Below are 66,553 nucleotides of genomic sequence, written 5' to 3'. Positions count from 1 at the left end.
TATAGTTATTACTAGAATTAATATTTTTATTATTAACACTATTGTTTCTATTAGAATTATTCTCAGTATATTTATATCTTTTATCATTATTGAATTCAAACTCAAGATTTGCATCTGATAATGCATTGACCTTAATAAGAGTGGACTTTAGACCCGACTTCTTTCTTTTTTTTTTATCTTTTTTATTACCAACAACAGACCACTCATTTCTTTATTATTATTTATTTCAACAAAATTCTCGAGTATTTCGTCTTTACTCATACTATTAATGTCAGTGGTGTTATTTACATAATGATTATTTTTCTTATTAACTAAATTATTTTTTCTGTTTTTATTTGCAGGTTTATTCCAAGGATCAACCGGAGCCACTTCACATTCCATCACACCATCTTTAAAATCTTTTTTAAACAATGTTTTAGGCATTTCAGAACCACCAGACGGCATCTTGGAACCCAAGGATCTTACGTAAGTATTTTCTTCACTGAAATTGCAATTTGTCTTACTATTATTACTTAATTTCTTATTCTTACCTTTTTTCTTTGCAGAGACGGCTGAGGATGTTCCAGGGGGACATACAACGTCAGATTTCACAACACTTGAGTTAAGGTCTTCTCGGAGGAGCCTCGTTTCCTGGATCAATTGCATCATCCCCTCGCACAGCCTATCCAAGAAACGAATGATCGCCAGGTCCAGTTTTACTCTATCTTGAGGTTCACATTGTGTAACACTTTCACTGTGTTTTGACCTTTTCTTAGTAGAAACTATTTTGCCCTCAATATTTATGTTTTCCAGAGATTCCCTCAGATTTGATTTTACAGGGGGAGTCGGAGCCATCCTGGTAGCATATCTGTGTGTTTTATCATCTGCCTTCAAAGGTAAGTCACTAACTGTCATTTCTAAGTCATATGAGTTTTTAATTTTTTTTTTTTTTTTTTTGTTCCGAGATAAGAAAATCTTCTAAAGACACCCTGGCCCGGTCCAGGGTAGTGCTGGATTCGACCGAGACTTGCATCAGGATACTCCGGACATGACCGATAAAGGGCCCCTCCCCCTCAGCCTGACCCAGATCCAACACCCCCCAGGGCGATGAGTGAGTGTCCGATACTCGGGAAAGGACATAAGGAATCGAGGCCACCAACCATGACAGGACCCGACAGCGCATCTCGACCGCCTACCAGCTAAAAACTCACCTCATGCCTTTCAGGCTCCTACATGAGGGAGAGACAGGCTGACTAACTAGAGCATATCACTGTCTCTCCCCCAGGATTACCTTCTATGGAAGGTTCTAACCAATTAGCGGGAAACTACTGATAAGTAAGTAATGCGACGCAACAACTAACCTAAACCTAAACAATATATACACTTAATAGTAATAATAATAATAATAATAATAACTATACTTTCTATTGACGCAGCACCAGTGTCCCGCACGCTCTTGTATATGTATATGTATAATAAATAAATAAATACATACACCCGCACTGGCACCCGAGCTGCCCTTTACAATGTAATGTGGTAAGTATAACCTATGTTCTGATATTGACCTATGGACTAATTCCGTTTGGTAAGTATGTATATAGACGCAGTTGCTAAGTTTAAATTTAAGAAATTAAAATTAAGAAAGACCATCCTATTCTGAGGTTTCAGAGTCCAGATGCTCGAACACCTGAGCCCTGTTCGCCGCCTGTCTCTCCCTTTCTGCCGCCTCTTTACAGGTCAATACCCGTGTGCAGAAGGTCGAGAAGGCCCTCCATTTGTCTACACTATCCAGAATAGAGTCTATTATAGTCTGGATAATCCGCGTCAGTTCGTCTCTCTCAGCGTCCCAGGAACTGCAGGATTCGAGGGTATGCTGCGCTGTATCGATCTCATCGAGACAATGATGACAATACTCGGAGTCCGCTCTACCAATTCTGTGCAAAAATTCGCTGAAACATCCGTGTCCCGTTAAGAATTGGGTCATGTGGTACGTAATCCACCCGTGTCTTCTGTTTACCCAATCATACAACCTATTTACAAGCGCGTTGCGTAGTCTATAACTTGGGTGATTGTCGTTTCTGTCTAACAAACTAAACCTCTAATCCCGCAGTGCCTGATCTCTCACTTCGAGCTGCCATCTTACCCTAACATCAGGGGAAATCACTGTTCCCTCATCGATGGAAACTCTCAATCGGGAATACACAGCCGCCAGTCGTTAGGCCTGATATTCTAACGGTGGGGTCCTTGATAACATGGACGCCGCCACAAAGGAGACCGTGCGGTAAGCGCAGCAGACTCGTTGAGTAATTCTCCTTATTAAGCCTGTCATTAAAGTTCTCGCCTTTTTGTTTTCCCGAAAAGAATCCGCCCACACAGGAGCGCCGTACAAAATCATTGAGAGGACTACGTTTAAATACAGCTTTCTCTTCTTTTCGTTTGGGCCCTTGCAGTTGGGCATGATTCCCCTGAGATAATTAACAGTCCTATTCACCTTATTGTATAGTTTTTCAAAATGTTGCGTGAATCTCCAGTCTCCGTCCAAAAGAACACCTAGATATTTTACTGTTCGCGCTATAACAACCTCTTTATTTTTAACTATCAATTTATGGGAACCATGTCCAACTGCACAGGCGGGGAAGGCCATCGCCTCCGTCTTGTGCGGCGAAATCTCGAGACCCAGCCTCTTGATCTCCCCTACAACTATACCAGCCGCGACCATCGCCTTGTGAGACGCCGCGCTTAAATTCTCCCCCGAGGCGAGTAGGATAGTGTCGTCCGCGTAGCCAATCAGACTGCAGCCAGCCAGAAGAGCAAGGCCCAGCACGCTATTGTAACCGATGTTCCACAGGGTCGGTCCGAGGACCGAACCCTGCGGGACACCGCAAAAGACCCCTCGGCTCCGCTTACCGCCCTCCGAGTCGGTGTACACCAAATTTCTTTCGGACAAATACTCGCCGACGATCCTGCAAAGGTAACCCGGGAACTCCATGGAGATCATGGCCGAGCGAATAACCCTCCACGGAAGCGTGTTGAAGGCGTTTTTTATGTCAAACGCGACCGCGACGACGATTCCATCCGTCTCACATTCCTCATGCACGATGCGCCTCAACCTCAGGATCGCGTCCATAGTCGATCGACCCCCCCCTGAAGCCGAACTGGTTGTCGGAGAGGCTACCGGACAATTCCAGATGATCGTTTATTCTCGACACAATGACTCTTTCGAACAGTTTGGAAGACTCGTCTAGGAGGCAGATTGGCCTGTAAATTCCGGAGTCGGAAGGATTCCCCTCCTTTTTTTTATTAGGACCAACTTTGAAGTCTTCCAAACTGTCGGAAAGACGCCCTCTCCGAGACACGCACTGAAGCATGACCTCCAGATCTCCATGGAGTACGCCGCAGTGCTCGCGACGATTCCCCCCAAGATCCCATCCGGACCGGGGGCCTTCTTGTTGCCGTGCAACTTTTTAAACGCCCGCCGGATCTCCGGCATCGTCACGGCGAGATCCGCGTGCCACGCACATCGGAGGTGGGAGCCAGTAAGGTCGCGCTCCCATCTATTATCCGGGAATAAAGTTCTAACGTTATTTTCTATTTCAGCGTGTGGAAACGTCTCGCAGATCGAGTGTGAGGCAGGCCTAATCTTCTTCAACACGATCTTGTACGGAAGGCACCACGGATCTTCGTTCAACTTGTTAAGTAAGTCATTCCATGCTTTATTTTTAGCTTTAATAATGTTTGTTCTGTAATTTTGAAGACAGGTTCTATATTCCCTGTATTTAACATTTGTAGCATCGGCATTACGTCGTTTTCTAGTACGAGAGAGAGCGCGACGCGTCCTCATTACCGCTCTACGAGATGTCGCCACCTCCTCACACCACCAGTACAAAGACTCTCTATTATACCCGCTACTTCGTGGCATAGATAGATCGGAGATATCTCTCAATGAGTCGCGCAACCACTCGACATATGTTCGTGCCGGAGCTGTGTCCGAAAGGCCACAGGACCAGGCCACGCTAATGGAACCCGCTACTAATAAGTCTGAGTTTAATTTGTTGTAATTCCATCTAGGGAATCTCCTATTGATAATTCTAGATTTATCCCTAGCGCGACACGATCCCACGACCAATCGGATCATTCTGTGATCCGACAGAGTGGGTATCTCAGTCTCTATCGTGCAGCTTTTCAGTCTCTTTTTTGCCGACGTATTAGCGAGGACTAAATCTATAACAGATTCGCCCTGCCATCTTACACAGGTATGTATAAATTTATTGTTTATTATTTGAAGATTCCCCTCCTTCATCCAATTTCTAAGTATATTACCCTGCAAATCCGTCTTTTTCGGATCCCAGTTCGCGTGTCTGGCGTTAAAGTCCCCCAAGATCAAAATCGGGCAGTGTTTATATTTATTGATAGTGGTTGACATATCCTCAAGAAGTCCCTTGAAATTTCGATCCGGGATATTACGCGAAGAGTAGCAGCTAAAGATTACTATAGAATTCCATCTGATGACGCAAAAACCCCGCCCGCGCTTTACTGTGTTCATAGGCATAAACAGACCCCTGACTCTACGCCAAAGGACAGCGGAGGAAGGAGGAGGATCTTCCACTGAGTACACCCACCTGTCATCGTCTGTCGGGACTGAGTGCGGCTCCGTTATGCCAGCATTATGCTCGTGCATAAGGTGGCATAGGTTGTCCTGCGCTGGTTTCGAGTGATTAACATTACAAATTAAAATAGTTGCCATTACATTTTTGTATTCATTCCACAGGTGGAGGCCACCGCATCCTGAGGTCTCCGTCCCTCGGTGTTCATTTCCAGTAAGGTAGGGGTAAGTAAGCGTACATTATTAGTATCTTTATTTACATAAGTCTTATTATCTAATATCTTTCCAGGTAGAATGGGTTTGCACGCCATCGTACCCGCCAAGTGATCGGCCCTCAGACCCCTATCGATGCAAACGGGACATTTAATTTTATTTCTGCATGCAGAGGCTTTATGGTCCTTATTTCCGCATTTATAGCAGCAGGCTCTCCTGTCTATAGCCTCCGAGCACCTCTGCAGTGTGTGTCCAACAGCCAGACACTTAAAACATTATAGTGGCTTCGGGTCGACTGGCTCCACTTTTACCGTTGTCCAGCCTATATTAATTCTTTCGGCTTCAAGAATGCTCACCGCAGCTGCTATTGGATATCGTGCATAAGCTATTCCCAGATCACCGCGGATAAATCTCACTGGGCTGCAAGAAACGCTGTCCAGCGAACATTTACCTATTTTCGCAAGTATTCTACAGATTTCTACTGTTGTTATAGATTCATCCATGCCCGTCAATTTGACCTGTGAGTTCTTTGTGGACTTTCTAAATTTCACACCATCTATGTCCTTAAATATCTGTTGCAGACTGGTCAATAACATGTCTGCCTTAAGATCAGAATCATCTCCGGGGATTTCTATCAAGACACCACCTGTTATTAATCTCTTAATTCTGGTATCACTTATGCCCAGATCCGATAAGGAAATTTTCTCCCGTGCTACTCTTAGAATTTCCGCGTATGTTATACCAGAGTCTTCGATTAAAATTGTTATTGCCGAGGTACGTGGCACTCTCTTTCTCAAATTTGACACTTTATCTTTAAAACTATTAGGGTATTTCATCTTACTATTGTTACTATTAGTATTATTATTATTATTCACATTACTAAAGTTATTATTTTTAGTATTATTACTTTGATTTCTTGTAGATTTATTCATTGTATGTTTATCCGAATCGTAATCAGGGTTAATATCGGATTGCGTACTATCTTTAAAAGAGGTGGATTTTAGACTCGACCTTTTTCTTTTGCGATTGATCTTTTTGTTACGCACGACCGACCACTCTACTTCATTATTATCTAGTTCGACAAAGTTATCCATTATCTCTTCTTCACTCATACTGTTAATATCCATACGATTATTATCTTTAACGTAGCTTTCTCTGTTCACTTTAATCGAAATTTTGTTTTTGTTTTCAGGTTTAACCCCAGGATCAGCCGAGGTCACTTCGCTTCTTTCAGCGTCTACCATGGAAAACTTAGGCATAGGACCAGCATTAATAGTCTTTCCAGGCGGTATCTTTGAGCCCAAGGACTGCGCATAACTCCTTTTGCCACCAGAATTATAGTTTCTCTTACTGCTATTTATTTTTCTATTCTTACCTTTTTTCCTTTTAGATGTAATCAAGGGAGGTCCCGGGCGAAGAAATCCATCTGTTTTGGCTCCGCCCGTGTTCAGATTTTCTCTGAGGAGGCGCGTTTCGTGGATGAGCTGCGTCATTCCCTCGGCCAGCTTGTCTAGGGAGCGGATAATCGCCCTATCCAGTTCGACTCTGCCCTGTGGTTCGCTACCTACATCACTAACACTGTACGTATCTTTCTTCTTATCAGGAATTAATTCACTTTCATTGTTTATGTTCTTTTTAAGGGAACTTCTCAATTTGGTGGTAGCGAGAAGGGCCGCAGCCAATCCGCTGTCTCCTCCGCCCATTCCACCATCTATCATCGCAGGTGAGTCATCAATGTTCAGGTCAAAATTATAGGAGTTTTTAATGATCTCTCTCCTTTTTGCTTCTTTGAGTTCCACCTTCAGTGCTTCAGCTTTAATCTTATTACTGTTAGCGGCTTTTTCCATCTCGTAAAAGCGGTTCCTCCAAAACTCCGGGTCCTTCTTGGAAGTGGCCTTCCTGGACAACAGGTCGCCTGTTCTGCAAATCACCTCCAGTAAGACTTTTATTTGGCCGCTGAAGGATCCACTGAGTCCCGTTGACCTCGTCCTCATGGAGTCAATTTGGTCCGCCGTTTCCCTGATTTTGATATTTAACTGGGTAGCATGTTCCAAATCTAAACCGGCCATTTCTTGATCGATCTTTTTCCTGCTGTCTACGGAGTAACGTACAGCGTATCTTTCTTCTTCAATTTCCTTGTCTTTAGAAGAGCCACGCTTCCTTCTTTTTCTACTCGTAGTGATAGTAGTAGCTTTAATTTTTTCCTTTTTTTTTTGTTTCAGAGAAGCAGAGGAGCCATCAGACACGGTCATTCCTCCGCCTCGGAATAATCCGTCCTACAGAGGGAAGCAAGACCACAAGAGTCTTCATCATCTGAAGCGATCACCACCGTCTCCAGAGCCCTAGAGGGTCCGACTTCACCTTCACCTCCGGTAGTCCTCCCGTGCCTTCTTATCGGTACCAATGTAATAGAGGCACCCAGCCGTTCCACACTGACGATAGCTGGTTGACTTTTCGCGCTCACCATAGACGCGGAGGCCAGCCCTTTGCATGATGACGACCCGTGGGAAACAGGGACAATATTCCCCACGTGCCGGTTCTCGGACGGCTATCCGACGCCGAGACGTTTATTTCCTTATTATTGTCCATGTCCATTTTGAATTGCGTGTTTTATTTGCAAGAGTTTCCTTCTTTTGTTGAGACCTGATATTTGGTTAATTGTTCCTGGTGTTTGTCCCACTTCTATTCATGTCAATAGACCCAAGGAACAATGTTCCATAGTACACAGACACTTAATACAGTTCAAAATATGAAGAAGTCAAATCAAAGTATATCAAAATAAATTTCATAGATATTCACAAGTTGCTATATCAAAGTATTCACAGTTGACCTTTGTCACTTACCTTTTAATTTGATCTATTCAAATAGGCACTCAGTAATATAATTCACTTCTCTTTGAATAGGGAACCAATCAAATTATTGTAATTAATAGAATAATTAACTCACTCTAATTGTCTGGTAAGTACAATATATAAATTGACCCTTATTTCAATGTCCTAGCTATTATATTATATTATCACTTGTTTAATATTATTTCTATTTTAGGTACAGAAAACTTTAAAAGGAGCCAAAACTCATTGTGGTGCAACAGTTTTGTAAGTTTCCACACACATTTAATATACAGTTCAGAGTGTGAAAAGTCAGAAATCAGAATAACTCTCCTAGGCATTTATAGAATGTTATATCAGAATAATCACACTATTCCATATCATTTACATTTTAATTTATCTATTCAAATAAGTGTTCAGTAACTAATTCACTTCTCTTTGGACGGTAAACCAATCAAGATTATTATGATAATTGATAACAATAGTTAACTCAATCTAATTGTTTAGTAGATGCAATATGTCAATTGACCTCTATTTCACTATCATAGATATTCTACTGTCACTTATTACTATGCTTTCAGTTTCAGATGCAGACAGCTTTCAAAAGAGCCAATACTCATTGTGGAGCAGTAAAATTGTAAGTTTATTCATCTATTTGTTTATGTACCTGTCCTTATTAATCATTTATTTCTTTGTTTCAGAGGTATCCAGCAGATCATCAAGTCGGGTAAGGTAAAGGTAAGAAATTTCTCTTTTGGTCACCCAAACCACGTTATTTATTTATTTATTTGTTCATTGTTTAATTTATTTATTGTCTATACGAACCTTGTAGTAAAACCACTTTAAGTAAATAAATCCATATATCCAATCCCCATCAATTATTGGTGATTTTGTGACATCTCTATTAATAATATTAATTCATCGGTGAATTTCGAGTAATTAGCACTAATTATCTTATCCGCGTTAGGTTCACTCCAGTGCAGTGTACAATATTCACCACAGAACAATACCAGTATTCATAGACATTTATATATTTCTTCCAGATGTAGTACTAGACCTATATAGTAATACGCTCAATGCGCTTAGCACATAGACTGTATTTCACAAATGTACATTATCCATAATTAAACCCAATAATTCAGTATTATTCATGAACATTATATGACACCGTCCCAAATCTCAAATAATCACTAAGTCTTAATATTATTCAAAGGGCTTACAGAATTTACTTAATATAATATTATGGTCATTAGGCACGACACCATACCAACAATCCACAATGTTCTCACATTACATCATGCTGCATGGGCGTTACATAATTACACATACATAAATTCACATATATAGCTCAGAAGAATCCGATCAATATAACTTTCCGCTATAGTTCTTAAAATAGAAGTAGTAGAGTGCAGGCTCCATTATTCGTGTAAAACTATGATAATTTTTACAATTACCTGTTATTTATTATGTGTAAGGCACAAAAAACCGTTAGCATGATGCCACGACTCCAACAAGAACATTATTTCAGAACTATTCATAAATATCTAAGGATCATTCGAGCAGATATGTGATCATACACTCAAACGCACAATAAATACAATACATTTCTTAGACATACACTTTCCATATTCTTTAACCTGATAATAATGATCTTATGCAATCCGTATATATTCTGATATTGAATACATCAATTTAGTCTATGTATATATATACTATACTAGCTTTCCTTAACTTACGTGCTATTCACTTTAATATTATAATGCTAACAGAGCAATTAGTTTACTTCCATAATCCGTGTATCAATTATAATTCAATTTAGTTTGATTGCATTCCTCCCATAAAACTCAAGAACAATTATTCTCGCCTAAATATATAACCTTAGTGACACATCTAACTCCCTATGATTTCATGTCTAATCGCTTTATTTTAATATAGAGTTCCACCAGGTAAGTTAATACTAATTTAATACTAATTTAAATCCATACAGCCCTTTTTAGGCAGTATTCAATCTGTACGCTTAGCAGTCATGTACAGAATACACCCACTTATAAAAATTTAGTGAAATTTGTCCCTCTAGAATACATTATAAGTAGTTCGCTCTTAGTAGTGCTATTTAATAACTCGCACCTAGATCACCATGATTGTGTTTTACTTCTTAAATTCACTGAAAGCTAACAAGACTTCACAAGATCGTATTATTTCCAGTAGATAAGTTGTATCAGATATATAAATACTAATTTAATTCCACATAATCCATTCAGGAGCAACATCCAATATATACGCCCAATAATGCGTATAAAGTACGACGCAGTTATATGGAATTCCAAAAAAAGATTGTTTATGCAGGATGCATCACAGCAATTTAATCGATATAAATGAACTCAATCCAATAGTTTTAAGTAACTCGCACATAACTTATTAAATTACGTCAAATTAAATCATATGTTCCAACAAGCATTAAATTAACGCATGTGCCAGATAATAAATAATGATAAATAATGGTAAATTAAAGTTATAGATTAAATTCCATATAGATTCCACGTAATTTAAATTAATAATAATTATTATACCACTTGCTGATTATCTTTTTATTAGAAAATAACCAATCCAATCGTAAGGGACCACATAAATGCCCCACTCCAAAGTACATCTACTTATTGACGGTTCGATCTCGATATTTCTGCTATATTACAACCAATGTTTCTTTAAATAGGTTTTCCATACAAGTATGATGGGAGCAACATCCATAGGATATTCCGGTTGACAGGATTCACACAAATACAGCTCCGACACCATGTCCATCTAATCTGCGAAAATATCATAGTCAGTATCTCGTATAACAATATATGAATCTGCCTCGTAGAAGCAGGCAATGCAAGAAAATACATAAGCATCAGATAGAGCCATCAATTGTAAATTAATCATATAGTTATGCATGTATGTATACATATATATGTATGTCACACAAAAGAGCATTATATCAAATAGTCAATCAAAATTATGATATTATGATATTATAACAGCAAGTACAATGGTTTCTAGCGAGGAGCAATAACGATTGTTCAATAATGATGATGCGAAATAGATATCCGAGCATGTGTCATGCGTCTCGGAAACGCATACCCATGTGCAGTAGCATCTCACACATCAGTCACTTATAGTAACTTAAACATCGATCCATTCGTCACTATCAACCTCAGAAAACAGTGTTTCCTAAAGTAATCGATAGTAAAACACTAATAAACATCTTAGCCGTCAATTTCTGCTGCCACAGAAATCCAAAACATATCATAATACACTGCACTTATATGAGCCATAAAATACAAGTGTCTAGATAAGCAACCACAGTTGCACCAAAGTCACTAGAATATGCATTTTATATCAAATCAAAATAGGATCTGTAAGAATTGAATATTAACTTTTTGAGGGCAATTAAGAAATAAAGTAAATCACTTGATAAAAAAAACTTAATATAATGTTCTAATAAAATACAATTTTATAACGTCAGGCGAGTCTATTTTACAAAGTTCTCTACAAGCTATCGTTATACCCGATACTTGCCCGAATCACAATTTCCGCGCTATTCCGGCGACAGTTTCTATCTCTATCTATCTACGCCACGCTACTTCGTGGAAGAGATTACTAATGTCCCTTTTTACGCTTCTCCAAAAATTTCCCGCGAACTCTCTCTCTCCGTCTCGTGCTCTCGGTATTCATAGGCCCCTCAAGCCTGATTCGCACTTTTGAGGCCCGTTCTCAATACTGGCGGCACCCCGTGCTGACCAATCTCTTTGCCTCTCCCTCTCTGCCTCTTACAGATCATATAATTAACTAATTAATACTACTTCACTTCTTGTCCACATATATGGGTATAGCCTAACCTCAAATTCGAGGCATATACTATCACATAAATCAATAAATTATTAATCTGTAATAGATGCCCATGACTATCACTGCAATAACTTATGGCACCTCCAATAATTATATCAAATTAAATGCCCGGTATAAGCAAATTTTCCTTGCTGGAAATTGTAACCAGACATTATACAAGTTATATATTAATCTTCAACATACAAGTAGTGTGATAGTTTATTACAAAAACTCCTTGATAATAGTAGTAATCCGTATGTTGTTAACTCGTTGTATCAATCACTTAAGTTAATTTAAACTATTATTGCAAATGCAACGGTCATCTGGAAGGAAAGGGTTAAATACAGCTGTCCAAGATATACTCTCTATGGGCTTAACCACCGCTAATTCAGTACTCTAGATGGGCGACCATGGCGTCCCATAGGCACCCACATACAGCACATCATAGCATAAGTCACTTTCATGATAAATTATAATAATAATTGCAGCAAATTTGCATGTCACCTATCTTGACTATAGGCATGTGCGCATGCGCTGGAGTAATCCACGCGTAGCACATTTATCACAATATATAATAAAATATACATATATGTGAATAAAAAAGACACAATTAGCCTCAACCATATCCAATAAAGTTAATATTTAATAATAATTCACTTCAGAGTTATATGTTCTGCGTCTGAAGACAGCAGAGCATCTTAACCTCACTTTGTGCAGCGAGTAGTTTATTTCAAAGATGTTTGATCAAAATAGTCAGATGAGAGAAAACTTCACCAAAATCAGTAGTAGTCAGCTCGCAGAACTCAGTTATGTCCTTATTTCCATCCTTGGGAGCCAAAACAGTCCAAATAAAGCGGCTTATAACAGAGCTGCACAGAGGCACGTCCGTCCTGCTCCGTAGCCACGAGAGACTCCCCGGGGGGGAGCACCCCCCTGGCCAGTTGCCCCACTGGGCTAACGAGCCTGGCCGCCCGTGCACGGAATGGAGATAAAAATCTTTCCCTAACGGTGCCGTGCCACCGGAAGTTTGAAGTCGTAGTCCCCATCTCCTACCGGCGATTGGGCAAGCCCTAAGGGAGTCGCCGGGCTCCCTGTTCCCCCATAGGAGGAACTGTGCGCTCTTAGCACCGCAGAAACACCTTTTCAGGTATTTCCACGGTGAGCCCCCTCACCACGACAAGGTGGCGCACAACGAAGAGGCGCGCGCAGACCTCATAATATCTGCATATGAAAGATCATTATTTTCATTTAGGACGGATACCACCGACGTGCGCGAAACCTTTTTTCTAAGTACGATAAGACTCTCTTTGTTTTTGGCTAACATTTCACCTATTATCTTTATTTTTCCCCGTACTATTGACACTACTGTAGTTTGCCCCGGGAGCTGTGCTGTCTTCTTTGGGTGTGGACTTACCTTCCCCAATTCTCCTCTTTCTTTTGCTCATCACTTCTACCCATTCCACCTCTTTCCCTCCAGAATCTGCGGAATTGTCTATCGTTTCCCCTTCACTTGCACTAATGAAGTTAGATGCATTACTCTTGTCGTTATTACCCTTTTGAAGACTAAATTTTTTCTTTTTTTTTTTTTTTTGTTTTCAGATCGCGCGTATGAAGCCCCAAAGTCTTCGCTACGACCCCCAGATAGGATGTTACTAACTTTGTTAATTTTTTTTATTTGATTTCTGCCTTCCGAGGTCACTATCGGACTTGGAGGCACCACAAAAATGTCCCCTTTCACTAAGATACTATTTTTGTGACTTTCACTGATCTTAGTTTTTTTCCTTTTTGTTTCAGGTACCACCAGATCCGCTCCCGCCTGGTTATCAGCTCTCGCCCCCTCTGTATACATCCCCTCTCTGAGGAGCCTCGTTTCCCGAATTAGTTGGGTCATGCCCTTACCCAGTCTGTGTAAGGAATGGACGATCGCCAGATCCAACTCAACCTTATTGTAATATTCACCTGGTGTTGCACACTCACTTTCTTTTGTAGGGTTTATGTCACTCGCAACTCTATAGTCTTTTTTCCTCCTTAGAGTTCTTCCCTCTCCCCCACTTGAGGGGAGGGCCGCAGTCGACGGCCCCGGGGCCATCTCCATCGGCGTCTCCTCACACCGAGGAAGTCCCTGTCGCTCTCACTAATATCGTAAACGTCTTTAATCGCCTCTTTTCTTACCTTTTCCAATTCTACCTCCAGCACATCCGTTTTGCACCTACTCTCCGTCGCAATTCTTTCCATCTCATAGAATTTTTCCTTCCAGTACTCTTTCATTCAAGGATGCCTTTATGGAGGCAGTCTGCTTGTCCTACGTATAACCTCTAGCATAACCATCTGGCAAATTCATCTGGCCATTAAACGATCCCTTAATATTAAGTGACCTTCTTCTAATAGATTCAACTCCATTTACCATCTCTATAATTTTCAGGTTTATCTGCGTGGCGTGTTCCAGTTCTAGGCCGACCATTTTGTCGTCTACCCTCTTCCTATTATTAAAGGAGATACGAGCGCCAAACTTCTTCTCCTTTAGGTGATCTTTGTTTCTTCTTTTTTTAGGTCCAACCGGTCTGCCCTTTCTTCCCTCAACTGCTACCGTCGGTTCCTCCATCGTCACTTCAATATCTGAATCTGTGAGCTCGATTCAGCTGTCCGAGTAAAAGGTTGAAATGGAGGGACTCACAGGCTCCGATAGCACCGCATCACAAAAGGTCGTGGCAGCGCTCGTCTCCTCCGACCTTACAGAACTTTTTTTTGTGTGGGGGGCGATAGCCCCTCCCGGGGGTGGAGAATCTTTCAAAGACACCCTCTGGCGTGCAATGTGGGTTTCTAATAAACCCACCGCCAGAGGGTAGTGTGGGATTCGTCTGGGGGTATGGTTTGCGATACCATAAACACCCCCAGACGCTTACCCACTAAACTCCACCCCCGTTGCTTGGCCTTCAGCTGCCGTTAGTGGGGGATGGCCGGGAACCGCAACGCATTACATCCGGCCATCCTCCCGGATATCGGTTGCCCGGCGCTAGACTCAAAAGTGGGGAGAACCATAGTGTTCTACCCTCACCCTCGGTCGCTCATCCGCTCCGGGCCTAGGCCCGGTGATCCTTTCTGCCGCGCCATATCCGCCCGCAGGGGATTATCCCCTAAGTCTAGGAGGTCATCGGGTCAGCCTTCCAGTTGACCCGCGGGTCCTTCCCCAACCCGTTTGTTGCCCGTTGCAGATCGGGCTCGGGGGACCCGTAACCATTTTTTGTGGCTCCACTTCCCCCGACCTAAGCGGCGAGGTGCGTATCCCCGTCGCTCGGGGGAGAGAGCCTCTCTTAGAAGCCGGGGTTGAGGGAGCCGGGACTAGCCCCTAACTCCACCCTCCTCAATCATCTTGTTATTTTTCACGGAGTTTTCTCTGGGTTTTTTATCGTGGTTTTCCTTCCACTAGGACGGTTGTCAATCAAGACTAACGAGCCCGTCCCGCCCGGATCTTTTTATAGAGTTTTTATCACCCTCGCAGCCCGTTTAAGCTCAATGCAAGCACCGGTGCTGACCAACGACTCTTACTCTTTCCGAGCTCGGAAAATATACGCCAGCTGCGCAAATGCGATGGTACAGCTATGCATGAATTAAGAAACAGAAAGGTACAAGCGTTCGGTTAATGTTGCCGAAAGCTGAGAGACAGACACGTGCGACGTCGCTTGGAACGATGTAATTTCGTGGAAAGTCAGAATCTACTCATTTATCATTCAACGAGCGAGAAAGGTCGCTGCTTTGTTTACCTTCTTTCGATCCATCGCTCGTGCACACGGAAGGTCTGAGCAAACAAGTCGCAACGAAAAAGTCGGATGTGCTGACGATGTGGGTGCTGAAGGGAAGGGGGCAACGATGGAGAATTGCGTGCGATTCGATGAGACGTTCCCGTGGAATGGCAGCGAGTCACGCCTCATCGCAAGGACATGCGTACGGCTGACGCATACTGGAGGTGAATAAACCTAAGGGGGTAGCCATTATCATACTCTTGATATACTCGCAGAAAATTACGCAGTCGAGCGAGCTCGTCAGGCGTACATTGACAAAATAAATATTACTTAATCTACTCAATTTACCGCTTATATCTGAATTTGCATTTCTTTGCTGGAAATTTTACTGTGCAAGCAAAACTTGTGGCTTTCAGAGCTTTAGCTTAAGAATTAACAAAGATAGAAATAGAATATTCTTGCTTAAAAATTTATAATTATAATAATTGTATGTAAGTTACGTTACTTGACGCGTTTTTGGATTTCACTTAATGGGCGTGAAATCCACACAAATCTGGATAAAATTTTGAGGACAATTGTACCGTCCCGGTATGCGGATTGCAACAATCGATAATCACTAGAAGAATAGAAAGGGAATTGATAGACGACGGCGATGAAGTAGTTCACTTTAGCGAGACGCCCGGATTATAACGACTCGTTGTGTTTTAATACAGCGGAGGTGCACAGTCACAAACAACAGAGGGGTGAATAAAATCCAGACAAATACACAGCGGAACCCATTAATCTGTTGTTTATAATATCATATAGAAACACACATAGTATCAACATAATTCATGAAAATGTTATAATTAAATGTTAGAATTACTACATAGAATGCATATATATAAGAAATGTTACATATCGAATACACATTACACACTTAATCTTACAATATATTCTTTATATAATTAAGCATCTTGTTATTTTTATTCGATAGAATTTATATATATAAGAAATGTTATATATCAAATACACATTACATACTTAATCTTACAATATATTCTTTATATAAGTAAGCATCTTGTTATTTTTATTCGATAGAATTTATATATATTTCTTGATGATAAATGAAGAATCGGAACTATCGTATAACTAATGGAACGTGAAGAAAAGCGATCGCTGGAAAAATTAATTTTTACACATTACTTCACTCGGTATTGATCGACAATAATTACCGAAAGGATTGACAGATACATAATATACATATGCATTTATTACGGCACATATATAAGGTACACGATACATTAACGTACTCATGACACACGCAACTAAATCGAAGATAATCTTACACGTATAAATTATATACCAAAATATAAAGAATAATGATAATCATGATACAATGTTATATTCATGTAACAAATTGGCGAGAACTGTACAATCGGATAGAGATTTGTTCGTTTATTATCACGGTGTGATCAGGTGCGCTTACAGCGACGAGTAATCGATGAAATTGCATGAAAAAATCCCCTAAGGATTTCGAAGACCCACTTCCTTCCCGTACTTTCTTACGGAGAGCAGCCTCCATCTAAGTACCCCTCCTGTCATTGGATCGTTTTGAAGAGCACGCAAGACATAATTATAGCAAAGAACTGCAAGTTAAAAAAAATCAAATCAAAATACTGCGTAACAAATAAAAAATATCTATTTAAACGCAAAGATGTAAAAACGCTAGTCACAGAAACGATTTTTTGAAAAGAAAAAGTATTTGTGCATTTTATAATTCAATTCTAGAAGGAATATTTGCTAGATATTTTCTAACGCTGATGCTTCCTCTTAGATTTCAAGAGATTCATAAAAATGCAAACTGCACCCTTACCATCATGCATCCGAGTCCAAGACTAGCGCCGCCTATAAACTTTGAGTGCACGTGCAGGTTGTAATTAGTTCCGTTGATGCAACCCTCCACGTAAGCGTTCGAAGGATTCATCGTGTCCGAGCCGCTGTTGCAGTTAAATCGCTGCAAGCAGATAGACGGCCATGAGAAACACGGCTCGCGAGAAAGCCGATCGGCGGAGTGAAAGCGTGAGAGGACAAGACAAGGCGGTTAGGACTCGGGGCCGATTAAGTAATTGCGGCCAAATTGATGGTCTTCGGCGTTGCCGAAGGAAATTGGCGGATCGTGAACGTTTCGGAATCGCGACGACATCACTCAAACCGCGAACAATTATTCGCGCCGATTTGCGAATCGCCACTCGGACTCATGGATCCCGAAAACTCTCGGTCTGCCGATTTTACCGCACAAGTCCCGCTTTTGCACAAAGGTCAAGCGGAATTCTACTTCTAGATATTAAGATTCGATTTGACAGAACTCGGCGAGAGTCATTAAGCAACGGAGAGACATCGTAATCGTTGCCGTATGTGCAAACGCGTATTACAGTATGAAATGCACGTACGTAGTGCATTGCCGTCATTACTTGCGCGGACGCGCAGCCGACTATTTCATCAAGCTACGCACAGCCGCGTTGAGAAAGATAATTGATTTTTACCTGGCCAGGTAGAATTTCTCGGCAACAGCTCTCGGGCACGTTAAGACCATACTTTCCCCAATTCCTCCAGCTGTCAACGCCGCAACAGTGGTGCTAAAAGATTCAGAGTTAAATTAGCTACGGAAAATTTTGAATCATAATTGGATTCGACGCAGCGGCAAAAAACATACTCGATGTAAGATGATAAAATTTTCCGGAAATTACTCACCGTTGATTGCGTGATGTCCCAGGCGTCCCGAATGGACTTGTAACTATCGTAAGATCGGATGGAACTCTTCATCTCTTTGTCGACGTTCAGCAACTTTTCGCGGAAAACGTATCCGAGAACGCCGCCAATGATCATGGTGACGAACAGCAGAAGCATGACTATGAAGTACTGAAAAAGACGGGTCGAATTAATGAGTTTTCGAAGCTTCGAGAGTGAATAAAAAACTGCGTAAATAAATAATTAAATTTTCTTTTCGATTAATTTGTTTCTGTGAGATTAATTCACAGTTTTTTCCGGCATCAATTCAATGCAAAGTTTACCGAACAACATGATGCTGAGGTATCGATTATCGGATGGAAGTGAATGCTTGATACTCACTGTCAGAATCATACACTTGACTTCACGCGATGCACCGATGCATCCGAAGAAGGCTATAAACGCCACAACGATCCCGCCAACCAGACGTAAACCGGTTAGTAGATCGTTCCCCACGAGTTCACCTATCGCTGGTATTTTGTCATCTAGGGCCAATGCGGCTAAGGCCGTTATGTCAGCCCCTCCAATCTAGAGTGCAGATTAATATTTAATTTCCATGTATGCATTATTGTATAAATATATTGCATTTTTAATAAGGTATAACTTACGAAGATAATCAAGTTCATGAGCAATAAGCCATATTTCATGAATTGGCCGCAAAACTCTATCTCCGCTTCGTATTTTGACATCTCTCCTTTATCGATTATATATGTATATCGTTACTACGGTGTATCTCAATGTTTGGAATTGGAGGCTTGATTATCTATGGAGAGGAAATCCTTATGTGTACACTACCGATGAAGGCTTAGTTCTTGTAAATGTGCTGCGTGCAGGGGAGGCCTCCTATTTCAATTAACTATATATTAAGAAGTTAAATTATTAAGTCTAGATATCGTTATTATGGGTTTTACTTTCTATAGAGTATTTAGCATAATTAGAAATTGACTATTTACAGTGATCATTGATATTGTGTCTAATAAACGTATATTAATTGTTGCACTGATTTATAATTATCGAATTTCTAAGTGATATGAAGTTATTAGGTTTAATCATTACAAGTGCAACAATTACTATTAAGAGGCCTTAGTTTAATAAATAATTGTCTGATTATGTTTTTGTTACTTGTGTCAGAATCATCAGTATTTGATGAAATGTGTAAGAACAATACGAAGAAGATTATATTTTATGATATATATGGAATAATATATGTTAAAATTTTATGTGTATGGTGTGGATTATGTAAGATGCGTGCTTTATACATATTATTGGACTTATTGTTTTTGTTCTGATTATTAATAAGTTAGACTCTGATATTGACATTTCTGATAGACTCTTATTATTGATGTATAAGTTAGGAGAAATAATTTATTGACATTGATATGTACAACATTTGTATATGAATGATGAGTTTGTTCATAGAGTAATGATTAGTTATATACAAAAATAGTGATATTGATATTATTCCTTTTAAGTAGTTATGAATAGTGATCTAATTATAGAAAATATGTATATACAGTTGTAATTTTATAACATTGAAAGACTTACTATAAGATCTAGTGTAGTTTGTGTATGATCTAAACGTTAAGTCAAATATGTGGATTGTATTGGTGAAATTATATGGGTGAGAGTAAACGTATTGCTGAAGAGACACCTTCAAGATTATTTTGCCTTATTTTAGTGTCACCAACTGATATTATACATCATATATGCTGATGGGAAGAAGGATATTGGGGTATTCTATATATACTGCCTCTTGATATGAATTAACTTTATTGAGATGAATATGTACAAAGATAAATAAAACAATAGAACAATTTAAAATTGATGGCCGATAGATACATGGATTATCTCTTCTCATCTATTTGACTAACTGGATAGTTTTTTGTCGTGAACCAATCGTCTTCTGAAACAAAAGAAATTAATTAATTAATTAAATAACTCATAATTAAATGACCTTCTTTATACAGGGTCATCGAAAAGTATCGGACCCCCCTAATATCTTCAGTTAGAATGCATTTTGGAGAAAATGTCCAATAGCAAAGCCATTGCCATGTCCATAGCTCCGCCATTCTTAATTAGAGCAAAGAAGAATTAATCAGGTAAGTGATAGGAAATTGATCTAAATAATTAAGTAGAGAAAAATATTAATTATTAAGTGTTCGTCCAACTATTGATTTGTTTATTTCAACCAGCACTAGCAAAAAGCTCGTTAAACAACTGAAAATCTAATAGATCAATTAATAATATTTACGAAAAATTTATGGGCTATTGGAAACAAAATGAAGATGTTTGGAACAATCAATTAAAACGCAATGGCTTCTTTTGTTACAGAAAAAATTTTTGGGGCTGTTTGTTTTCGTCCACGAGGTGACAGCTGCTTGCTAAAAAGGCGTGATGTCCGAAGGCGTTAGCGGGAATCTGCCCGAAAGCGTTGCGGGGCCGATCTTTATTCTCTCACTCTCGCAGGCACCAATGTACGAGCTCTTGAGCAAACAATACAGATCACTGAGGCATTCTCTGATGAGGCAACATTTTAACTGAATAGAAATGTAAATAGACACAATTGTAGATACTGGAGTGACGTTAATCCTCACTGGAAAAGAGACAATCATACCCAATATCCACAAAAAGTTAACGTATGGGCTGGTATTCTTAATGGTAGACCAGTTGGCCCTTTCTTCATTGAAGGCAATTTGACAGCACAGGTATACACAGTCATGTTTCGCGAACAAATTGTTCCAGCTATTCAAGACATAGCTGGTGAAAATATGGATGAAATTTATTTCCAACAGGATGAAGCTCCACCTCATTATGGTGTTATTGTGCGTCAATATTTAAATGAGGTTTTTCAGGACAGGTGGATAGGGCGAAGGGGTCATATTGAGTGGCCACCTCGGTCTCCGGACTTGAATCCACTTGACTTTTTTTTGTGGGGTTACTTGAAAAGTAAAGTTTATGCCACCAAGCCTCAAGATTTAGATGATTTAAGAGGGAGAATAACTCGAAAGATAGAACTAATACCGCCGGAAACGTACCGGATTGCGGTTTCAGCTGTTTATAACAGATTGGCACATTGCCAGGCTGTTAAAGGGCAACAATTTGAACATTTGTTGTGAATTGTTTGGTACAATTAAATATTTTGCCCAAGCTGATCAATTGGAATGAAATTCGCCTTAACTGGCCGGACCCACACGCCACTCTTGCCTTAACTGGCCGGAATCACACGCCACTTAACAAATTGTTTACTTAGTGTTTTGGAAAGCTCTCGAGATAAGCTATAAGAATATGCAATAAAATGTAGAGGGTTTCATTTAAAAAAATAAGGTTGACCTTGAAATGACCTTGAAGGACATGGTCAAGGTCAAAGTCAAGGTCATCATCTTACTCCCCGCTTGAAACCATACAACTTTGCTATTGGACATTTTCTCCAAAATGCATTCTAACTGAAGATATTAGGGGGATCCGATACTTTTCGATGACCCTGTATAACAATTTAGACAAGTGTGCATATTGAATAATTACTCCATCATTGACTACATAATAAATGTGATGATTTCATTAATGATCTAATATCTTATAAAATAATTGTGGCATGTTAAGCTAAATTTAAGTAAAATTACTGTGTGAGTGACAATGTGAATTGATTTTGTAATGAATATACAATATTTTGACTCTGATTTATCTTGATTATACTATACACAGACACATGGTTGTGAACTTAATAAACTTTACGTGTATGTTTTGTGAATTTTCCTTTGCATTAGAAATATTAAATATAGTTTCTTGTAGATTCCCACTATATTAAGGGAATAGGACAGCTACTTGGAGCAAAAAAATTATACTGCCCGACAAGAGATGGTCACTCTTGATTAACAAAACCGACATTGACATTATGAACATGAGCTCAGATAATGATAATAACGTTCCGGCGTCGGATACCGGAAACCGGCACGTGGGGGGTACTGTCCCTGTCCCCCACGGGTCGTCAACCTGTGAAGGGCTGGCTTCTCCGTTGGCGACGAGCGGAGGATCCAAACTGGCTATCGTCTGCAATAAGATATTAGATGGCGAAATTACTGTTCTCCTGAAAAGGAAAGACTCTAATAGGAAAGAGGCAGATAAGTGTGAGGTCTCGATCGAAAAATTACCAAATGAGACAATGGAGACGGAGAAGCTTGACTCTTCTTTGTCGGCACTGCTCCTGGCGGCAATGGAGCCTGCTGTGGACCTGGTGGAGTACGGACCTCTCATTGTGCTCTCGGATAGTGAGAAGAATGACGGGAGGACCCGCGGCTCCTCCCAGAGCTTTACTGACAGGGCAGGGGCCGGCTGCGGCCCTAAAAAAAGAAACTCGAAGCGAAGGAGAATCAAGTCGTCGCCGGAGGTGGAGGGTGACGAGGATGAGGAGGAGGAATTTGCAATGGGGCATAAAACGTACTTTACAATGGACAATAAAAAAGCCATACAGAGGATGACAGCCAATCTCCATCTGGATAGTGCGCCTGACATTGATTTCCAGGTTGGAGAACACCTGGATTTGATGCAAAAAATCAGGCACAGGACGACACACATGAATGGTGCAGACAAAGGAAGACTAAAAGTACTTATAGAAGCGGTTAAACGGTCCTCGAAGGCCCTATCCATCCGAGCAGCGGTGGCAGGAAATCCAGAATTTTGGAAGGAAAAATTTTTCAACTTGGAAAAAGATATGGCTAAACTAAAATGCAAAAACATAGCCATGGAGAAACAGGTGGGCATATTAAAAAAACAATTATTGAATATGAACGCACTCGAATTTCTAGCGGTGACTTATGAGGACGCGTGTGTGGATGCATCCCTGCCGCACGGAATAACCCTGGAAAAGGGGGGGAGGAACCCCCTTTTAATCCTTGGATCTGAAGTGGATGAAAGCCCCTCGGAGACACTTGGTGCTCGAACGCTTGCTGAAAAAGCCAGACACATTAGCATCAGCAATCGCGATATGGAAGTGGTGGACATTTTAAAGTTGGCAGTGAGTGTACGCGATAAGGTGGACATAAATGTGGCGGTTATAAACTCATTGGATTGCCTTAACATGGGAATGACCCAATTATCCCCCTTATCCAGGAAATCAGGCACATTAGAGAGGGAGAGCATCTCTCCACGCCAACGGGGACCTGCCCTCTTCTGGGGAGATGGAGTGATGCAACTGTTGGCCGTAGAAACACTGAAAAGGTGAGTGATAAAAATAGGGCGGAGAATCAAAGAAAAGACAAACATAATAAAAACTATGAGGTGGCGGCCCCTCGGGCATGAATACGTATGTTAAGAAAAAGACTACTGAAAGTGGCAGAGGCGAAGGAATCTCCTCGGATGAAGCAGATGATGGCAGTTCTTCGGAGAACTCCTTCTCAGTAAGAATAAATGCAAAAAAACAAGAGGAAAAATAAAAATAAAAACAAAAAGTTAGGGGGAGAATTGGTTAATAATAAATTAAATTTGAAGACTGAAAACAGCAGTAACTCTAATGTTTATTTTAATGATAAAGACACTAAAGACTATGGAAAACTGGACTTATCTAGCTTGACCGAGATCTTTGAAAACCTTGTTGAGGTTATAAAACCTGGAGAAGATAGCGTTGTTGAAGGCAGGCAACCGGATCTGTGGTCCAGGGTGGTGAGGAGAAAAATTAAGGCCAAAAAATTATTAATTAATTTAACGCAAATAAATTTCTTTATATTAACAGATTAATACAACATATATGTATTTTTATTATTATAGATACTTATAAAAATTTTATTATTATACTTATATACCTATTATATTTATTATACTTAATTTTTATTATAGATACTTATAAAATTTTATAATCACAATGTTGCCGCATATTTAATGATCTCTAATATATATCCTATCATATTTGTTGTAAAGAATTATTTTAAGATTTCAACAGAAACAATTCAATAATATTTTATTAGCAAATATTTGAAAATTGTTAACACTTTGTAAATTTTATCATATAAATATTTACATTTGCAATGTTGAAACATATATTACAATTTCATTATTTGAGTTTGTATCATAATAAATTTGTGTATGATGCTTTTTATATTATCCTAGAATTGTACTTACATTTATGAATTTCAGTTACAATTTCTTGACAATTTTTGAGGTTTTCGCAATTAAATATAAAAAATAAATTTCTTTATAGTATTTCTTTTGTAAATAATGCATATAAACAGTAAATATTATTTTAAAACTAATTTTTAAATATGTATTATTTTTTCTTTTATTTTACTACTTTACAAATGATGTTTTTTGTGTATATCCCAAATTATATTTTATTTTCATTGATATTACAGTCTAAATACGAGTACAAAGCAATTTGTATTACAAATGCATCTGTTGCAGCAATATTTAACATTATAAACGTTAAATATCTAGCGCTATAATTTGCAATATATGTAATTTATAGCGCCTTTCTAATTTACTTTTCAATTTTTATTACGCAATTTCCAGTGCTATCAATATTTTACAAAATAAAAGTATTTTTTCGATAAAAACTCAAAACATTTCTATATTAAAAAAGCGAAAGAAAAAACACTAAAGCGTGCGAGAGAGACAACTACTGTTTGACGATGAGATCATCATTGCCCCTCTTGCTGCTCGCCCCGCTCAGCATTTGCCCCTCTTGCCGCTCGCCCCGCTCAGCATGTGCCCCTCTTGCCGCTCGTCCCTTTTTGCGCATGAGATAACCTTCTCTCTATAGATCTTGGGGTGCCACAGGGTTCGGCTCTCGGGTTGACTCTATGGAACATAGGCTACAATAGTGTGCTAAATTATAAATTGCCTGAGCGATGTTGGTCTATCGGATACGCCGATGATACAATTGTGGTCGCGTCGAGGGTGGACATTGAGGAGGCCGTCTATACCGCAAATCTTGCAACGCTGGGTATTGTAAGAGAGATAGAGAAACTAGGACTAGAGATTTCTCCTCTGAAGACACAAGTAATCGGTTTCCCCTCTAAAGTCTTTGGAAAACACAATATAAAGATGGTCTTTATTAAAAATATAGGAATTTCTATGTCAAGTAGCGTGAAATATCTAGAGTTTTTCATAGATGGGGATTGGAGCTTTACAGAGCACTTTGCAGACATCTGAAAAAATAGAACAAACAATAAAATACTGGTATAGCATAATGCCAAACTGCAGAGGACCGAATGAAAAGAGGAGAAAGCTCTACCTAAATGTAGTACTATCGATAGTACTATACGGAGCCCCGATATGGCACGCTGCCTTTAATAGAAATTGCCGGGCAAAAGCCCTAGTAACGCGGGTTATGCGTAGAATAGCGCAAAGGGTCTGCTGCGCGTACCGCAGTGTCATATCTGGCGGTTATGTTGCTCTTGAGTACGCCGCCGGTCGAGATAACGGCCAATAGGCTAGCTGGGGTATACGGTAGATCTAGGGAAATTAATAATAAATCTAAGAGAGAACTTCTCCCTGGCGACGAAAAAACCATTATTAAGGAAGCAAAAAAGGCCGCAATGCGTGATTGGATGGATTATTTGGCGACCCTGTCGCGCAATCACTCGGGCAGACGAATTTATGGTGCGCTTGGAGAAGTCATAGATGAATGGACAAACAGGAAGCATGGTATGCTGACCATTCACATCACTCAGATGTTGACCAATCATGGATGTTTTAGCGGTTTTCTTTTTGACATACAAAAAAGCATAACTAATATATGCTTCCACTGCTCATCGGCAGTGGACGATGCGCAGCACACTTTAGAGCGGTGTCCCGCATGGGAGTCCGAAAGGGAAGATCTGAGTGGTGTGATTGGTCGGAATCTATCTCTCTTTCGGGTAATTCGGAAAATCTTAGATAGCCCAATAAAGTGGAAGGCTTTTGCCACCTTTTGTAGAAAGGTGCTGACGAAGAAAGAGGTAGCCGAAAGAGAGGCAGAGAGAAATGGGCCTAGCGAATGAGGCTGCCATCTTAGAATTGATAAATAACTAAATAAAAAAGGCTGTACACGCATGCGTACACGTCATGCCCATTCGTTCTAGTATTGTCGAAAGAACACTATTATTATTACTAGTTGATTAGCTTTCAGGTTTAGATTAAAATAGACTAAGAAAAATATTGATCTGTGTTATATATGTTTTTAGCTATTTGATATAGGATGCACTTGTTGCATCATAGCTGTGCTTCCCGAACGAAAAGAGTGGGAAAGCCTTAATATAGGACCCCCCTGAGAGGGGACAGAGTTATGCTCTTAGGAGTAATCCTGTCCTCTTCTCGCATGGGGTTAGGACGGACAAGAGGTGAGTTTTTTTAGTTGGTAGGCGACCTGGGTGGGATCCTGTGGATTATGAAGTCCGGCCGACACGCGATGCGCCAGTGGGTCCGGACAGTTGGGGGTGGTAAGGGGGGAGGGGGGCGGGAATTCACAGACTTCCCTCCCTCCACTTTCCTGGTTTGGCTGAGGCCGGGGAGCATGCGCTGTCGGTCCGGTTCACGAGTCTGGGGAATTTCAGTCCGGGTCGAATCCAACTACACCCGGTAGTACGGGTCATCGGGCGTCTTTTGAAGATTTTTCTCATCTCCGTAAACAAAAAAAAAAAAAAAAGGTAGACCCGGAGTATTGTGCTAGCTCAGTCGGTGTTTCCACTCCCTGAGCGCCCACCTTCGGGCCCTGGCCTTCTCTTTCTCCACTTCCCTGGAGATGTTATCGGGGGAAATGTCACTCCGTTCGACCTCAATCGCGCACCGATACGCTTCGGCACGCAAAGCAGCGACTAGGTCGAACGGGAGCACCTTCGCCAGGGTCGTGACCGCCACGAACGACACCGTCCGGTAACAACGGGCGACTCTGATGGCCATACGCCTATCTGCCTTCTTAACTAAGGCCATGGCGCGTTTGCTGGCCACCAGGTCGTTTGCCCAAATCAGTGCCCCATAAAGGGACACCGACCGGACGGTGTTCGTGTATAAGTGCCTAACTTTGGTACCGACGAGGTTGGGCAAGAGGCGATACAACGCGTTCGCCATCTTGTCCACTCTGAGACCGAGAGCATCGAAATGCTGTGTAAACTCCCAGAGTCCATCCAGGGTGAGGCCAAGATACTTTATCTTGGACCCTACAGGGATACGGGACCCTCCGACGTTTATGTATGTCGGGGGTGGTCTCCCTCCTGTCTTCTTATGGAAGAACAGGGCCTCCGTTTTCTGAGGAGCCACCTGTAATCCCGGGCCCCGTGTAACGCGCACCACGCTAGCCACGGCTGCGGTTGCAACAGCCGCGGCCTCTCTCCAATCCTCCCCCCGAGCCATGACTAAAGTGTCGTCGGCATAGCAGACGACGTCACAGCCCGGAGGAAGGGCCGCCCAAAGCACCACGTCGTACCCGAGATTCCACAGTGTTGGGCCCAAAACAGACCCCTGTGGAACCCCGCAATACATCAGCTTCTCGCACACCGTACCCGTTCCATCCGTATATGCGAATGTTCTGCCCCGGAGGTAATCCCACAGAACTGCCCGAAGGTAGGGGGGCAGCTGGAAATGATAAAATGCTGCCCCCAAACAGTCCCAGGGGAGGGAGTTGAAGGCATTCACAATGTCCAGTGACACCGCTACTGCCACCTTCCCCCCTCCAGGACGGCCCCCGAGAAAGAACGCACGTGACGTATTGCACCCACAGTGCCGCACCCCTCCTAAAAGCCGTACTATTTATCACTTAGAGTGGAACCATCCCGAAACAGGTGCTGAACAAGGCGTCCGACGATGATACGCTCATAGAGCTTACCTGCTTCGTCCAGCAAGCATATAGGCCGGTATGCGGAGGGTTGCTCCGGCGGCTTGCCATCTTTGTGGAGGAGGATCAAATTAGCCTTCCTCCACCGCGAGGGAAAAGTGCCGGACCTAAGGCAGGCGATAAAAAGCCGCCCCAGCCGGTCACTTAGCACCCTTGCCTCCAGGGCCCATGCCCTGCCGGAAATTCCGTCGGGTCCAGGCGCCTTGGCCGCACCGCCAAGCCTGGCCCGCACTGCGGACATCTCTGCTGAGACTGCCGGCTCCTTGGGAGACGTCTCCCCATCTGTAGGAGGAGGGATGTTGGTCCCTCCCACTGAAAACAACGTGTTGACGATGTTCCCGGGGAGTTCCGGCTTCAGTCTCTCCGCAGTGGGAGGCGCCCTTGGTCTCAGCTTCCTGAGCACTATCTTAAAAGGTCGCCTCCACGGATCCCGGTCCAGGGTAGAGGTAAGATCTTCCCACGCCCTGGCCTTCGCTGTTCCAATGGCGGCTCGGAGGGCGTTTCGCGCAGCACAAAACCCCTCCAGAGCTATAGCCGTTCTGGCGTAATCCCCCTTTCTGCGCGTACGCAGGAATGTGCGTCTGGCGGCCGAGGAAAGACGCCTAAGCTCGGCGATCTCCTCGGTCCACCAGTGCATAGCCTTACTGGGGGACCATGTAGATCGTGGCATAAACGCCTCACACGCGTCTTCAACCATGCTCACGACCCTCGTGGCTTCTTCCTCCAAATCCACGGCCTGGCCGGATGCCCTCGGCCAGGATTCCGCCAGAACGACCGCTATCAGGACGTCCTCCTCTATTTTTCGGAGGACCCATCCTCTACGGGTGCTACCCCGGCGACGGCCGAGCTGTCCGGTAGGGGTGGTCTAGGCCTCGATCACAATATACCTGTGATCAGACCCCGAGTCGAGGTCTTCTTCCACCCACCAACCCTGCGCGCAGCCGACGGAGAAGCCCACGTGAGATCCACGATGGACTCCCCCCGGGTACGCACGCAGGTGCTCCTCGAGCCTGTGTTTAACAAGCACAGGCCGAGTGCCGCCGCTTAATCCACCATCTCCCCTCTCTCCCGTAGGTTCGCGGGGAATTCCATAGCGTCGACTACGCGTTGAAATCCCCCGCGATTATAGTGGGCCGGGGGAGGCATCTGCGAATGCAGTCCCCCAGCCCCGACAGGAAGGTCTTAAAGGAGGGGAGTTTTCACCTCGGTGGGGCATAACACCCGAAGACACACCAGTCCCTGCACTCGACCGCCACGTAACCAAACCCGGCTCCAAGCTTGGAGCACGGGGGGGAGTTTGCGGTGGGCCGCCAAAAAATGGCGACCCCCTCCCCAGTGGGGTCCGTAAACCAATTGGGGTGATCCTCTGGGATCCTGTAAGGCCCTGAGGTCATCCCCAATTCGAACCTACCCTCCGCTATGGTCTGATGGAATAAATCCTGTGCCATGGCGGAGTGATTTGTATTCGCCTGGAGGATCCTTAGAGGTGAAAAAACCCTATTCGGAATCCCCCAAGTCTATGACCTCATCGGCCTTGGCTGTAGGTGTGTGTTTACCCTTTCCCCCACACCGCCCCACAAAATCCCTCCTGGGCCTCTCCTTTGGTTTGGTCCATATGGTTTTGTCGTCATCCGACGTCCTCGCATCTGACTTACGGGCGGGCGTAGGGGTCGAAGCCACGCCCGGTGTTCCCTCCTCCTCTTTTACTGCAACTGCAGGAGCGGACGCGGGGGCCAAAGCCGCGCCCGCTGGTCCTGCCTCCTCTTCTATCAAACCTGCGGTGTCAAGCACGGCGGCCAATGCCGCGCTCGGTGGTCTCGCCTCCTCCACCTCCATCGCAACAGGAACGGGCGTGGGGGCCAAGGCCGCGCCTGTCTTCTCCTTTTTCTTCGTCACCTCCTTCTTCTTGTGTGACTTCGGAGTGGGCACGGGGGCTGAGGCCGTGCCCACAGTAACGCCTCTTCTCGTACGCCCCTTAGGCCTAGGGGCCTTGCAGGCGGGGTCCCCCACTCTGTGGATGTGGAGGAGCTCCTTATCCCTGCATACAGGGTAGCTCGCAGGGGCCGCACAATCTCGTGCGACATGCCCCGTCGAACCGCACCTGTAGCAGGCGTCACTTCTATCTGTCGGGCCCGTTCAGTTAGCACGCACGTGGCCCTTCTCCAGACACCTATAACACTGTAAGGGCCTCTCTTCTAACAGAGAGGCCTTTACCTTTGCCCATCCTACCTGGATACGACCCCCCTCTGCGACCTTAATTGCCGCATTGAGGGGGTACCGCACCCAGGCCATACCCATGCCGTTTCCACCGGGGGAGGGTCGGATGGGTCTTACCCTGACCAGTGAGGGAGGGCATCCCCCCACCTCGGCCACGGACTCCACGACCTCACTCGGGTCTATCGACTCGTCAAGGTCGCGGATCCGTAACTCCCCCATTTTGGTTGGCCTCGCCACTCTGACGCCTTCCCGCCCTTGAAAGACATTTCTAAGGGCCTCGGCCATGGCGTCGGCTTTTTTACCGCTCTCTGGCCCAGGAGGGTGGCACCCGTCCTGGCTTTCCCGCTCTTTAGATCACCAATCCCTAGGTCCTTAGGGTCGATCTTGCCCCTCGCCTCCCTCATAACCCGGTTGTACTCCCCCGGCGGACACGTTATCGCCACCGTCTTAAGGAGTCTCCGGGTCCTCAGGGGATTGGAGGGGGCGGATTTGGCCGAGCCCTTCCCCTTATCCTGCAGCCCCATGGTGGGCTGCATCTTGGCCGCCTGCGCCATTCTTGCCCTTTCTCTCCTCCCCACCACCTTTGCTCAAGTTGGGGTGACGGGAGGGGAAGCTTGCGCGCTCTTTTGCTCTGCCGCTGTGGGGGGGGGAGGTCCCCCTCCTCGTGCGGCCAACGACTTTGCGGAGACCGCGGCTGGTTCTCCCCCAGCCCGACGTGGACGTGGGGTTCCCTTAGAGGGGGGTGGCGGAAGGAGGGAGAACGGCTTTAGCCCTTTTTCTCCTCTTGCCCCTCTCCCTACCCTCCCTCTGAGGGTGGAGTTCCTTCCTTGCTGTTGTGACTGGGGATGGGATCAGCCCCAGCTTTACCAAAATTGCCGGGATAAGCTCCTTCAGCAATCCCGGCAACTTTCTCAAAATTTCTTCCCCCCAGTTGTGGGGGAGAGGGGCATTTCCCCTTCCTTCCTTGGATTGCCCCGCCACCCGGTCCCACGCGGGCGGTCGAGAGGATCCCTTCTCCTTCCCCTTCTCGGCCACTCCTCTTCAAGCCCAATGCTGGGCTGAGTAGAGGCGGACTAGTAGCTGGAGTAGGGGCAGGAGGAGAAGGGGGCGGTATCCTCCTTCTCAGCTCCTCCATCTCCTCTTTTAGTCTCCTATTCTTCGTTCGGAAGTTATCCACCTCCTTCCGGAGAATCTTGTGCCTTCTTAGGAGGTCCTTATCCGGAATGTCCCCATCTCCCCTTCTAAGCTTTCTCGGCCTCGTGTCTGTGCCGCCGTCCGCTGTTCCTCCTTCGCTCGGGGGCGTTGTCCCGCCCCCCCTCCAGGTCCATCTATCATCCTCCCCCTTGGAGTTTTAAAGAGGGGCTCCCCATCCTCGCTCTCACTCGAGATAAAGAACACCTCCCCCCTTTCCTTTTAGTACTAGCGGGGTAGGAATCCCCGCTAGCCCTAATTGCCCTTACGTCGCTCCGCAGTCGGCCGACGATGGTTTTGTCGGCGACTGTGTCCAGATCGGCTGTTACGCCCCTCCCCTTTTGTATTCCTGACAATGCTCTTTCAATTCCTGATTGGATTGCCACGTCGTCTTTATTTGGTCCGTCTCTAGTGTTTGTAACTGTTTTTTGTTTAAATGTCTTCATATTGATCCCACGAGTTTGGTAGGAAACATCTGTCCACCCCTGCAGAGCCTCCTTGCAGGGATAAGGCGACTAAAATACTGAAGGGTTGCGCCAGGTGCACCACAGGGATCGTTTGCGACCGCACATTTTTATAGTCTCTTAGGCCATTCAGCCCTCGGCACGATGCCTTCCACCTTGGCTTGAGACTTTCACGCTGTTGTCCCGGACTCGTACACACGAATCGGCGCGGACGCCTTACGGGCCCCCAAAAAGCGACTGGCCCGCTCGGCGCACGCCACCGACTGGCCAGGGGGAGACCCGCCCCGCCACCCGCCCGCCTGAGGCTCGACATGCGGCGGATCATGCGCAACGGCATACCCCGAAAGCGCGCCCCCGGGTAGAATGCGGATTCCCCCGGGGAACACGTCTCAACGCAGCCGTCGCCCCCTCACCACCACATGCCGGCCCGGGCCCCCCACACTCGGGGGCGGACCACAGGTCCCCACCCGGGCGGGTGTGAATGTGGCGAAGTGTGTGTGTGAAAGAATGGTGTGTGTATATGTATGACTGATAAGTAATTGTGTAAGTGTATACAGGCGGGAAGTGGCATCCCACGCATCACCACGATGCGCGGGGGCCCCCGCCGGATGCATGCATGGCCCCCGAATTCCGAGCAGCTTCGCATCAGCGAAGGCGCCCAGAAAGTGCGGGGACCAAGAGTGTGTGTGTATATATAAGCGCGAGCGCGGGGAGGAACGACCCCCGGCCGAGTGTGCAAAGTCCAGGTACAACGGGGGAGGAGAGCAGCGCACCTCTCCCCCACCAATCCTATGGTTTGTTTTCGGAGTTTCCCTCTCCTAGGCTAGTTGCCTACCATAGCTAACGAGTCCGACCAACCCGGGTCTTTTTATAGAGGTTTTACCACCCTCGTGGCCCGTACAAGCTTCGTGCAAGCACCGGCCCCTTGGGGTTACGGTATGAGTCGGTCCTCCTCCCCACATGTAATAGGAGGCCAGCCGTTATGCCGGAACAACGGCGTGCTAACGAGACTGACTAGGTTCCAGATTTTTTATCAAGGTTTACTCCTCTATCCCGGTGGAGTGAAAAACACTCCCAACGGGTCCAGGCACCCGGGCGATTGAAGTCAGGGTCGCCAACCCCTATCGGCGATTGGGACAAGTCCCTAAAGGAGTCGCCGGGCTCCCGTTTTCTCCATAGAAGGAACCGTGTGCACTTAGCACCGTGAAACGACCCCAATGGGCCATCCCACGGTGAGCCCTCACCACGACAAGGTGGCGCACAACAAGGGGGACCTTACAGAACCTGACATGCTCCTCCTCACCGTAATCTCTTTACTTAGTCTTTGAATACTAACGATAGCACTTCGGCCACCCGCGCTCGTCATAGACGCAGGAGCCAGCCCTTAGCAGGTTGACGACCTATGGGGGGCAGGGACGATACCCCGCACATGCCGGTTCCCGGTATCCGACTCCGGGACGGTTTTTTCCATATTCTTACTCATACTCATGTAGTTCGCCTGGTTTCGTTTTACAATAGTCTCCATCTCTTGGTGAGACTTTATGTATCCAGGGTGATTCAAAATAACCGTATGTCCAAAGAGACATATGCCTGAGCATATTCTGAGACAACTTTTTCTTTTGCAAAAGTTTGTGCGGAGCTTAATTTTCAAATTATAAAAGAAAATAGTTAGCGTATCGTGAGTCGAGTATAAGAAACAAGCAGGGGCGGCGCAACTCACCGTTACACGCGGGTGTTTACGTGAAGCGCCCGCTATGATCAGCTGACACTCACAATACACAAATACGTATACGCACCTTTCTCTCTCTCTCTCTCTCTCTCTCTCTCTCTCTCTCTCTCTCTCTCTCTCTCTCTCTCTCTCTCTCTCTCTCTCTCTCTCTCTCTCTCTCTCTCTCTCTCTCTCTCTCTCTCTCTCTCTCTCTCTCTCTCTCTCTCTCTCTCTCTCTCTCTCTCTCTCTCTCTCTCTCTCTCTCTCTCTCTCTCTCTCTCTCTCTCTCTCTCTCTCTCTCTCTCTCTCTCTCTCTCTCTCTCTCTCTCTCTCTCTCTCTCTCTCTCTCTCTCTCTCTCTCTCTCTCTCTCTCTCTCTCTCTCTCTCTCTCTCTCTCTCTCTCTCTCTCTCTCTCTCTCTCTCTCTCTCTCTCTCTCTCTCTCTCTCTCTCTCTCTCTCTCTCTCTCTCTCTCTCTCTCTCTCTCTCTCTCTCTCTCTCTCTCTCTCTCTCTCTCTCTCTCTCTCTCTCTCTCTCTCTCTCTCTCTCTCTCTCTCTCTCTCTCTCTCTCTCTCTCTCTCTCTCTCTCTCTCTCTCTCTCTCTCTCTCTCTCTCTCTCTCTCTCTCTCTCTCTCTCTCTCTCTCTCTCTCTCTCTCTCTCTCTCTCTCTCTCTCTCTCTCTCTCTCTCTCTCTCTCTCTCTCTCTCTCTCTCTCTCTCTCTCTCTCTCTCTCTCTCTCTCTCTCTCTCTCTCTCTCTCTTTCTCTCTCCTGCAATGAGACAGATCCATATCAAGAAAAAATGTTTTCTCTCGTTCACGTTTCACGTTTCAAAACACAACACATTTACACACTCTGTTCACTCATTTTATCGATAAAACGAGGAATTTATTTAATGATCACTCGGCGCGTGAGAATTACTCAAAGAAAGAAACACGTGTTTTCGGCGGACACACAATACGTATTTACTCGACGGTAGCAAGCAGTCGACTGATTTCATTGGTTATGTTGTAACATAACATGGTGTGTCGAATGTGAACGTACGATGGCTTGAAGCCTCAGAACGCGCGCAATTAAAGAATTAAAATATTAATTAATGTAATTTATATTAACATAATTGATTGAAAAATATTCCAAACACGTAAGTTATTTATTACTTATTAAAAATCGAAACAAATCAATTTTCTTAAGTATTTTATTTAATTTTGGTTTTTAATAATTTGCAAACTGAGAGAATATTCCTTGAAATGAAATATTTGGTTGCCCTGAAAAGGGCAGATTATTTTTTTCTTTTGGAAGAGCTTTCTTTATAAAAGGTGTTCAAAGTGACCACCGTCCATTGTGACACAAGCTCTCATGCGTCTCAATAAATTTGTTTGAGTCTTTTTCAGTATATCACTATCGATGGACTAAATGGCATAATGGAGTTTGTTATTTAAATCTTCGACATCTTCGGGAAGCTTTCTGTAAATTATTTCTTTACAATGTCCCCACAAGAAAAAATCCAATGGATTAAGGTCCGGGGATCTTGCGGGCCAAGATTATGGGCCATACCGGCCCATCCAACGTCCAGGAAATTGCTCGTTTAAGTAATTCGTAACGACTCTGGCATTGTGTGGTCCAGCACCGTCTTGTTGGAATATGATTTTATTCCTATTTGCTAATGGAACTTCTTCCAATCTTCCAAAAATCTGGGATATTTTCTGCCAAAAATTCTTCATACAATGCGCCATTTAAGATATCTGGCAGAATAATTGGACCAAGTATGTTTGTGCCTATTATCCTTGTCCAGACGTTGATTTTCCATCGGACTTGAAAATTTCGGAGTCGAGTGACTCGAGGATTCTCATCGCTTCATACATGCATGTTGTGAGAATTAAAAATTCCTTCTCGTGTAAATAGCGATTCATCACTGAATATCACACGAAAAGGAAATTCTGGATTTTTGTCTACTCTTCTCAAAAATTCTCACAAAACGTCTTCCTTCGAGGATAGTCTTCTTCTCGTAAATTTTGCACGCGGCAATAATAATAAGCGTGCAATTTTTTTTTATATAATCCTCTGTACTTTGGAGTAAGACAGATCGTGCTCTCGAGCAATGACCCGAATACTAGTTTCAGGCTCTTGTTCGACAGCACGAGGAATTGTCTCCACATTTCGCACGTTTCTTGCGTTGCGTTCTCTACCGTAGTCTTTTTTATTCAATAAGACGCTTCCACTCTCGTACAATCGTTGAGCTGCCCTAAGTATGACGTTGGCCGACGGATGTTTTGCTCGATTTGGGTATAATTCTTCATATCTTGCAGCAACGTAATGCTGTCCCTGGCACTCACCAAGTGCCATCAGCATGTCATAATATTCTTTGTTTGTGCATGCCATATCGTTCTGATAATGCTTCTAGTAATCGAAGGATTATTGAATGAAATTGAGTCGCGTGTCGTGACCCGTGACATGCGACCTATGACGTTTTCTATTTGACAAGCATTATCAAAACAATATGGCATACACAAACAAAGAATATTATGACATGCTGATGGCACTTGGTGAGTGCCAGGGACAGCATTACGTTGCTGCAAGATATGAAGAATTATACTTAAATCGAGCAAAACATCCGTCGGCCAACGTCATACTTAGGGCAGCTCAACGATTGTACGAGAGTGGAAGCGTCTTATTGAATAAAAAAGACTACGGTAGAGAACGCAACGCAAAGAAAATTGATTTGTTTCGCTTTTTAATAAGTAATAAATAACTTACGTGTTTGGCATATTTTTCAATCAATTATGTTAATATAAATTACATTAATTAATATTTTAATTCTTTAATTGCGCGCGTTCTGAGGCTTCAAGCCATCGTACGTTCACATTCGACACACCATGTTATGTTACAACATAACCAATGAAATCAGTCGACTGCTTGCTACCGTCGAGTAAATACGTATTGTGTGTCCGCCGAAAACACGTGTTTCTTTCTTTGAGTAATTCTCACGCGCCGAGTGATCATTAAATAAATTCCTCGTTTTATCGATGAAATGAGTGAACAGAGTGTGTAAATGTGTTGTGTTTTGAAACGTGAAACGTGAACGAGAGAAAACATTTTTTCTTGATATGGATCTGTCTCATTGCGGGAGAGAGAAAGAGAGAGAGAGAGAGAGAGAGAGAGAGAGAGAGAGAGAGAGAGAGAGAGAGAGAGAGAGAGAGAGAGAGAGAGAGAGAGAGAGAGAGAGAGAGAGAGAGAAAGGTGCGTATACGTATTTGTGTATTGTGAGTGTCAGCTGATCATAGCGGGCGCTTCACGTAAACACCCGCGTGTAACGGTGAGTTGCGCCGCCCCTGCTTGTTTCTTATACTCGACTCACGATACGCTAACTATTTTCTTTTATAATTTGAAAATTAAGCTCCGCACAAACTTTTGCAAAAGAAAAAGTTGTCTCAGAATATGCTCAGGCATATGTCTCTTTGGACATACGGTTATTTTGAATCACCCTGGATACATAAAGTCTCACCAAGAGATGGAGACTATTGTAAAACGAAACCAGGCAAACTACATGAGTATGAGTAAGAATATGGAAAAAAACGTCCCGGAGTCGGATACCGGGAACCGGCATGTGCGGGGTATCGTCCCTGCCCCCCATAGGTCGTCAACCTGCTAAGGGCTGGCTCCTGCGTCTATGACGAGCGCGGGTGGCCGAAGTGCTATCGTTAGTATTCAAAGACTAAGTAAAGAGATTACGGTGAGGAGGAGCATGTCAGGTTCTGTAAGGTCCCCCTTGTTGTGCGCCACCTTGTCGTGGTGAGGGCTCACCGTGGGATGGCCCATTGGGGTCGTTTCACGGTGCTAAGTGCACACGGTTCCTTCTATGGAGAAAACGGGAGCCCGGCGACTCCTTTAGGGACTTGTCCCAATCGCCGATAGGGGTTGGCGGCCCTGACTTCAATCGCCCGGGTGCCTGGACCCGTTGGGAGTGTTTTTCACTCCACCGGGTTAGAGGAGTAAACCTCGATAAAAAATCTGGGACCTAGTCAGTCTCGTTAGCACGCCGGTGTTCCGGCATAACGGCTGGCCTCCTATTACATGTGGGGAGGAGGACCGACTCATACCGTAACCCCAAGGGGCCGGTGCTTGCACGAAGCTTGTACGGGCCACGAGGGTGGTAAAACCTAACCTCTATAAAAAGACCCGGGTTGGTCGGACTCGTTAGCTATGGTAGGCAACTGGCCTAGGAGAGGGAAACTCCAAAAACAAACCACAGGATTGGTGGGGGAGAGGTGCGCTGCTCTCCTCCCCCGTTGTACCTGGACTTTGCACACTCGGTCGGGGGTCGTTCCTCCCCGCGCTCGCGCTTATATATACACACACACTCTTGGTCCCCGCATTTTCTGGGCGCCTTCGCTGATGCGAAACTGCTCGGAATTTGGGGGCCATGCATGCATCCGGCGGGGGCTCCCGCGCATCGTGGTGATGCGTGGGATGCCACTTCCCTCCTGCATACACTTATACAATCACTTATGAGTCATACATATACACACACCATTCTTTGACACACACACTTCGCCACATTCACACCCGCCCGGGTGGGGACCTGTGGTCCGCCCCCGAGTGTGGGGGGCCCTGGCCGGCATGTGGAGGTGAGGGGGCGGCGGCTCCGTCGGGACGTGTTCCCCGGGGGAATCCGCATTCTACCCGGGGGCGCGCTTTCGGGGTATGCCGTTGCGCATGATCCGCCGCATGTCGGGTCTCAGGCGGGTGGGTGGCGGGGCGGGTCTCCCCCTGGCCGGTCGGAAATTAAAGAAATTAAAGAAAAGCCTTTGTCTCTAATGTCCGCGGACAAATTGTATTCTGCATGTCCTAAAAAAGATAAAAATCGTCTAACACTATATGCTGCAGATATTAATGAAATTGCTGGTCCCTCCTCGTCTAATGATATGCAACAATAATGTTTAAAATAATATTTATCATTGCATTGCTCATTGCTAATATTTGCTTTGTTCACTTTCAGATGTATAGAATATCGTGCCTGTGACATCAGGCATGATATCTTATACATTTGAACATCATGTCTGGTATCATGTATATCAGACCACACTTTTAAATGTTTAGGAAATCATGTCTGTTACAAACATGATATTTTAAACATTTAAACATTATGTCTGGTATCATGTATATCAGACCACACTTATAAATGTTTAGGAAATCATGTCTGTTACAGACATGATATTTTAAACATTTAAACATCATGTCTGGTATTATGTATATCAGACCCCTCATAGCACATCAACATTCCTAAAAGGTTACAATAATCTTAAATTGTAACATAGTAACATTCCGCGGAGATTAATAAAGCTGCCATTAACCTCCCAGCGACATAAAAATGTTCGCTTTAATATACTCCATTAACATTCTAGAAATCTTGTAAAGCACGTTGTATTAATATTTATATAACATGTTAGGGACTTTCTAATATTATTTTTAATACTCTTATAAAAAGAAATATTATAATGATTTATTCAACTATTAGCAAAAAATTGATTAAATATTATACTTTCTAATCATTTTTTGTTAATAGTTGAATAAATTAATATAATATTTCTTTTTCATTTTTTTTATTTTTTAAGAAGAAATCTCGCAAAGAATATATAAGTAAATAATTTGCAAAAAATCTATAAAAATTGAATAAAACATTTTATTATTGGATATTTCTTATACTCTATTGTATTTATTTATATTATGTTTATAAAAAATTATACAAATATTTTTAATAAATCAAATAAACAAAAATACTTTATGTCTTAATAAAATATTTATCACAGAGAGCTCTCCGGTAACAACAGAAATGAAAAAAATGGTATTACTATTTTTGTTCTGTGTCTATAGACGGCTAATATACTACATATCTTCTTCGTTGCCATCATCAGTTTCGCGCTCCTGTTGCTTTCTTATTTTTATCCTAAAAAATATCGATAACTAACATAAAATTTATAACATGCATTCTTAGAACAAATCTTTAAATTTTTTTACAAATATTTTTATTATATGTGTATTATATATTTCTTATTATTAATGAATATACATACTCTGCTCTTTGCTGTCGCCACTTAGCATGCACTAGCCAGCTCGATATGATTTCGGCAATCTGTGTATCATTTGTTTCCGGTTTATGAATTCGTACCACTCCTGTCAGATGTTAAATAAAAATAAAAATCAATATTACAACATAACGATATAAAATAAACATTTAATTATGCAAATTATTTAATTTAAAATATTGTTTTTTCTGTGTAATACTTACTCTTAAAAATTAAACACAGTTTGAGAGCACTAAAATTTCTTTTGTTTCGATGTCTCAAATAACTAAAATTCTCTGCAAGTTGATCGCTCAGTAACTTTTTTAACATATTTGTGATTATGTTGGATAAATTTGTTCCGCTTACTTGTTTCAACGTATTTACCTATAGGACAACAATTTTTTATATTATTTAAAAATATTACAAAAAATGTGTTTGTTAAAATTACATATATATTGTGTATACCACAACATTTTTACCATTTTGTTTGCAAACGAGCTATCTTTTAATACTTCTTCTAATCGTTTTAATGCATTTATATTTATTAATGGCAGATCATATTCTGTAAACTCTATAAAATCATATGTTTCTTGATTATTATGCCGCATAATGCTTGATGCTTTCAATAAAACCATTCTATTTTCTAGAGCAGTCATTTTGTTAAGTAACAACTGTAATTTCCTTATAACCTCTTTTTGAAACTCTGTAAAAATAAAAATACATTAAAATGTAGTGGTGTAATATTTATGTAATGTAATATATATATATATATACAGGGTGTCCCAAAAATTTTGACACAGCGCTTGTATGCCGGTAGAGAAGAGTAAACTGAATCGAAAAGTTCTCTATCACTTTGCAATTTTCGCAAGGGTTAATGAGATATTAATTATTAAAAATCTCATTAACCCTTGCGAAAATTGCAAAGTGGTAGAAGACTTTTTGATTCAGTTTACTCTTCTCTACCGGCATACAAGCGCTGTGTCAAAATTTTTGAGACACCCTGTATAAGTCTCAGGTCTGTTGAAACTTTGCAACATAGAAGATTGGCATAGAAAATTGATACATATTTGTCTCTGATTATGATCTGGTGCAATAAACTAATAATTTATGCTATATATAAATAAATATTTTTTAAAATTACAAACCATTTTCCGCAGGTAAAAAGTTGTTGTTTTCAATATACTTATTTGTATGCTTTATATTATGCAGTATGCTTTATAATTTGTATGCTTAATATTTTGCAAATTGCCATTTTTATTTGGTGAATTATCATGATATTCCCGTCCTATGCATTCATTTATTGTTACTTCTTTATCTGAATTTTTAGTATGTATAACAGAGCTCATTAAGCATTTAAATTTTGATTGTTCTACACTAGGCGACAGTGGAACTATTGTCTGATTTGCTTTAGTTCTTTTCTTGTTTGTGTTATATAATTTGTCTGGAATATTCGGAAACGGTAATAATTTAGTTTGTTCTTCACTTTTGTCAGAGTCGAATTCATATTCCGATGACGAATAATTTATTCTAGCTCGCTTATGTCTCGATTTTCTTTCTTTATCGCATCTTTTGGTTTCATTTTCTGTACCTTCGTCAGCCGTTAAATCTGATACATTTTCAGCAAGGTGTAGTTTCTCTTTTGCTCTTACGTATAAATCTAGAAATATACACAGACGTTATAAGGCAAATCGACATATTTACTAATAATGAACATAATAATTGAAATTTTGAAAAATAAATCTTGTTCTATAAAAGATCTTTACAACGTCATATATTTTCCAATTCGAGTTATCTTCAAAAGGCAATTTTGATTCAACAGCTTTCATTATTTTTGCTGGATTCCGAAAAGTAGGATAAGCGCATTTTGTTTCATCCTTGTTCAACCAAACTGAAGACACTATTGCCAGACCATCATGAAATTCTACGATACTGTAGGCCTTAGATGTGGTTATGTTTCTGTTTAAATTATAGATTGGATCATTTAAATAATATATTAGGACCTTGAATAAGTTCTCGCTGTTTTTTTTGTTAAAAAAAACATTAATTTAAAATATAAGGCTTACAATAACTTTACTCAAAGTATTGTCCATCATTAGAGACCACTTTCTCCCATCTTTCTGGCAGTAATTGAATCCCCCGTCGAAAAAACGATTTATCTTTTGACGCAATCCATGAATCGACCCATTTTTCGGTTTCTTCGAAAGAATGGAAGCGCTGCTCGCTCAAACCATGCGCCATCGACCGAAACAAGTGGTAATCCGAGGGGGCTATGTCCGGTGAATACAGCGGGTGAGGTAGAACTTCCCATTGAAGCGTTTCCAGGTAAGTTTTGACTGGTTTTGCCACATGTGGCCGAGCATTGTCATGTAACAAAATGACTTTGTCGTGTCTCTGCCCGTATAGTGGCCGCTTTTCTTTTAGAGCTCGACTCAAACGCATCATCTGAAGTCGATAGCGAGCTCCCGTGATAGTTTCATTAGGTTTAAGCAGCTCATAATAAATTACGCCCTGCTGATCCCACCAAATGCAGAGCAGAAGTTTCGAACCATGGATATTCGGCTTTGCCGACGATGTTGATGCATGGCCGGGCTTACCCCACGATTTTCTACGCTTAGGATTATCGTAGTGTATCCACTTTTCATCTCCAGTGATGATACGGTGCAGAAAACCTTTTCTTTTATGCCGTTGAAGCAGCAATTCACACATGAGAAAACGTCGTTCAACGTCTCTCGGCTTCAACTCATACGGCACCCAATGTCCTTGCTTTTGGATCATTCCTAACGCTTTTAAACGTTTTGAAACTGTTGACGCATCTACTTGCAATGTTTTCCCGAGCTCTACTAGCGTCTGACATGGATCTAGATCAAGCAATGCCTCCAATTCTTCGTCTTCAAACTTTGTCGGTGCTCCAGAACGTTCTTTATCTTCAAGGTCAAAGTCATTATTTTTAAAGCGCCTAAACCAGTCTCTGCATGTCGTATTCGACAGAGCATTGTCACCATATGTTTCAACAAGAATTCTGTGTGCTTCAGCTGCAGATTTCTTTTGAATAAAGCAGTGCAATAAAATTCCCCGCAAAAACACTTTATTTGGCACAAAAGTAGACATTTTCGCAATAGGTAATTAAACACGTGGTTGACACTGTGGTAAACTGTATCTACTAGAATTTGAGGTTACATATAGTACTACTTAGCTGATGCGTTTCCGTACGAAATTCCATGCACAGAGTGCCGCTACGCCATCTTTTAAGAAACAGCGAGAACTTATTCAAGGACCTAATAACATTTATTTGTAAATATTATATATACATAAATAATATTATATAACATAAATAATATGACATTTATTTGTAAATATTATATATAATAATTCAAGTGTAGTTATTGATTTATGATACATTAAAGGAGTCAAGACTACAAGAATCAATAAAAAAAATTTTATTTTAAAGAAATTTACAAACCTTTCTATAATAAATTAAATTAAATATATCAATAACCTTTACAATGGCTCATAAAATATAGAAATTAATAAATTAAATAAACTGGAAGAAATCATAAGAAAACTAACAAATCAAAATTAATTAATACAATAAAATAATAAATAATCCATATGTAATTGTAATATTTGAAATCCAGTTCTTTTTGTTTCGTGTTGTCAAATTAGTCAATATAATAAGATAATAAATAAATAATCATATTTTTTCTTTCTCGCCTTTCTAGCAGCGCTTTTCTCGATGTTATATATTAATGTATATATATATTTATATTATTAATTTTTATACGTATGTATTAAGGGGCACACGACAAACTGTTCGCCATATGGAATTTTCCAAGCTTTTGCTGCCACATTATTGATGGTCCATGCATTTAAAGTTTGATCTTCATAATTTTCATTCACAATATTTATTTGTAAAAATGAAGACTTTACAGGTAAGTCATATAAATGTTGTACGTTTAATAACTTTTTCCCAATTACTAATATTACTTCATCTTTGCATTGGATAATGTTTTTCACTTTTATATATTCTCCATTCTCTAATATGCAACAATTATTTCTTTTATCACCACAGTGGATTGTATATAATGAGTTGCGTAATATTTTGTATTGATCTTTAATATTACAGTTTTAGTGCAAAGGACGATCAAAGTGTTTCTTTTCTAAACATAATTCAGAGCTTTTTGCTTTTTTAAATTTGTTATTCACACTTTTTATTTCGTCAAGTCTTCTTGAAAGTTGTTGCAACGGTTTGTCTCCTTTTCTTAATAGTTTTTTAATTGTCGACATATAATTTTCAAATTTGAAACAACTAAAATTGTCTAATATTCCAAATTTTCTTACGTCTGCGACAAGATGTAGTAGATTATGTATATTGTGAGATGCATGTGCTTCACCATATAGTTTTACAAAAGAATAAACAAAGTGTTTTAATAAATTTTCAGCGTAATCCAGATAACAATCTTTCTTACAAAAAGCTTCATTTAACAATATTGAAATAGCTACATGAAATGTTAAAAAATTGTTATACATGTTTCTGTTTAATAAATCTTTTAAGACAACAGGCCCTAAGTATAAAATAAAAGTTCTAAATTCTGTAGCTTTCCATTGTTTATAATCTTCCAGTGATCTAGGTCTTCTATTAAATTTTGTTGGAACAGTTTGTCTAACATTTTTGAGTAGTTGAGAAACTTGTTTGCAGAAGGTTTTGGCAATTCTTCTGGAAAATACATGTTTCAACCATAAACTTATTAATTTTCGCATTACCCCTAAACACATCAAATGCATATAATCAAGTGGCACACAAGAAACTAATCCAAAATTGTCTATTTCTTTTAACAGACATATCCCTTGCTGATATTTTCCCATATATACATTATTTGCCATTTCTGTATCTGTTCGTAAAAGAATGTTTTCATCTACTCTGGGAAAACATACACGTCCATTATTCCATTCACCTCTTATGGTACATTTTGTACAGCTAGAGAATCCTGTATGACCTTTCACTGCAAGAACAAACGATTTTGCTGGTGTATCACAAATCAATGCACTTAAATTTACTTTAACCATTATTTCATTGTCAATAAAGCCTGTTGTTACTAATGGCTTAATATCAGATACAAATCTTCTTAAAATCTCATTGGAATCTTTCGGTTTTGTATATCCATAATATAGTCCTGCTACATATACCTTACCACACAAATCTGATATAAGGATAGGCCAAAAACAACTATTTGAGGATTGAGATATAGACATACCATCTATATTTATTAGCAAATCTAATATGGCAATATTCATACCACTTTTTCTTTTCTCAGTTATCATTTGTCTTACAATATCTATAATATTAAAGTGACAGTATTGACCATCGCCCATTTCAACAACATCTATATTTCTGGGAGTTTCTAAGAAGGTTCTAGAATCCTTTGGAAATGTAGTATTTGTAAAAGTATTTAAAATTTTCAAAAGTTCTTTTAGTGCAGAATGTGTAATTCCATATTGTATTGCCCATGCAGCTACATTTTTTTTTTAAATTTTATCTGCGTTTTCATTTAAAGACTTATTACTTGTTTCAGAATAAAAATAATTATCATCATCTGTATTTATTGTTTCTACAAACTCTGTCAATAATGCACCATCATGTTCAATGGAATTCGATTGTGATGTGTCATCATCAACTTCATTGTTTTGATTTGGTGATATGTGATGAGCAACGTTATCATCTAGTACATTTCTCGTCTTTACAGTACTTTTCTTATTGCATTCTATATTTATTGAATGGACACTACTATAAGGCGAGGTTTGTTGTGCCAGCAGTAACTTTCTATTATAAGAATATGAATCTGCTTCAAATCTAGCCAAATGTCTAAGATAACCCTTAGAATAAATTTTTAATTTGCGTATCTCACTCATAATGATTTTGTTGCTATTATAAACAGTAAAACAAAGAACGTTGAACTAACCTTTTAATATGCTAACCTACAATTAAATATTAATCGTTTTTACATTACCTGGTTTTTATTAAAAGTAAGAGGTAATTGAAGAACTGTAAAAATGTAAAAATGCAAAAATCGAAGCTTTAAGACCTTCAATAAATACACTTAATACTTCGCTGTACAGCACACACTACACACATATTTCACTATGTAATGCGAGCAAGACGAACGCAACCTCTGTTGAACGCAACTGATGTCGAACGACAGAGATAAAAGGCGCGCAATTTGAACAATGTCAAAGCTAATATATAAGATTAGAAAGATATTTTTAATTAAAAATAAATATAAAATAATTATATTAAGTACATCTAACAATACTTACAAAACATTAACAAATTGTTAAGCTATTGCATGAATAACACAAACAAATATTAATTTTATAACTCTAACATATTTTTAATTAATTTTGTTTAATGCTTTAATAAATAAAAAATTTAAAAAATATAAAAACGCACACATCAAAATATTAAACCATATTTTATAGTTTTGCAATATTTTAATATTGTATTAATATTTTTATTTTTAAATATTTTCAACATACGTATAAAAAATGAGATAATTACGCGTAAGGTTGCTGAAATATTAAAATAAAATTGTATTAATCTTCCAACAATATTAAAATGTAAAATTACATTATAAGGTTAATGGTATATACCAGTAACATTCTCATTAAAATATGTAAGATTGTAACCTTCCTGTAATCTTACTACAATGTTTGGTACTGTGTGGGACCACACTTATAAGTGTTTAGGAAATCATGTCTGTTACAGACATGATATTTTAAACATTTAAACATCATGTTTGGTATCATGTATATCAGACCACACTTATAAATGTTTAGGAAATCATGTCTGTTACAGACATGATATTTTAAACATTTAAACATCATGTCTTGTATCATGTATATTTTTTTATAATATATATAGTATATGTAGTATAATATATGTAAAATAAAATAAAATATAGTATATAATATAATTAACAAACGAGAAATAATGAAAATGGCGATAAGAGCCGTTGCAGGATGTTAGTGCTAAATTTTTTTTTTTTTTAATTTTTCTTAAAGAAATTAGTAAATTAGTCTACAAGAGACAGTTAAATTGTACACCGATCTCAAATCGAGATACTTAAAGTGTACGAAATTTATAGTACATTGTTCTCATATATCGAGAAACTTTAATGTACGTATAAAATATCAGGGCGCGAGTGGCTAAGCCGGGAATTGAACCCGGGTCTTCCGCTTGCCGGGCGAATGTTCTGACCATTAAACTACTCAGACCCCACGCTTCTAACATTTATCTCTCCTAGATTAGGAAATCAACATTGCTGTAGGACATAAACGCGTCATAATGCCCGCGTGATTTAAAACATTAAACCACATATAATGGAAAGGCTCCATATGTTTTTAACAAACGAGAAATAATGAAAATGGCGATAAGAGCCGTTGCAGGATGTTAGTGCTAAATTTTTTTTTTTATTTTTCTTAAAGAAATTAGTAAATTAGTCTACAAGAGACAGTTAAATTGTACACCGATCTCAAATCGAGATACTTAAAGTGTACGAAATTTATAGTACATTGTTCTCATATATCGAGAAACTTTAATGTATGTATAGGAATTATTGTAAAGAAAGGAAGAGAGAAAAAATATCAGGGCGCGAGTGGCTAAGCCGGGAATTGAACCCGGGTCTTCCGCTTGCCGGGCGAATGTTCTGACCATTAAACTACTCAGACCCCACGCTTCTAACATTTATCTCTCCTAGATTAGGAAATCAACATTGCTGTAGAACATAAACGCGTCATAATGCCCGCTCCATATGTTTTTAACAAACGAGAAATAATGAAAATGGCGATAAGAGCCGTTGCAGGATGTTAGTGCTAAATTTTTTTTTTAATTTTTCTTAAATTTTTGTTTGTTAAAAACATATGGAGCCTTTCCATTATATGTGGTTTAATGTTTTAAATCACGCGGGCATTATGACGCGTTTATGTCCTACAGCAATGTTGATTTCCTAATCTAGGAGAGATAAATGTTAGAAGCGTGGGGTCTGAGTAGTTTAATGGTCAGAACATTCGCCCGGCAAGCGGAAGACCCGAGTTCAATTCCCGGCTTAGCCACTCGCGCCCTGATATTTTTTCTCTCTTCCTTTCTTTACAATAATTCCTATACGTACATTAAAGTTTCTCGATATATGAGAACAATGTACTATAAATTTCGTATCTTCGTATATACACTTTAAGTATCTCGATTTGAGATCGGTGTACAATTTAACTGTCTCTTGTAGACTAATTTACTAATTTCTTTAAGAAAAATTAAAAAAAAAAAATTTAGCACTAACATCCTGCAACGGCTCTTATCGCCATTTTCATTATTTCTCGTTTGTTAAAAACATATGGAGCCTTTCCATTATATGTGGTTTAATGTTTTATAATATAATTAATTATATATACGACAGCTTTATGTACAAGAGTTTTATAGAAATAGTATACAAGTTTTTTTATAGTTCCTTAGTCCCACTTGGTGCCATTTCCTGATATCATATTTTTTTGTAAGAAGTATATAAGATAGCTTTTTTTGAAAATTTTAATATATATGACAGGTTTTTTTGAAAGGTTTAATATACACAATTTTTTTGAAAAGTAAAACAATACTGTTTTGTTTTAGTTGTAACAAAAACGTGTACTTGGCGCCTTTTTTTTACCTTTTTTTAAAAAAGGTAATTTTTTGATAGATATCATTTCTTTTTTTTTTAATAATATATATACGACAGTTTTTTTCATTTAATATATACAACAATTTTTTTGAAAGGTAAAACACTGTTTTGTTTTGATTGTAATAAAATTGACTGGAAATTATAAATATTGTTGGAACTAACTTAGTATACATAGAACAGAAATATTAAACTTTGAGTTATTTAATTTTATTTATTTTAGACAAATCATACACTAAAGTCTCTAAACAATTGTCACATAAGGCATAGTGATAATTGGTATGATTGTATAAATTTTAATTTTATCATACTTTTTGTCAAAAAAGCACATGATTCGAGACTTTAGTGTATGATTTGTCCAAATTAAATAAAATTAACTCTCAATCCCGACTCATGGGTCGTTTTCGACCCAAGCGAAATTTCAAAGTGCTGTAAGGTACCTCCATTTCTTAATAACAAACTATATAAAAAAATAATTTTTATCGAAATATTATAATTGGGTTCAACCTTCAAGTTGAAGGTTGAAAGAAGCTCCATGAATTTTTTCAGATTTTTTAAAGCGTTTTTACTGATCCAAATAACGCAAAGACGCAAAGCGACCCATGAGTTGGGATTAAGGGTTAAATATCAAAGTTTAATATTGCTTTTCTATGTATACTAAATTAGTTCTAACAATATTTATCATTTCCAGTCAATTTCATACTGTTCTGTCTGTCCACTAACCACAGAATACTGAGAGTGTTGTCAACATGTCTCGCTACACTTCTGCACTTTAAGATCGAAAAAATTTTTTTTCATAAATAATACTATTATTTTGATATACACTATCTTTATTCGTCTCCACAACACGTTATATATACATTTTACGACCGATATTAATTATATCAACGTTATTAATATCATCAAAGCTGCGATCTGACAGGTCTGAGCGCCGCCATATTAGAAATCTGAGTTGAGTGCGTTCTGATTGGTTGCGTGCTGACGACGCTGACCAATAAGACATGCGTTACATTTTAGCGTGACATCCGAGAAAAATAATGATTTTTTAGATTTCTCGACTTTGGATGCATATATCTTGATTTATAAAGCACACAGAGCAAAAACAAGCATATTTTTCTTATGTAATTTGGGTATGCGCTTTCGATTGAACCTATTACCAACTTAATTGGCCCAGCCGTTATTGAGATCCGATAATCTCGGCTCATCTGAACCTTTCGTCTCGCGTAAAGATACACGATCGGTCTTGCGCTGCGCGTGAACTTGGCGCGAGACACTACCGTGTTTCTTGATATCAGACTACACTTTTAAATGTTTACGAAATTATGTCTGGCATTTCTATATGTCAGACCGCACTTTTAAATGTTTAGGAAATCATGTTTATTACAGACATGATATTTTAAACATTTAAACCTCATGTCTGGCATTATATATGTCAGACCACAAGTATAAGTAATAGATATGTGCGTGCGCGCGCGCGCGTGCGTACCATACACATCTATTATTTATACGTGAATATGATACTAATATATGATACTAATATATATGTATATGTTTATAATATACATATAGTTTTTATATTGTAATATACATAATATTTACATAGTAATATATTTTTTGTGGTATTTTGCAATAATATGTGGTATAATAGGGCTACAGGCGAAGATCCACTTTAAAAAAATCTAGCGCGCTATTAGTGGCACCTCATGGGTGGCGTGGAAGGCCACTATTAACTACTAATAAATTATTAATATATCTTTCTTTTAAGTTTAAAGAGGAAAATGTCAAGTAGCAAGCGTGGTTAAACGGGTAAAGCGATTAGCTAAAATGTTGAAGATATTGTGTTTGGAAATTGCTTCTTGCAACTTTTTTTGCACAAGAGTTTCTAACAGTAATTAATCAAATTATTTAATAATGTTTTCGATAAAAAAGTATTATTTTATATTTATTAATAATCTTGGCATATGTTAAAGTTGCATTTTGTTAAAAAATTGTAAAATTATATTTTATTTTTCTTATTGACAAGTTATAGCAAATTAATTTTTTTTTCAACAGTTAATAATTTAACTTATGCGTATATTTTTAATGAATATAAAATAATACTGTTTAAAAAAAAAATTTATTTAATTATTTATTCGATTGTGCATTAGATTGTGCGTTAAAAAGAAATGCGAAAAAAGAAAAAAAAACAAGTTGCAAGATACAGGTCTAGAAGACGGAATCTTTATTATTCGAGCGAGTCGCCTTACTCGATTAAAAACGCTTTGCTTCTTAGCATTTTTCGTACGTAGCATTTTTCACGGGCTGGGGAAGTGACAAAGTATAGCATGCTACGCTGACGCGTGCGCACACGGACGCGGTTCTCGCTTGTGTAGTGCCCGCATGGTGGGGGCCGTTCCCCTCATGTTGTTCTGTTGCAGGATACTCGATCTTGCAGCACTGGTTCTTGTACTCCCGCCTAGCGTACTCGACTTCAAGCCTCTGATACGAGCATTCTTGTATACTCGCCGAGCGTACTCGGCTCCTCCAGGCACCGATCTTCGTGCACGGGTATTCCCGTGTACCCAGCCGGACCGCCACTCTGAATCCACCTTGTGCGAGCGTTCTCGTACTCCCGCCGAGCGTACTCGGCTTCCCAATCCAAATATCGCGTTTCCGTGCACTGGGATTTGAAGCTAAAATCCATCCGGCAGGCAAAACCGCGTCGACCAATCCGCGCCGCCGAGCGACCTGTATCTATCAACTATCAAACGGACTCGCGACACTTCTACGAACGCACCCACTGACAGGCGTTCCGTCGTGCCAACCGCTACGACTCAATCATACGCGCTTGCGCTAATCGTTTCGCCGATCGCACCAAGACGTTTCACGTCACACGTATACGAATCGTACCTCGCCGTTATATATTCAAGCAGTTATACGCATCACACATCGCCGTGATCTATTCAAGCAATTATACGAATCATATGTCGCCTTTATTCACTCACGCATTTATATAAATCACACCGAGTACATTTATACAAATTTCACATCGCAATTACACACTTCGCACACTACATTTATACAAATTTTACATCGCAATTACGCACTTTGCACACTACATTTATACAAATCATACATCGCATGTACACACAGTCATCAATCTTATTATTTCAATAAACACATTAATTTACTATCATCTATCTTAAATGTGAGTTCTTCTTGGTGTACCCCCAACCGAACGAACTCGGATTCCGTCGAGCTATACCACGCCCGAAAAAGCTCACACGGTTTCATAATTTTTTTGAATAATTAATCTTACTTTTATCTTTTAGCTTATACTAAGGTAAGTAAAATATTGTATTTTTATGTGTTTTATTCTTACACTAATGTAAGGTATTAAACAAATAAGCTTACTGGAAATACTCAATTTATTTTTTTATTTTCTATACTCTTTGCTACACGTTATTGCTACTCGTAAGTCGCACGCCTATTGCGTTGTTTTTTTGTTCCTTACACACGTTCTCCCCTCTTACCGTCCTCCTTTTCTTTTTTACGCAGTGGCGCGCGGATCCTATGGCGCGCTGTTTAATTTTTGACCCGTGTTGTTTCGTACATTAATATTCGTATAATTACATCTTATGAGTATATGTATATTTCTTGAACAATAAGATTAAGTTATATATGATTACATTATTTTATATAATTATTTTAATTCTATATATACAAGTTTTTAGGTTCTCGCAGAGGTTTCGTCGTTCTTTCTGGACGTCCTTTCGGATGCCCCTTCTGACCCGGTTTTTTCTCTTGGAATCTCTGGTCCTTGCTGAGGATCTGCCGATTGCAAAGTAAGATTAGGTTCCTTCTCGTTGTGCGCCACCTTGTCGTGGTGAGGGGGCTCACCGTGGGGTGGTCCGTTGGGATCATTCCGCGGTGCTAAGAGCGCACAGTACCCTTGTTTGAGGGAACATAAGAGCTTGGCGACTTCTTTAGGGGCGAAATTTGTGCTTATATACGAATGGAATTCCAATCGCCGGTAGGGGTTGGCGGCCCTGACTTTAATCGCCCAATGGCACGGCACCGTTAGGGGGAGGTCCGTTCCTTATCCGTGACGACGCGGTGCTCCCGCAGGCGCCTCCTTGTAGTCTGGGTGCTCCCGGACCATAGGTTAAGTGCACGCCAACCTGAGCCGGTGACTCGGATCCCTACTGGAGCCCGGGTCGCCGGTTTCGGTGGGGGGACGTGGGTACCTGGCTGGTGTTCAGTCCAGGTGTCCCACAAGGGAGGTGCGCTGGAAAGTTCTCTCTGGGCGCTTTGAGGAGAGACGGGCCAACGTGCCTGAAACTCTCAAGTACGTCGGACTGGGTCACCTTTAGTTCTTGTCAAGACTAAGGTGATGGCGATGGTCCGGGGCGGATCTTCTAGGGAAGGCCCCTAGAGTTCCGGCCCGGTCCAGCGGCCGGGGCCGTCTGAAGAGTTGCTAGATTGAATCCGGCTGCGTTTTGCTCATCGGGCAGGTCGGGCTCATTAGCCTTGGCCGGCAACCGACCTAGGAGAAGTAAAACTCTGATTACAAACCCGCAGAAGAAAACTGTGTCAACAAATTATATTTTATGAATTTAATGGAATACGAAGAAGAACACTTACCATCACAGGGGGGGGGGGGGGTCGGATACCCCAGTGATCGGCGCATACGGAGGTATCCCTGCCTCCGATATGTCGTCATCAAGTAAAGGGCTGGCTGGACTGTTTGTGACAAGCGGCCTAGCTAAACCAGCTATCGTCTCAAACCTACAAGTAGATTATATGATAAGGGAGCAACAACCAGGACCAAGTTCAATCGGAAAAGCATGGAATATACGAGAAAAGGAGATAGGTATGAACTTACCTTCTGCTCTCGTGCAAGATAAGACAAAGATCCAAGACTGATGTAGGGGTCTTGCCAGGTATGCTAATGGAAGTTACGCTAACTCCTGTCCCAAAAGTCAGGACAATACCTGGAAAAAAAGCAACAAAGAGTGCAAAAACGGAGAACCGTTTCTCCGTTTTTGCACTCTAGACACCGAGTGTATGGATCTTACAGTAATCTTTGACACCGAAAGTCAAGCCTTTTTAATGAAGACGGTATCGAGTTCAGGACCCAAACGTACCAAGAAGAGAAAATGTTGAAACACTCCGGACACTTCCTCTTTGGAGGAAAAAGAAGCGGAGAAGGGCTTGGAGCTAACATACAACCAGCGACTAGAGGCTGACAACTTAATGGCTGATTTAGGCAAAAAATCCACAGCAGAAATAGGCGCCTACGCTAAAGGCTGGCTGCGTGAAGTGGATGGTTCTAGAGCAAAGTCAAGAAACATCAAAGGTACACTAGATAGAAAGATCAAAACATGCACGCAGGCAGTTCTAGAGGCGATCACACTACTTACAATAAAAGCCTATCAAGGAGACACGCAATTCCTGCAAAAAAAGTAAATAAATTAGGGAAAAAAATGGCCATAATCAAACAAGAAAATGAGTTGTTAAAAAAGAAACTGGAAGAAAGGACAGTTCCCGCTCAAAAAGAAACTTCCTCTTCTACACCTACCACGGATCCAATTTCGTATTATGAAGAAGAGGCCACCTACCTAGTATGGAGATATACGTTCCACCGGTTGTCAAACTCCCAATGCAAGGAGTAACCAAGGTCATAGATGAAGGAAGAATACTTCAAAATAGAGTAATTAAAAATAAATCTAAAGAACAAGACACAGGTAATAGACGACATTCAGATATGGATGTTGTAATGAAGAACACCCCCCTTGCAACGACAATGGAAGTAAAAAGCCAAGAAAATGCAAACGAAATCTTAACTGCAATCAAAGGCTTAACGTCAGTGGTCCAGAATTTGGTCCAATTACAAGTAAAAGGACTAGCTGGGAATAAAGAAAATAAATCATACCTAGAACAAAACAAAAAAGAGGAAACATCGAGTAAAAAAAAACTTACCTCAAAGATGCCAACAAAGGTAATTACCCTCGCTGCTCCATCTGCTGCTCCGAGATCTTCAAAGATGACTGCTCCCGCTGCTTCATCTGTTGCTCCATTCGTTGCCGGATCGACTGCTGCTGCTGCTGCTGCTGCTGCTGCTGCTGCTGCTGCTGCTGCTGCTGCTGCTGCTGCTGCTGCTGCTGCTGCTGCTGCTGCATCTGAAACAAAAAAGAAAATTAGAAAAAGAAAAATAGAAAGTAAACCGACCCAACAATCAGAACTATTGTGGATCGAAGTAATTGGCAGAAAAGCCAAGAAGAAAACAAAAGGAGAAAAAATGAACACTTTCAATGCTCCTCCTGTGAATCACAACAAAGAAAGAGAAAGGAAAGAGGGGATAAAGAATAACCCTTTAAAAGCTAAAAATTGTCACGCTCTGCTGTTGTGTCTATCACTTGCTTAGACGGCGACAAGTATACTGAGACAATGCAAAAGGCAAAATCAGCCATTAATCTTAATGAGCTGGGCATTGAAATTACGACGATAAAACCCGCATTTACGAGAGGAATTATAATCCAAATTCCGGGTGAAAAGGCGAATGACAAAGCAGACACTCTTGCGAACAAATTACGGAAGGTGTTTAAGGGGACGGAGGTCAAAATTGGACGCCCACGCAAAAGATAGATTTGAGACTCTCTGGCCTTGATGATGCCACAGCGCCAGAGGAAGTGATTCAAATAGTTGCGAAACAAGGCGAATGACATGTAGATGACATACGCCACGGCCACATTAGACGATACAAATAAGGCATGGGTGCGATTTGGCTTCAAGTTCCAGCGCTGGCAGCTGTTAAAGCTGCAGAAGGAGGAAAAATACGAATAGGTTGGACAATGGCTCGAGTAGAGATACTACAAATAAGACTAATACAATGCTACAAATGTTTAGCTAAAGGACATACCCGTAACAGATGCCCCCCAGACAACGTGGATCTGTCTTCGCACTGTTACAACTGTGGAGAAACCGACCACAAAGTAGAAACATGTACTAGGAAAGCATGCTGCCCAATTTGTAAGGACAGAGGCTTAAAGGATCATAGAGCGAGCAGTCCTGAATGCCCGCCCAGCCCCCCCGTTAAGGGCAGGTCAAGTAATACTTCTATGCCGGTCTCAACAATGAGAAAGGTAACAAGTATGGAGATAGAGGATACTAATATACACTAATGGCCCTCTCAATTATTTTAGCTAACGTTAATCACTCTGGCGGGGCTCAGGATCTACTCATTCACGTGACTGAGTGGAGAACGAGCCTCGTCATTGTGACGGAGCCCTACTACGTACCAGAAAATTCCAGGTGGTGGGGTTCAACTGGGAACTCCTCCAAGGTGGCAATCACCTGGGGGGGGGGGTGATGTGGGGGAAAACCTCCCTTGCAATCTAATTGAACGAACAATGGACTGGATAGCCGTAGACTAGGGCGGCTATCTAATTGTGGGACGCTATTGCTCGCCGAGAAAAAATGTAAATTTTAGGGCTTTCCTCAGTTCGGTAGCCTCATTACTAGATCCCAACATTGGAAGACCAGTGTTACTGCTAGGTGACTTCAACGCTAGATCCCTACAATGGGACAAGAAGAGCTCAACTAAAGGCAAAATACTAGTAAACTGGGCTGCTGGTAGAGGTCTCATTTTGGTTAACAAGGACACTACGTCCACATGTGTGAGATCACAAGGCCGATCAACTGTAGACCTTGCATGCGCAAACCCAGCTATGCTCAGTAAGATAAAAAATTGCTATGTAGACCTGGAAACTCCTACCGCCTCAGATCATCTATATATTAAAATAACTCTAGGATCCACCCTCGATCGGGTGAAAAATAGATTAAGGGAATCCAGACTCCGTTTTCCCAAATGGAATGGCAAAAAACTGAACAATGATCGTTTAATGGCCGCGATCATAGCCAAAACATGGATTGACAGAGAGCATCTGGAGAAGGGTGCAGTGGAACAGGCTTCCTGGCTAGACAATACATTGTGTGAGGTTTCTGATGTAGCAATGCCGAGAATTAGAAAGAACAGGCAGAATAACACATACTGGTGGTGTAAAGAAGTAGCTACACTACGAGAAAAATGCATAAAAACAAGAAGACTACTCACGAGAATAAGAAAAAGAGGATCAGATGACATAAGAATCTATGCAGAACGACAACACACAGAAGCACAAAGAAACCTGCGATTAGCTATAAAGAAGATCAAGAACAATGCATGGAGAAAACTTTTGGAGACGATTGACCAAGATCCCTGGGGACGACCTTTCCAAATAGTAACAAGAAAGATAAAACCCCAGACCATGCCGATAGTCGCTGCACTTCCGCCAAACACTGTGGAGAAGGTACTCAATGTACTCTTCCCGCCGGGTGATAGATGCCGAGAACCTCATAGAGAACAAATTGTTTGGCAGGCAGACTGGAACGTCCAAGAATTAGGGGTGAAATCAGCCCTGAAAAAAATACAGGGAAATAAAGCCCCAGGCCCAGGAGGAGTGCTTGGATCAGTGATAGTTGGTACGTCCGAACACTTGCTCTCTGCCTAGACAAGATGCTGCAACTCGTGCCTGAAAGAAGGTAAATTTCTGAAAAACTGGAAGGTGGCGAACCTTGTCCTTCTCCGGAAAAAGGAGGGTCAGATGGACGACCCGGCCTGCTTTCGTCCTATTTGCCTTAAACGAAGCTGGAAAACTGTTGGAAAGATTAATAGTTGGTTGCATTAATACTTACCTGCAGGATACCTGTGGACTTTCCGACGAACAATATGGATTTAGGGAAGGTAGATCCACGATTAATGCCATCCTTCGTCTACGATCGTGCGTCCAAGAGCAAGGACGAGTGGTGTTGGCAGTGGGGTTGGATATTGCCAACGCGTTCAACTCCCTGCAATGGAGCACCATTCTCCGAGCCATGAGAAGAAAGCAATTTCCCGAATATCTGTTGGAAATAATTAGAGATTACTTGAGCGACAGATGGTTGGTGTATGTAAACCGACATGGTAAAATCACCAGGAAAAGTCACTCGAGGAGTCCCTCAAGGGTCAGCTCTGCGTCCTACCCTATGGAATATAGGGTACGACGGAGTGCTGGAATCTGCAGCCCTACTAAAAAACAGTATGGTACTCTGTTACGCGGATCATACGGTTTTACTGACCTCTGGGTACTCCATCAGGGAGGCGGCGTGTAGAGCGGAACTTGCGGTGGCCTTACTGGTTCTAGAAATAGAAAAACTAGGTTTAAGAGTTGCTCCTGCAAAAACTGAGGCAATGGCCTTTCCAGCTAGTGCTGTCAAAAGCCACACAGTCTCCATACTAGTAAAGGGCAAACTGATAAAGGTGAAAAACATCATCCGCTATTTAGGTGTCATACTAGATGGGATTGGACATTTGCGCCACATTTCACAAGCGCTATTCCCAAAGCGGAACGAATGTTTACTGCTCTATCTGGTATTATGCTAAATTTAAAAGGTCCGAGAGAGCGGGTAAGAAGATTGTATTCTAATGCAATGCATTCCGTTTTATTATATGGAGCCCTGGTATGGGCAATGGACATAACCGGCAATAACAGGATTAAAAGGGATATATCCAGATTACAAAAAAAAATCTCCCTTAGGTTATGTTGTGGATATAGAACAATTTTATTCGTGGCGGCAATGATTCTAATACGACTAATTCAACTAGACCTTGCGACCGACAGTCGGTCACGAGCCGGAAAGAACCAGCGGGACCAAGGGCAACCAGAGCGGAGCCTAGACACCGTAAAGACGAGGGAACCAAACATCGGAGACATCCGGAAAACAGACTACCTCGCGAAGCCTGCAAGTAATTTGGCGTGAATTACAAATACTCAAAATTCGTTTATTTTTACATTCTGTGTGTATTCGTAAAAACAAAAAGTCAATTATGTTAATTTAACCAAAAGCCAGTTTCAATATATTAAAGCTACGCCTCGTAAATCTAAATAAGGCGTAGAAACTAAGATAAGCGTTCAATTTACATTCATTATTAGTCGATAAGTATAAATATAACAATATTATGCGTTTCATTAAAACTAAATAATTAATCAAAATAATTAATAAGAAAAATAAGTTCCTCTCGAATTAAGACATGCGACAAGCGTCTTGATTGACAAAACGCTAAATTAAGTTATAATGATTTTACGTTTATTATTGACTCGCGAAATTATTACTTTTATGTTGCCTAAAGAACAAACGCGAGTCACAAAACCTCAAAAAGAGGATATTTTGTTATTACCATTATAATTTCATTAGTATCCATGGCTACAGGCAAAAAACCAATTTTATTTGTCTGTTACGTCCTGATCAGACTTCACGATTCTTTTCTTTTTATTAAATACCAGACCTAGTAAACACGGGACCAACAAAAAACTCTTAAAGAATATTACAACACCAGAGCTGTTTTTCTCACGAGACACCATGAGCTCGAACTTTCTCACAGAGAAAAATAGCAAGGGGGATAGATATTTGAAAATACCTTGGTCGGTCAGCGTGCCCCACGTCGTCAGAAAAATCATAAAAGTCAAAAGTCGCGGTAACCGGAGTCTTTAGTCGACTCCAGATGTTTAAAGTAAGAAATAAAAACTGGCACCAGCTAGCCATATATTTGGATTCCGCCTACGGGAACCCTAGTAGATAGGGTTTTACCGAGTGACAATCGGGCAATGACCACAGTCGCACGCCTAGAAGGCATGACACCTGATACGGTGCACGTGTTCAGTAGGTCTGGGAAACCGAGATGCATTAATCGCACTCTCCACGCAACTCCAGGGCCACGCGACAGTCGTAAACTGTCAAATTTATTAGATCAGTGACCCAAGGTCTAGCGAACTCATATACCGATTCTCAACCCTCCAATCCGAAAGCCGGGAATCGGGGCAAGCACCTCTATAGACCACCCTTCGTTCCGTCGTACGGTCTAAAGACTACGCCCACCTAGATCTTAAGACACTGAGATGCACCCCACCTATACTAATTAACACCAACCGGGTTACGCCACCTCAAAAACCTACCCCCATCGCTTATGGACCCGAAACGACGCTATTCCTTATTCGTTAAGGCCCCTTTCTTCTTTCCCCCATTCCAAGTAACTTAATTACCTAAACCTAATCCTATTAGCTAAAAATGACGCCACCCTCCCCCACATTAAAAATCTTCTCACAAGACTAATTCCTATTCGATCCCCGCTTCAAAAACCTAAGATTTTCCAAATGGATCCACCCCAAGGAAAAGGTATAAAAACCCGTGTTTTGGTGGCTCCAAACCGCAATTATACACAATTAGTCACTCAGTTCATCAAGCAAGTTTTGCCAAGTCCTTCAGACAGTTTTTCGAGTAGTTCGGGTCGCGAATTAAACAAGTCGATACTTTGTCGCAACCAAGTGGTGCATCTCAAGTAGAGGGTCCATCACCCTGACGACACCATCCCGCAGCAGGGTGCCCACACGTTTACAAAAGGGTCCGACGCCTACACACCATCCCTCAACGGGGTGCCTGCTCAGAACCACCGAACATATTCAACCCAATCCAAAACTATCCTGCAACGAGTAAGTCAGTTCATTCCTCTTTATTTTATTATTTCTTCTGTCCTCCCTCCGGAAAAATAAAACACTCACACACACACACACACACTATTGTAAAGAATACACAAATAAAATTATTAACACATGCGATCAAGAATTAAGTTTTTGTATCCTAATTATAAATTCAATCAAATTAAAATGTTGTCTTTAGTAAATTAAACTTTTGTTCTTTTTCATTTAACCACACCCTCCTCGTTCGTCACCCCCTCACACCTTCTCTCTCAAATTGCGCACAAAGGTTCCGTCCCGGGTAATAGGGATTCAATTCCTTGACCCAAAAAGGGAACCACGAGCGGTTGACTCGTTGACGGAGTAAAAACGACTCTTCCAGTCGCTGACCCGTCGCAAGTCCTAAACTTGCCGCTCGGCTCGTGCGGTCAGGCCCGTTTACGTCGATCGCCGAGCCCAACGAAAAAATTCTACATCTATCAGGACGTAACAGACTTAATAGAAAGAATAAAAATTGGGGGCTCGTCCGGGATAAAAAGTGCAATTTTTGAGAGGTAGGAATGACAACGAGGTCTAACTCCGATAAAGATAAAATAGAAGAACAACTTAATGCCGCAATAAAAAGCAAAAAGAAAACTAAATCAGACACATTAGATACACTTTACACATCCACTCCAGCAGCCTCCTTCGCTCGCGTCCCTAAACAAATTAAATTCAACGCTAACGAACCCGAAATTGAAGCATTTTTAGTGGAACCTAGTGCTCCCGAGTACAATTCCGACGATTCTGGTGACGAGACTATTAGATCGTGTGGTAAAAGCGAACATTTAAACTTTAAACTAAGTCCAAGTGACAGTAAAAAGGTGAGAAATATGGCGCAAAGTAATCCGTTCGCTATCCTAAAATACGCGGTCGAAGCCGTTCCATTTTTCGACGGAAAAAATATCCCACTAAATTATTTTATCGAAGGATGCGAAGAGGCAAAGTCAATGCTGCCCTATGAAGCAGAGTCTCAATTTACTAAAATTTTACGAACGCGAATAGTCGGCGAGGCGCGACGAACAATTAGAGATGAAGATTTCGAAACAGTAGCGCAATTAACTAAATATCTAAAACAAATTTACGGCGGATCTAAAAATGTGTATCAGCTACAGGGAGAGTTAGGAAGCGTATATCAAAAGAATGACGAGGACGTCGTCACTTATGCTAATTGTGTAAAACTCTTAGGAAAACAGATACGAGAAGCTTATCGTACACGCGTTCGGAACACGCGTTAACAGATCACGACGTGCGAGCATCCTTAGAAAAAGATATGTGTAAATGTTTCATCCGAGGCCTAAAACCCGAAATTGAGCAGAGGATCGCTCGAAACTTAGACGTACAGGCAACTGTAACAGATGCCCTACGCATAGAAAGAGAGCTTCGTGCTATTACAGATTTACGACATAGACCTGCTAACTCCGACCGAAATAATGTACAGGAAAATTGTTCCACCGGAATTTGTCAAATTTGCTTTAAAATTGGCCACTCAGCAGCTAATTGTAGAAAACTTATGCAAATGGCAGACTCTTTTAAACAAAATAATTTAGGCACTGAAATTCTAATTTGCCAGATTTGTAAAAAACGCGGACATAGTGCAGAAAAGTGTCGATTACGTGATCCCCAAGCTCAACGATCGATAAATATGGTGCAAGAAAATACCATAAAATGTCAATTATGTTTTAAACCGGGTCATAATGCAAAAAATTGCCGCTTAAATAATTCTAATAACCAAACAAGTAATTTTAACAATAAGATCTCCATAATTTGCCAGTGGTGCGACCGATCGAGCCATTCTGCCAATAATTGTTGGAAAAACAAAATGAGCAAGCAAATCTTAATAATCAAACCAGAATTATCTGCCAAATTTGTAATAACTTGGGCCATACAGCTAAAAACTGCCGTTCAAATTCTAATCAACGAGCAAATTCTGCTGACGGAACGTTTTGCCGTTATTGTAAAGAAAACGGGCACCTAATTGAAAATTGTCAATTACGCATTGCAAGCAATAATCGTAAAAGGGAAGGAAACATGGGAAACGGGAACGGCTCCTCGAAATCGGGCGTACCGCAGGGGTCCGACCAGACTTTACGCCCGTCGACCTCACAGAAAAATGTGTAAAAAGTGACCCTTCGGAAATTCGGCCCGTAACTGTAAATCTTAACAAGCAGAGTCGCGTGCCTACTGTCAAAATAAAAATTAACGAAATGATTTCGCCCATAACCTTTATGCTAGACACCGGTTCCGGTCCTAACATAATTAAGGAAAATTTTGTGCCTCAAAATTTAAACATTAATTATAATAACGTTTTACAGTTAAATGGTATAAATAATTATTCCGTTTATACACTCGGAGAAATCGCTTTTACTCTTTTTGGCGAGTCAGTAAAATTCCACATAGTGGCCGATGACTTTCCGATTACGCAATCAGGAATATTAGGAAACGATTTCTTTAAACAAACAGCTTCAACTATCGATTACGCACACGAACGACTAAATGTTTTTGGAAATTACGTGACATTTTCTTCTCCGGAAACTATCGTAGCATCACCCAGATCAGAATCCTTGTTTTACGTGAGAATAGAAAATCCAGAAATAAAAATAGGTTATTTACCAAAAATCAAATTAGCGCACGGAATTTGGGAGATACTATCGTGGAAAACGTGTCGGGAAAAGCTTACTTGAATGTCATAAGCACTTTGGACAAAGAGGTTGAAATTCGAGTACCTACCCTTCGACTCAGGCCCCTGAGTGAACTGCTCAACGACCATAAAATTGATCTTAACCAGGATAGTTTAAGGAAAACACAAGAGACGACGATACAACCTGAAAGCGATGAAACTCTTAAGATGCAAAATGAATTTAACAACGATGAATTCGATGATAGAAACATTATTAATAATAATGAAAAATTCGAAGATGGTAATAAAAATAAAGCTAAGATCAAAGTGAACAAAAATGATAACGTGTCAAATAATAAAATTAAAAAAGAAATTAAAAATAAAGATAAAATCGAAGGTAAAGATAAAAATAACGCTGAAAAAAAGAATGATCCTGAAGGTAGAGAGGGAAGTTGTCAAACCCCTCCAAAATTATTAAACAATTCTAAAAACGGGGAGGAAAGCCGTCAAACCTCGTCAAAAGAAATGAGTGATTCTATATCCTTTGAAGGGAGAAGTTTCCGTGCTTTTCCGAATCATCAAATGACTCCCGGAGAGGGAAGTTACCAAACCTCTCCAGACCCCGTCGGTTGCGAGGAGGGAAGTTACCAAACCTCGCTACGCAATTCGACACAATCTTCTTTTAAAAATTTAAAAGGGAGAAGTTTTCTATCCTCCCTAAAAGATATAAAATTTCCAAAGGTTGGATCACTCTCGAAAAATAATGGAAAAGAAAATCAGGATACATATGTAACAATTGAAGAGCTACTGGATAAAATCCAACATTTTAATCCAAAAATAACGATTAATGACAGTATTAAAAGTAAAAATAAACTATCTTCGAAAATTTTGGCGTTATCGAAAATTAGGACTCAGGAAATGATAGATAAATTTATGCGCAGGAGGAAATCTAAACATAAACATAAAAATGTGAAAAAATTAGTAAAAGATTGCATGGAGAAGTTAACTCCGCATGAAAATCTAAATCAAGACGCTGTTAACACTCCAGCCCGTAGCAAGTGTCTAGTAGTAGCAGAAAAATCTGGAAAGGATCGTCTTACAGAAATCGTCGACCTACTACGTTTGGAACACTCAAACGCACGAGAAAAAGAAGGCATAATAAGGCTTATTACACAGAGTCAAGACCGATTTCACATACCTAGAGAAAAATTAACTGCCACTCAAATATTACAACATCAAATTTCAACAACGGATGATCGACCGATAAACACGAGGCAATATAGATTTCTGCAATCTCATAAGGAAGAGATAAATAAACAAGTAGAAGAACTGCTGACAGGAGGTATAGTTAAACCTTCGCAATCACCGTATAATACACCCATATGAATAGTACCTAAGAAGGAAGACTCGAAAGGAAATAAACGCTGGAGAATGGTTTTAGATTTCCGAGCTTTAAACGATAAAACAATCGGAGATGCTTATCCATTACCGAATATTGTCGATATTCTTGATCAATTAGGAGGAGCGCAATACTTCTCTGTATGTGATTTAGCTTCCGGATTTCATCAAATAAAAATGGATCCTGCAGATGGCCATAAAACTGCTTTCACCACTCCTTTTGGACATTATGAATTCGATAGAATGCTTTTTGGATTAAAAAAATGCACCCGCTACTTTTCAACGTTTAATGGATCTAGTATTATCAGGACTACAAGGCCAGGAATTATTTGTTTATATGGACGACATCGTTATCTACGCCGCCTCACTGGAAGAACACGAAAGGAAATACAATTTATTAATTGAAAGGCTTCGAAAGGCCAATTTAAAATTACAACCGGACAAATGTGAATTTTTAAAAACGGAAGTAACTTATCTAGGGCATATAATTAGTAAAAATGGAGTTAAACCTGATCCTAAGAAGTTAGAAGCAGTAAAATTATTTCCTAGACCCAAAACACCAAAAAACATTAAACAATTTTTAGGACTCGCTGGATATTATAGACGATTTATATCGAATTTTTCAAAACTGGCAAAACCATTAACTAATTTGTTAAAAAACGATACGCAATTCGAATGGACGATTACTCAAAAAGAATCTTTCGAAATATTGAAACAATTATTATGTAAAGAGCCCGTATTGCAATATCCTGATTTTTCAAAACCATTTATTTTAACAACGGATGCTTCTGGGATAGCAGTAGGAGGAATATTATCGCAAGGAGAAATAAATAAGGATCGTCCAGTGGCTTATGCATCTCGTACCTTAACAGATAACGAATTGAAATACGATACATACGAAAAGGAAGCATTAGCAATAGTTTACTGCGTTAAACATTTTCGACCATACTTATACGAACGAAAATTCACACTGGTAACCGATCACAAACCTTTAATGTGGTTTAAGAATGCTCAAGATGCGAACATGAGAATATTACGATGGAGACTAAAATTAGCGGAATACGATTATGAAGTGGAATATAAAGCAGGTAAAATGAATGTAAACGCAGATGCATTATCACAAAATCCCATAAATCTTGAAGAAGTCGATTGTAAACCAGTTAGAAAAGGCAGACGGAAACGAAAAATTTCCGAAAATACTAAAACAACCTTAAAAACGCAAAGAGAATTTGACAAAGAAAAAGATAATTATAAATTGTACCTCTCCGATTCTTCAGAGGAAGATGATAATTACAAACTACGCCTTTCTGACACTAAAGAAAATGATAATTACAAATCGCATCTTTCTGATAGCGAGGAAGAAGATTACGAATTACATTTTTCCGACACCGAAGTAAACAAAAATGCAATTCAAAATAATACAGACTCGATACCATTTACTAAAGAAGAATTAGATGAACCAAATCAACAAATAATAGAGAGAGCATTAATTCACAGTCTACCTACACATGAAAAAATACTAACAAGAAGTCGGACAGCACGACGTCGAATCACCGATCAAGATGATTTAATAAAAGAGCAAATAGACGATAACATTATATTGTTAGACGATAGAAATGATCCGCCTGATAAAGAAAACAGTGATGAAGACGAGGAACAAGAAGATATAGACAATAACCAAGAGATCAATATCAAAAATTATAGTAAACCCACTATTAATAATCAGCAAATAATAAAAAATAATATAATTGAATCTCGCGATCTATTATTCTTACGTAAAGACAACATAGCATATTTTGTTGATACAAACGGTAAACCTTTAGATTCCGGTTCGCAAAAGTTATTTGAACGAAACAAACTTCCAAATTTAAATAATCTTATGTTAAACCAACCTAAAACCATTAAAGTAAAAAATTATTATCATATAATATTGCCGATAAGCGAAGAACAACGAGAAGGCCCAACATTAACTTTATCTCGAATCATAACCGCTTTAAATAACTTAAAGGAAACTGTTGAAAATTTAAAAATTGAAACACTTAGTATTGCTAAAACAGATTTCATTGACAATGTACCATGGAGCAATGTCAAAAATCAGCTACAATTAATATTCCTTGACGCACCAATTAAATTAATTATTTGCAATGGATTAGTTAAATATCCACCTAGAGATCTACGATCAATAATAATAGGAGAAACGCACTGTTTACCCACTGGGGGACATCGCGGAGTAACTAAAACGTATAATAGAATCAAACATAATTATTACTGGGAAAATCTAAAAATAGATGTACAACGTTTTATCCAACAATGTTTACATTGCCAATTAAAGAAACTAGTTCGCGTAAAAACCAAACAACCTATGATAATTACCGATACACCCGGATCATCTTTCGATAAGGTCGCCATGGATATCGTAGGACCTTTGCCTAAAACCGAACGTGGCAATGAATATATCTTAACTCTACAAGACCAACTCACTAAATTCAGCATGGGAATACCGTTATCCGACCAAACTGCCGAAACGGTAGCCGAAGCTTTCGTCGATCGATTTATTTGTGTATTCGGTTCTCCAAAGGCAATTTTAACAGACCAAGGTAGAAATTTTATCAGTGACTTAATGAAAAAGGTAGCTAAAATATTTAAAATTCATAAATTCCGTACAATCGCATTCCATCCTCAATCAAACGGCTCATTAGAAAGATCACATCACGCATTAGGAGAATATTTAAAGCAATATGCAAGAGAACAAAAACAGTGGGATAGATGGATAAGTCTCGCGATGTATAATTATAACACTAGTATACATGAAGCAACTAAACACACG

At 40.7% G+C, this 66,553-nt stretch overlaps 3 protein-coding genes and 2 long non-coding RNA genes across 5 annotated transcripts; 1 reads left to right on the top strand and 4 right to left on the bottom strand.

The window, feature by feature from the left end:
- Positions 1 to 1,630: 1,630 nt before the first annotated feature.
- Positions 1,631 to 1,963, bottom strand: LOC105676848 (uncharacterized). Its single transcript, XM_012375050.1, has one exon. It carries the CDS (start codon positions 1,961 to 1,963, stop codon positions 1,631 to 1,633), a length of 333 nt encoding a protein of 110 aa, XP_012230473.1.
- A 6,675-nt stretch (positions 1,964 to 8,638) lies between these two features.
- On the bottom strand, positions 8,639 to 14,878 carry LOC105676869 (uncharacterized). The gene is made up of 2 exons (XR_001101449.2): positions 10,747 to 14,878; positions 8,639 to 10,430 (listed from the first exon to the last, which is right to left on the bottom strand). It is a non-coding gene; the product is annotated as an uncharacterized lncRNA (long non-coding RNA).
- Positions 14,879 to 15,800: 922 nt separating this feature from the next.
- LOC105676833 (CD151 antigen-like) lies at positions 15,801 to 18,706 on the bottom strand. Its single transcript, XM_067360058.1, has 6 exons — positions 18,611 to 18,706; positions 18,345 to 18,530; positions 17,967 to 18,134; positions 17,759 to 17,851; positions 17,089 to 17,229; positions 15,801 to 16,861 (listed from the first exon to the last, which is right to left on the bottom strand). Exons 1-6 carry the CDS (start codon positions 18,689 to 18,691, stop codon positions 16,814 to 16,816), a joined length of 717 nt encoding a protein of 238 aa, XP_067216159.1. The 5' UTR covers positions 18,692 to 18,706; the 3' UTR covers positions 15,801 to 16,813.
- Positions 18,707 to 38,941: 20,235 nt separating this feature from the next.
- Positions 38,942 to 40,199, bottom strand: LOC137001489 (uncharacterized). The gene is made up of 3 exons (XR_010891499.1): positions 39,664 to 40,199; positions 39,449 to 39,548; positions 38,942 to 39,321 (listed from the first exon to the last, which is right to left on the bottom strand). It is a non-coding gene; the product is annotated as an uncharacterized lncRNA (long non-coding RNA).
- Positions 40,200 to 54,890: 14,691 nt separating this feature from the next.
- Positions 54,891 to 57,309, top strand: LOC105669256 (uncharacterized). The gene is made up of 5 exons (XM_012362125.2): positions 54,891 to 54,963; positions 55,027 to 55,227; positions 55,323 to 55,434; positions 55,610 to 56,640; positions 56,807 to 57,309. Exons 1-5 carry the CDS (start codon positions 54,891 to 54,893, stop codon positions 57,307 to 57,309), a joined length of 1,920 nt encoding a protein of 639 aa, XP_012217548.2.
- The last annotated feature ends 9,244 nt before the right edge of the window (positions 57,310 to 66,553 follow it).

This window comes from Linepithema humile, chromosome 8, assembly GCF_040581485.1.
Source record: "Linepithema humile isolate Giens D197 chromosome 8, Lhum_UNIL_v1.0, whole genome shotgun sequence".
Classification (NCBI taxonomy): Eukaryota; Metazoa; Arthropoda; class Insecta; order Hymenoptera; family Formicidae; genus Linepithema; species Linepithema humile.
The sequence above is the reverse complement of the archived record's forward strand: the minus strand, read 5'-3'. Positions and strand labels throughout refer to the sequence as shown.

Excerpts from the sequence above, each read along its gene's own strand:
- LOC105676848 (XM_012375050.1), bottom strand. The coding sequence starts at position 1,963 with ATGACCCAATTCTTAACGGGACACGGATGTTTCAGCGAATTTTTGCAC.
- LOC105676833 (XM_067360058.1), bottom strand. The coding sequence starts at position 18,691 with ATGTCAAAATACGAAGCGGAGATAGAGTTTTGCGGCCAATTCATGAAA. Across the intron at positions 18,135-18,344 it reads TCAAGTGTATGATTCTGACA|TACTTCATAGTCATGCTTCT; the intron begins GTGAGTATCAAG and ends CGTCTTTTTCAG. Across the intron at positions 16,862-17,088 it reads TTGGACTCGGATGCATGATG|TTCTTTGCTATAATTATGTC; the intron begins GTAAGGGTGCAG and ends TTTAACTTGCAG.
- LOC105669256 (XM_012362125.2), top strand. The coding sequence starts at position 54,891 with ATGGGTGCGATTTGGCTTCAAGTTCCAGCGCTGGCAGCTGTTAAAGCT. Across the intron at positions 54,964-55,026 it reads AGGAGGAAAAATACGAATAG|CTAAAGGACATACCCGTAAC; the intron begins GTTGGACAATGG and ends ACAAATGTTTAG. Across the intron at positions 55,228-55,322 it reads CCCCGTTAAGGGCAGGTCAA|CTAACGTTAATCACTCTGGC; the intron begins GTAATACTTCTA and ends CAATTATTTTAG.